General features: G+C 39.7%; 1 protein-coding gene across 14 annotated transcripts; it reads right to left on the bottom strand.

The window, feature by feature from the left end:
- Positions 1-1,794: 1,794 nt before the first annotated feature.
- On the bottom strand, positions 1,795-54,227 carry LOC102227875 (inositol hexakisphosphate and diphosphoinositol-pentakisphosphate kinase 2-like). Of its 14 annotated transcripts, none has more exons than XM_023342962.1 (33): positions 54,010-54,227; positions 46,895-46,908; positions 46,442-46,799; positions 44,089-44,284; positions 43,407-43,497; positions 42,743-42,828; positions 41,419-41,573; positions 40,778-40,879; positions 39,945-40,106; positions 39,339-39,460; positions 38,228-38,329; positions 37,544-37,630; positions 37,118-37,193; positions 36,569-36,678; positions 36,198-36,221; positions 34,298-34,383; positions 32,889-33,014; positions 28,302-28,423; positions 26,978-27,154; positions 26,747-26,888; positions 25,318-25,541; positions 25,061-25,188; positions 24,142-24,256; positions 22,845-22,952; positions 22,638-22,754; positions 21,700-21,840; positions 21,503-21,611; positions 17,107-17,262; positions 14,717-14,779; positions 10,566-10,721; positions 6,170-6,307; positions 3,243-3,356; positions 1,795-2,304 (listed from the first exon to the last, which is right to left on the bottom strand). In XM_023342962.1, the coding sequence occupies exons 3-33, from the start codon at positions 46,616-46,618 to the stop codon at positions 2,207-2,209; spliced, it is 3,810 nt and encodes a 1,269-aa protein (XP_023198730.1). In that variant the 5' UTR covers positions 46,619-46,799; positions 46,895-46,908; positions 54,010-54,227; the 3' UTR covers positions 1,795-2,206. The 14 variants fall into 14 exon arrangements, with proteins under 14 accessions (XP_023198730.1, XP_023198731.1, XP_023198729.1 ...); XM_023342963.1 differs by lacking the exon at positions 54,010-54,227 and adding an exon at positions 49,544-49,773; XM_023342961.1 differs by lacking the exon at positions 46,895-46,908.
- Between the last annotated feature and the right edge of the window lie 5,397 nt (positions 54,228-59,624).

The following is a 59,624-nucleotide window of genomic DNA, read 5'->3' as shown; positions in this document are numbered from 1 at the left end:
AAAAAAACAGAATGTGACGCTACAGCAGATTTTTCAAAGTTTTGGGAAACATTTCATTTTCAGCTTAGAGAAGATTTTCTACTGCGTGTGTCTAAGCTTTAACAGGCTGAAGCAACGCTCGCAAAAAAAAAGAGAAGAGAAATTAAAGTGTAAAGTTAGGAGACTTTGGTCAGAGTAAAACATACTTTTGTTTTCAAGGCACCACAAAATTCAGATGCTTTAAATTCAGCTTAAATTCAACTTTGGATCGGATGGTTTTGGAGCAAAATATATTAGCTTCTGTAACTTTAGGCTACATGTTCCTCCATGTGCAGGTCTGACACATTTTCCTTTAATAAACAGAAAACTAGTTTCCAACTGACCTGTATGTGTTTAACCAGTGGGGAAACGTAGACGGCTGATTAGAAAATGACTGACCTGCAGCTAGCTAGCATAGCTGTTGCTATGACAACAGCACTGAATGAGCTGGATTTACCCAGTTTATTGGACACGGGCCTTCTGTATACTAGTTTATAGTTCTAGTGATTGTACAAAATATAATACATTTAACTGTTCTGCTCTTTAGAGTGTAAGGCCACAGAAAGCTAATATTAGCTGGTTATCAGAGATGCTACTGCTAGCTTTGCTAACTGCTAGACAGAGTTACCATGCAAAGTAAAAGGGATGGGTGGTTCTTCTTCTAGTCTGGAAATATCTTCACTTCCAAAACAACAAAATTGATTATCGTGAGGAAAAAAGCAGCCATCTTTCTTTAGCCGGCTATACGCTACTTCATGTAGCAGAAGAAAACTCCAGTCCATTTACAACTAATGAGATGCCAGAGAAAGTGAGCGAAGACCACATGAAACCTTATAGATTAATAGCTGATAGTTGTGCAGAACACAAAGACTAATCCTAATTCTGCTGTCAGATTAACCCTAATCTAGTGGTTTCTTCAGTCCCAACACTGCATTGTTTTCTGATTACCTGACGTGATTTGGTAAAAAAACGGCACATTTACATTATGTTTGCTTCTAATGAACAGCAGATACACACGAGTGAACAACACAGATCGATCAGAGTGGTGTGAATATTACAGAGGAAACCTGCAACAAACCAAAACAACAACAAAAAACACCTTCAAAATCAAAACCTACACTTTTGGTCAATATGAAGAAACTACCAATCACACGGACGACAAGAATACGATTGATCACTGTGATCTGACGTCATGAGTTCACACTATAACCTCTGATCGGCTTTCAAGCTGAAATCTCACAATTTGCACCCTCGTTAAAAAGAACAAATAAAAATGAAACCATGATTGGAAGGACAGAGGTCTAAAACTCCAGTAGCAAACAGTTCAGGCACCAGAAACGGGGAGGAAAAAGCCCTGATGTGACTGTGTTGTTGGCATAAACTGATCAAATGTGTAAGATGCCAGTCTGGGGAAATCCACACCAGTGACGTGTGGTCAGGGAAAGCAAGTGAGGCAGAGCCTCACCTGTCATGATGGAAACATAGAATGATAAAATAATTTAGATTTTCACCCTGGGGTTTGATCAATTTTGATTATTTTTTCTTCAAAATTGCAGAATTTTCACATTTTCCCATTCAAATGCTGGGAAGCGAAGCCGGTGAGGCAGCAGTGAGCTGAGCCTCACCGGGGATTGATCAACCTCTCTAACTGCATGTTCCTCCTGTCTGTACGGCGCCTAAAAATGGTTAAAAAACATTTAAAATATGAACTGATTTTCCATAATTTAGCTTATAAAATGTAATGTACAGTGTTTTTTTGTTTTGTCACCAACTGTGTGTGTAACGTGATTCGTGTGCTGAGGATCGATCAGAAACGGCAGAGAACAGAATCGAGGTGAGGCAGGCAGTTCTCCTGCCTCATGGCGATGACGGCACAGAATAAAAAAAAAATGTTTAAAGCCTTTTAGCTTGACGTATTTGGTAAATTTGGAATAATAATAATTTTTAAAAAAGTAAGCAGGCACTTGACGCGACGGCACTGAAAAACGTTTGTAAGGCACACGTGTGCGTGGAAGCTGGTGTGACGCGCTCAGAGCATTCCTCAGTGGAAATGTGTCACCAAACCGGAGGACGGGTCAGAGCCCAACGGCTCCGGTTTAAAATGTAAAGAGGAAGAGAACTCTTGGCGCATCCTTCGCACGGCCTCCTCAGCGGCGCCGTGGTTTTCTGGTCGCTCGGAGAGGCGGAGCTACTCGCTGAAGCTGAAGTTGAGGCCGAGGTTGGAGCCGTCTGTGGTCGGGGACGAGGGGCCCGCGCTGGACACGGCGCTGGACGGGATCCTGCCGTCTGCTCAGGAACAAAAACCAGAAGAAAACCCAGGAAGATGAAAGCCACAAAACGTACAGAAATGTGCATATGTATTTAAAAACAAGTATCTTATCTGATATGGTGATTTTATACACCGACCAACCGATGAAACACACCATCAAGTTTTAGAAATGCTCTTCACCGGATTCTAAAATGATTTCGCTCTAATGTCACAGTTTGTTCAAACAAACAAAAAAACACACACTGTCATTATTTAGGCCCGGGGTCAAAAGGAAGAAAAAAAAAAAAAGAAGACTTTTCTGAAAGATACAAACAGAGACTGATGGGAGAGGAAGTGAGTAAAGCAGAAAAGTCTATCAACGGGTACTAAATAAATCAACGGCATGGCATCAAAACCAACAGGAAGCAGGCGGAGGCATCATCATCATCATCGGAGGAGAAGAAGAAAAATGAATTGAGTCCCAGTTAAGAGGGATGAACTGGGTTGTTGAAACGGTTCTGGTGTTCCTACAAAATGCTAGTTAGCAACGATGTTCCTACTGATTTTGCTTCAAAGAGGAAAGTTAGTGTCTCAAATATTTATGTTTGCTGTTTGTAACTATAGAAAAAGACACAGAAATGCCAATTATTTTTCTGCCTTTATTTTGGCGCCCACACGCCTAGCGCCGTGCTAGCCCACTTTTCGCGCCGCTGGCCTTCATGGTGCCGTCTTTAACATTTAGCAGACATCTGAATGGAGCTGGCGACACCAGATTTGTTGACTCTATATTTTTTAACCAACCAAAAAAAATCAAATTTCCTTGCACTTTCTGATTATGTCCTACTTTGTGTTATGCATTTAATTTAGATTGGAGGTTCTCTAAAAACTCCACCGTGTAGATATCCATCCTCAGGGATCCGAACGGAGTCGACCTCTTGTGTGACACTGTAAAAAACCACCACGTTGTTAGACTTACGCCACAGAGGCTGGGCCGGCGGACGGAAAGACGCCTCTGATCCGGAGGAAGACAGAGGCTGCTGAGGGCTGTAGAGAGACGTCTGACTTTGAGAGTCAAACAAACCAGAAAGTGCTGCAGAAGAAACAGAAACGTCAGGCTCAAGTTCTGCTTTTCCCTGGACGTAAACTCAAATCTGACTGCATTACGGAAAACAGATCTGGATCAGAATGGAGAGATGTGGACTGAATGAGGCTCGATAACAAGCCGAGCTGCTTACTGGGGATAAAACTGGAGCTGGAACAAAAGCGAGAATACTTTGGCACATTTACTATATAGCCTGTGTTTGCGCACTTTGTATCGAGTCTAAATCAGAGTTTGAAAAGAATTTAAATCTCATGAAGCTTTGTAAATGTACTTTATTTTGAAAAACCAACAGCTCCTGTCTGTCTGTGAACTGTGCGCTGCTTTCAGGAGTGAAGTAAAACTGGAGAGGACCGTCAAAGTAGAGGGACAGAAAAGGTGGAAGGAACCAAGGAGGTTAAAGTTTTTTTAGTTCAAGCCTCTGAAAAACGACCCTAATGTTAATGCACGTTGCATTTGAACGACATCAACGTAGATAATTAACAGAGCCGGCCCAAGCCTCCATGGGGCCCCAAGCAAAATTTGGTTTTGAGGCCCTCTAGTTCTGCTAACAATGTGGATTTCTGGAATCAACTGTTAGACGATTAGATCATTCGCACACCTGCTATAAACTTATTGCATCTCTGATGGTGCTGTTTGCATTATACCCTGTGCATGAATAATACAGGATACATTTATCAGCCAGTCGATTTCTGGGTTCATTTTGGGGGATCGTTATTATTAACATGTGAAGCCCATCTTGTCCCCTGATCTTATTTTCGTCAGCAAAGGTTTAACAATCAGCCTCTGTCCTCTTCTGCTCTGCAGTGAAAGGTTTGACTGACAGACCGGCTGAACGTTTACAGTTAACAATATTCACCCCACTGTTGCCAACTCAGTGATTTTCTTGCTTTATTTAGCGACATTTCAGACAAAACAATTGGCATCGGCCAATAATCAAAATCGGCAGGTCAGGCTCTTTAAAGATTGGGAACCGGCCAGTAAACTGCCATCGGTGCAGCCATACACACATATTCATGACATTCTGTGATTAAATTAATTTCTCTTAAGCGTTGCTCCGATAGCTAAAAGTTTCATTTACACCAGGTGAGTTTTTCTCCCCTGAGAATGTGGACCGGTACCGATACCGGGTTGATTCTGAGCCTTGAAATGATTTTAACAGAAGTTTCACATAACTTAGAAGTTGATGTAAAAAATATTGTTTGTTTTAGCCGCATAAATGATCAGCAGCAAACAACATATCACAGCTTAGAGCAGCTCATTGTTATACAGCAGCAACCTTGTAGCCTGATGGAAAACATTTTGCTAGACAATGTCAAACATTGAGAAGTTTTAATGATTGTTATCAAACACGACGTTTTGAAGCCAAAAATACCTCAGAAATATTCAGAGCCGACCAGGAGGATCAACTCACGTAAAGTTTAAACTCAGTTTCACACAAAGACCCCAGCATACATGTTTGGCTGTTGTACTGAACCGTTCCAGGTCGCCATCAAGCTAATTTTCTATTAGCAGCTTCAAAATCCTTTTTATAAACATTACATTACAAAGACATATTAAGACAAACCTTTATCTTGGCTTTTCTCTATTCTTCCTCTTTTCTTTCTCCCTGAAGTACAAGTCTTATTTTGAGACATTGCTTTGCTAACTTATCTTCTACCAGAGCTTTGGACGTTTGGATGCTCTCTGCAGGGCAGCTCAAATTACCGGCGAAGCGTGCGGTACCTACCGCGGCCACCAGGGGGCCCCAAGAGCAATTTATTTTATTTTCGTCCATAAAATAATGATTTCTACATACATGATCAAATATATGATTGTAAAAACAAATCAGTTCATGATGCAATCATGATGCAATTGTGTGCTCTTGTCATTATGACATAGAAATCGTTACTAAAAAAAAAAAAAAAAAAAATCAGCTCTACTGAGGGGACCTTTGGTGGCCCTGGGGCCCTAATCGGCTGCTTAGTTTGCTTATGCTTTGGGCCGGCCCTGATAATTAACATAGTTTGGTCTTCATGCGTAACATTTCAGGTATGTTTTGAAGACTAACTGATTATATTTAAACATCAGCGTTGTGTCAAAACCCACCACATCCTACAGGAACAGACCTGTCGCAATAAAACACTTTACTGGACGATAAATTATTCCAGAAACTATTGCGCTAAATGATAAAAATTCTCTCAAAACAACGTTAAGTAATATATTGAAAAGGGCACAAAAATGCTAATTTACCATCTCAAAGACTAATAAATTGTAATTCTGTAAAGAAGACTTTACATTGCTGGAATAGTTCAAGTATTCCCCCAAAAATCCCAACAAAAATCAGGAAATAAAATGAATTAAAATAAAAACACACAACCAAAAACCATGAATAAATAAATAAAATGGATTACAGTCTCTAAACAAATTATTTCTTAAAAAAATATTAAACATCAGAATGGAAATCATCGGGTGAATTTTATTTTAAGATTAATTGATTTATTGCTTTTTGTAACAAGGTTTACATTGGCTCAAAACCAAAAGAAAAATAAGCTCTTTTTACTTATTATTTTCCTCATCACATCAAACATAAACTAAACTTTATTAAATCATTTCAATAAGAAAAAGAAAACAAAGTTACCCGGTATGAACAATCATCATCATCATCATCTACAAGTCTAGACAACGGCAGCTCAACCACATAATTATAAAATGTTTACGTTTTTGACGCCTTTTCTAACGTCAGACATATTATCAAGTTGTAGAAGAGCTGAATGTTCTCCAAACATCAACATCAGTGAGTGTTGAGCTTCCATAAGACCCACCTTTCATGGTTTTGGCCTGGGCCTCCCCGCTGCTCTCGCACACCTTGCTGAGGAACTCCTCCACCTGCTTCAGGGAGAGAGAGTTGTGCAGCGTCTCCAGCGGGTAGATAGAGGGCACCATAGAGCAGCCTTCGAACCCTGCGGTTTAAACAGGAGAGAGAAAGAGAGAGAGACGCTTCACTGTACCAGTTCACTGGGTGCAGGGAGAGGAGAAGGGGGAAAATAACCAACTCGGAGCTTTAACATTTCTTCCTCAGGCAGCTGCTAGATCACTCCATGCCAAAACAAAACAACCGAGCTACAGCGAGAAGAGACGAGACAAGAAGAGACGAGGAGACGAGAAGGCCTTTTAGGGTCGGTTAGATGTGGCAACACAGCAACAGGATTGTCAGGGAGTCTCAGTTAATCAGAGCCACGTTACGAAAAGAACCCCGCGAGTTTTCTCACTGGTTAATCGGTGAATGTCAAGGGGAACGTTGTGCCGCGTGTACGCAGGAACGTGTTGCGTACTCCGTAACCATGGCAACGTAACGATTACAGTATATGACGCCGAGTTTGAAGGTGCTTTGAAAGTTTTGGAGCAAACAGCTCAGAGGATAACAAGAGTTTATCAGTCCTTAGTGAAAACATGGCAAAAGTAACACTGTCACTTTCCTAAAATAATGGCTTAAATAATCGTCTTTTGGCAATTAAGAGGTGGTGATTTTTATTTCAGAAATAATTTTTGGCAAAAAAGAAAAAAAATACTATTATTTTATGAAGGTGATTATATGATTTTTTTTTTTTTTTAAGCCGTAAAGTTGTAGTTGCGGTTATGAACAACAGACCTTTTGAATTTGAAGGACGAGAAACGGGAAACGTCAGAGTTTAAAATACACTTAAAAAGATGGATTTATTTAGGATTTAAAGGAACTGAGAAGTGAGGAAGCAGTGATCATCCAGAGGAAAGTTTAACTATTAAAAAAAAAAAAAAAAAACCTTATCAGGTGAACGAAAGCTAATTGTAAAATAACAAACCAAACGTTGGTTAGGACTAGACTGAAACTAAACAGAAATATGAACTGCGGTCATGACTGCCACCCACCTTTAAAAATCAGTGGAACCAACATCACAGGTACAAAATACCAAACCGAGAAAACAGAATGAAATGTGACCCTGCTGTACCCCAACACAGCATCCAGGCTCTACGACGGAGCGCTTCCATCTCTGGATCTCTGGTTCAGGACCAGTAAAGCTGGTTAAATTAACCGATTCTCAACTAGAAACCTTTTCGCGAAATACAAACAAAAAAAGCATCACTTTTCAAAGGCTTTCGGTCAATCCGACAGGTATTAACCCCCCATTTCATTTCCAAAAACAAAAGCACCCAGGTTCTTCAAGTTCACTCTTAATTTTTAAGCATCTCCATGAATCATGCAGATAAAAATAAATCGTAAATATGTTTCGGTCTCACATCTTGCATATGAAGTCATTTTGGTTCTGATCTCCATTTGGGTCAGCTGATCCAGATTGTCCGACCCCTGACCAAAACAAAGGGATTCTGCTTCACTTCCTGCTGGCAGCTGTTCACTGCAGCAACGTCAGAGCCGGTACTAGGGCTGGGCGATAAATCGATTTTAGTGATTAATTGGATTTTCTGTTTTTGAAGATTTCATTTTTGGAAAAATTTAGATTTTTTTTTGTTTGTTTTTTTTGTCCCACCAGTCCACTTGTTGGGTTTCCAGAGTGATGTTAACCCACCCCAGAACCGCTGTCTTGTTTGACAAGCTTCTATTTCCACTCACAGAAGAAATGACTGAAATGAAAGTCATTTATAATTTTTTTAAGAAAAAAATGAGGGTAAAGAGTAAATTAAAATTGAATTTGGTAATAATAATAATAAAAAAATCTGGTGTTATTTTTGAGCCAGCCCTCGCAGGTACTCTGCATGGCCAGTGGTTTCTCTTTTCTTTACTATCACTAATATCTGCTACAGTTCAGAGTTCCTTCAGGGACAGCCTGCTTGCGTCTGACGGGTACAAAGAAGCATTATAGCAGGTCCTTCCTCAACAAGCTCAATAAGTGTTTACATTCCAGTACTTTCTGTCAATAGTCTATTTTTTAATGTAGAAACATACATGCACTAGTGTGGGTGTTCATCGTATCGTTTATTGTGATAAATGTTGATTTATCACCGTCACGATAAATTGAATCAGTGCCGTTTTAAATCTTCCCAAAACTGTTCTTATCGTCAGGATTGATAGTTTTACCATTTTCTCCACTGTTTGTTTAATAAAAGCATCATTAGATACCAATAAATTTGTAAATACAGTCACTGTGTGCAGTTCAATAATAGATATCATACTGCTGTATGTAGCTAGAGTCCTAAAGAAGCATATTACAAATAGGAATGTTTTTCAAGAGCATTATTTATGTTTGTGGGGCTTTAATTGCTGTGACAATCAGTCATACTTAACATGCACATTTTTAAAATCAACCTGCACATTTCTTTGAATCCAATAATGCTGTTATTACTATTATTATGCAGAGGCTCTTATTCATACTTTGTTTTTATATGTTTAACTTTTTGTGAATCTGAATGCTTTGGCCTGCCTGCCACTTTGCTGCTGGCACACTGAGGGGAAATAAGAGTCGTTTCTGTTCTACTCTAGTATCTGTAAAGAAGGTCAATAATTTTCTTGCACTGACTCAATACAATCAGACCAGCTGCATAAAAGATTCACACAGAAGCACCAGAGAAAGAGCAGAAAATGACAGAAGCTGATGATCCACTCCAGCATGGGCCACCAGGCCGTGAAAGTCTCCTGGGAGAGCGGCGGTGCACCGACACCGAGTCACGCTCTCGCTCTTTAAAAGGCCTAATTGGTGCCATTAGTACCAGACGATGCTCTCTGAAAACACCTCAATGCTGAAAAAAATGGCTCTTCTCACATCCATCCCAACAAGCCTGAAACTGAACCAAGAGAGGGTCTGATTCTCATTTGAGAATCAGAATGCAATGAGCATTTGGTCTTCCTCGTACGGATTCATTTGATCAATTCTGATCAATTAATTTCCATCTCTGATAATGACATAAAAGGTCAACAAGGCTTTAAAAACTTCTAATGGAAAAAGAAAAACCTTTTCCCCTGCACATCACTTGCATTACTCTTTATCCACTTCCACTTTTTTTGTGATGGTAGAAACTGAAGAAGTCGCTCCAAGCTCAGCTGAAGGTGACAAATGTATCTACGGTCTTATTATGATTTAATGTTCCGTCTTTTAATGAAATTCCTGTCGTTCCTGCAAATGTTTCATCTTTACCCGACTGCTGCGGAAGTGTCATCCGTTGTTTATTTTCACAAAAGAAATAATGAGATCAAGCAGCACACTCTCCACCCCCACATTTAGATCTCTTGAATTACATTTCTAGTACTTTTCTGTACAAATGTGAATCGATACTTTTATTTCCATTCATTTGAAATCATATTTATCACGCCTGTGACTAACAACTATTTTATGAATATATTTTTTCTGTCGATTAATCAATTAATCGCATAACAAACGTGGCACATTCTGCCGATACCACTTAAGCTTTTCTTATACAATATTAGAAATACATCAAAAGATGCAAAAAATTAAATTATTTCTTAAAATACAAACATTTTATTGCCTAAAATGGAAGAACATAGCATTCCTTTAGTGAACGCTTGGTCATTTGAAGCAGAGGATGCATCTGCAGCTAAAATATATCTCTTAAAGCTCAATCTTTTCCACTGGACTTACTGCTGTGTAAGACTGATCTGTTGATTATTCTTTGGCTTAACCGATTAATAACTGGATAGCAAAAGACGCTTTAGATATCTTACAGGATTTGAACCTGGTAAAACTACGTCACCTGACGAGTTCGGCAAAGAACATACTTCCAGACAAAGAAGGTTGTTTTCATATTAAATGCAAAAATGTAGATACTTTTCTTACAGTTTTTACCTACACAGGTCTTAGTGTTTTGTTCTTTCAAATGACCTTTTTTATTTTTAGTTAACGATTAATCGATTACTAAATTAGTTGACGATTATTTCAATCACCGATTAATCATTTCAGCCCTACTTTTTAATTTGATTTTCTACTCTGTAAATTATTCTACATTTTGTCAGCTAAATACAGAGAGGAAGATGATGCTGCCTTCCTCGGTCAGCATGCAAGCGTTTTAAACACTGGGGACATGAAACAGACCTACCGCTAGAAAAACCAGACAGACAACAACAGGCAGGAAACCAAGCCATGACAGCCAACGCAGGAGGCTGCAGCTGATGCAAAGCTCAGAGGGCATCGACGGCAGCCATCTTTCGCCTGTACCGGTCCGAAGGTGCAAGACGGGCGTGGAAGGGGGGGGGAAAGGGCTATAGAGGCTGACCGTGGAGACAGTCGGAGAGCTCCAGGCCGCACATCAGCTGGGTCCTGAGGAGGCGCAGGTGGTAGGGGCAGTGATGCAGGTGATAGGAGAAGGACCTGTCCAGGGCGACAGGGTCAAACCCTTGCAGCGCCAGCTCAGCGAGTTCATCTGAGGGCTCTGAGGGAGGAGAGGCAGAGGACAGAGAGAGGAGGAAGATGACAGCAAAGCGGAGCAGCAGGAGGAACAGGAGGAGAGGCGGGAGCTACGGAGCTGAAACCACGGCATCTTTGAACAGTAAGACCTGAGACACCACTTCTCTTTTCTCAAAGGTCTTCAGTGTGTCGACTGACAGAAACGTCCTGACTCTGGTTTGGTTTTGTTGTCACGGTTCCATTTTTCAGATTAAACAACTAATTTCAGACCAAGATAACAGCAGAAACAAAAAGCCATTTCCCAGTGATGATTTCATTTGTTTAGAGAAGGAAGCTACCCAAACCAGCCTGGCCCTGTCAACGAGGAGCTGACCTCTTGGCTCATAGCACTTCTAGAAAACAATAACGACCAACAAGTCTTCAACATTCCTCTAGACCAGGGGTGGTCAAATACAGGCCTCAGGGGCCGGTGTCCTGCAGCTTTTCAATGCGCCTCTACTTCAACACGCCTGAGTCAAATAATGAGGTCATTGACAGGAGCCTGGAGAATCTGACTGCAGGCGATTCAGCTACTTTATTGAAGTGTGTTAGACCAGGGAGGCACCGACCCTCAAGGACTGGAATCACCCAACCCTGCTCCAGAGGGATGTTGGTCTGCTCTTCCTTGAAGAACTATTGTTTACCGTTACTCCACAACATTACAATCGAGTTGCAGTCTGGACTTGAATCGGCCAGTTCAAGGCAGGCAAATGCGACCTATATACGGCTTTTTCTGCCACAGTCAGAACAGCCCAAAAATCCAATCTGTGCCACTTCCACACATGGAACTAAAAATCTTCCATAGCAGTAATTTATTCCCAGCCCCATTTACTCTGATACCCTTAAATAAAATCCAGCAGATCCAATTGCAGGTTTAGGACAAAACTGCAAACCTACCGAGACGAGGCCACACCTGTAGACTGACAAGCAGGGCGATAATCAGAGAAGCAGAGGCCCGTGGTAACTCTGGAGGAGCTGCAAGCATCCGAAGCTCAGGGTCGGAGAATCTGTCCAACAGGACAACTATTAGTCATTAACGTCCCAACTCTGGCTTTTCAGGAAGAGTGGTAAGAAGTCGTCGATTGGGGGGAAAAAAAAAAAAACACAAACAAGAAGCCCTGTTTAAAGTTTGCCGCAAGGTGTACTGGAAACGCACCAAACATGTTTAACAAAAGCAATAAAGTTTGAACTTTTGGGTCTACACGCAAAGCTAAACACAGGGAAATCTTGTAAAAAAAAACAAAAAAAAAACAGTTTAGCTTTGGAAGGGTGGCATGTCAATCTACAACAAATGTGAACACAGAACCAGAGCTACAATGGTTCAGATTAAAGCATATCCTCATGTTAGACTGGCCCAGTCAACGTCCAGATGAGAGCCAACAGAAAAGAGAGACGTGATTTTTACACTTTCCCACTCTCTTGATGTGCAGGGCTAGCAGAGACACACCCCAAAAGACCTGCCGCTGTAACCACCGTCAAATATTTATCAGGTTTTTTTTATTTTAGGTTTCCTGCATTTCGGAAATATATTCTTACAGGTGAACCGAATCTCATCTGAATCCATCAAAATATTAAATTACACAGCTCATACAAAGACGTACATTATTATCATTATTTGTGTAGTTTCAGTGTTATCCTATAAAACGTAGTGATACAAACATGAAAGAAAAGATCATGGGTTTGGAAACAGTCTGTCTGATAAAACCATTTACTGAATATGAGGAAGGTGCTAAGAACAGGCAACATTCCACGTCTTTGTTTGTGTAAGACGCATAAAAATATACAATCATGAAAAGTGTTCATGTACGAGTTCTGTTGATCTAGTTCCAAGTTGTTCATCCATTTTCACTCATCCGTCCTTTGAATGAATTTCAGATTCGATACAAGGTCGCTGCTACTGAAGCAAGCAGCACATTCAAGTGTTTTTAATGATGTTGAGATTCTAAGACTGTCCTGATCGATAGACGCCGGTTCAACCAGCAGTCTACCGGGAACAAATGCTTTGCGCAACAATAATGGGAGTAAAATCAAGCTGCAGAAATTGCCAACAAGCACAGCTTCCTTGTTGTTGATGTCAAATATAAGATGTGCTTTTTGGCTCATAAGTAGAACAAAAGCCAAAAAAAAGCATAATTTTTTGGGGGTCACATCTTTTTAAATGCGTTTTTGAAGTAAAAAATGTGGGCAAAAAAAAAAAGAATTAAAAAACTAAGACACTCTTTATACTCTATCAGTTACTTCGGATGACATTTGAACAAACTGGTCATATTTCCTCGAGTTTTTGACATTTGGTGATTTTATTTTTGCCTGCCTTATTATCAACAGATTACAATTAAGATTAAAAAAATGATATATAAGCTTCTGATAATTAATTACACCTTCTGGTCTAAGAATCAAAGTCTACCTAAAATGCAAGGCTAGGTTCCCCCCAACAACAAATGACAAAAAAGTCTTTCAGCAATCTGCACAAAACAAGGTATAAAACACGAGTCCCACTCTGCACACCGGGAACGGGTGCAGACACCATGAGGTTCACGCCTGTCAGACCCTAATGTACCACATCGATAGTGAATATAGTAAATATCAGTTTCAATTTAACACTAAAAGGTGCTGTGGTGGCGCAGGGGCAAAGCACGACCCACCTATTGAGGCCTTAGTCCTCGTGGCGGTGTTTGCAGGTTCGATTCCCGGCCTGGCGACATTCGCCGTATATCTCCCCCCTCTCTGATTACCCTGTTTCCTGTCAAACTACTTTCAAATAAAGCCCACCAGAGCCAACAAAATAATAATAAAAATAATGTAACACTAAAGAGGCATAAAGCAATTGTCAACATGCCAGAATGTGTAAAAACCCAGCACAAACCAATAGCCTAACTCATATTTAGTTTAGTTGGGAAATTAATTAATTAATTAATTAATTAGATAAATTAATGACACAAAATTTAACACACTCCAAAATTTTAACACAATTGATCACATTTTTTTATTTTGCCTACAGAAGTCTTGACCCGGAACCTTTGTGTTTGCGTGTTTCTGGTACGACACAAGCGACATATGCAACAACAGCGATGGACGACGAAGCCGCTTCTCTTGTACCGCTGGGGGTCCACTGGTTCATGAGTTAGCCTATCAACTGTGTGTAAAGAATTGACTACTAAAATATCCCAATAGTGACTCTGTAATAACTTCTCATCTTTTGCTACACTGTGCAGAAGCTTCATTCACCTCAAAACAGAGGACATTTTATACTGAAGATGAAACTGACGGCATGACCTACTTTCTGAATAACTATGTGGACAATTGGGGACAATAAAAAAAATTAATTAATTAAAAGTTAATAATTAAATATGTAAAAAAAACACACAAAAAGAGAAAGTGATGTCATGTTGAAAATCAGATTCCCCTGTCCGAATACAGCAGAATACACACCTTTGATCCCGATATACACGCCCTATTCAGAACTGCACTAAATCAGCTGAAGTCCTCCAAAGATGTGACGGGGATTCTCCACAACATCTCCTTTATGTCCTCACTTTTACACCATAACTCACATCAATACACAGGAAACAGAAGACCACAGCCTTTGAAAAGTACAAATGACTCAAAAAGGAACAAAAAGTTTTGAGTGAGTACAAGTTATGAGGTGCACACAGATCGTCTACACGTGGAAATATATCCGAGGAAGAAGATATATTCCAGAAAAAGAGCAATTTGTGAGGAAACGGCAGAATCAGGGAGGTAAATTAACCTTGCAGAGCAGGTGGTGTTAGCAGTGCAGGCTGAAAACAACACAAGGCTCATCAAACACCAAAGTTGTGCGATGACAGAAACTCTGATGGAAAATAAATAAAAATGTTCATTGATGTCATTGACGCAGACAAATCTCCATATCCCCAAAGGTGGTTTCCAACCCCCCACAAAAGGGCCATGCAAGATGAACTAGAGGATTGTCGAAGTATACTTGAAGAAAAGCGGACATACCATTGGTCGGATGCCTGGCAAACGACACAGAAAACCTCTTTACTGCCGGCATAGAGAGCAGTTCTGAGGAGATAAGAGAGGTAACTAGGATTACTGGAGGTGCTGGTATCTGTGTCGGCCTGCGTGCTCTTCAAAGAAAAGAGAAGAAATTTTAAAAAAGAGGGGAGGAAACAGAAATAGGGCGGAGTTGGCTTTCTGATTCACACACGTTCTGCTAACAACTCTGAGGAAAATGAAGAGAAGGGTGAGAAGAAAAAAAAAAGAGGTTGAAAATTTGATCTCATTGATCTTTTAGCTAAAAGGAAAAGATTCATAACTTGTAATAATCTGTCAATATATAAAATGTCAATAAAATACACTAAGACATGGTGACATAATCCACTCAGAGCAAAGACAAAAGTGTCAATTTGTTGCAGGTGTCTCAACCTGCTGGGTATAAACAAAGTACCAGGAAGTAAAAACATGTTAAGAAATCTCTCAATACACTCTGAACCACATCGGGTTTTTCAGTCCATATTGAAACATTCTGATGTTTTACAGAGGAAAATAACTTATTTTTTGTCTGTCTGTAATTACGCTGCATTTTATTCCAACGGTGCAAAATCTGCAGGTAAATAAACCCAAAGTATTGAAATACAACATATTGATATATGTTATATAGTTTTAGACAAATTAAGAGAGTAACTGAGGAGCTGATCTGCTTTCTCTATTGTCAAGAAATAATCTATGATAACTTATATGCAACCATAAAGTCTAAAAAACAATGATGATGATAATAATAATAAAGATTTTAAAGACAATTGCAGAAGCGCCTCAGCCAGAAATGTCACTTCCCATTTTATCAGCGGTCTGAATTGAATTAACTCTTCGGTTACATTACGCCACACTGATGGCCTTGTACGGCTCTTCCTACTGGTTCAGAACCCTCTGCTGTTCTGCATTCGACACCAGAACACGCTGACCTTACGTCTGGAACACGGTGGGGTTAAAGGTTCAGCACTTTGGTTTTCAGGTCAGACCCTTTTATAAACATTGGGTTCCCCAAGATCCTACTCTAGGACCTCTAGGACCAATGTACATATATGTATTTTAGTTATTTACAAGTTTCTCTTTAGATTTAGATTTAAGAAATTTCGAAGGTCTGTCAAAGTGAAACCCAGACTACCTGTTACTTCCTAAAACTTGATGAGAATCAAAGCTAAGTGCCCTATAGCTGCCCTTGGATAGATTTTCAGGAGTTGGGTTTGGTGTCTTAATTCCAGTAAAGGGAAGTCTTCAAGATGTAAATATATATATATATATTTTTTTTTATGGGTAATTATCAATAATAGTTTCCTTATGTGTAACAGAAAGTTGTCATAACAACTGGGGCTTTTAGGAAGATGAATAAATAGTGTAGACTTTCTGTTTTAGCCGACTTCAGCCATTTAAATAAAGACAAAATGAACATTTTCAAATGAGTTTGATCACATGGGTTTGTTTGTTTTCTTTCTCCTACTGAGCTGCACAACAACTGCCTGGGGACAATAAGTATGACGGACTGAATGAAACGTTTATTGGTTCATATACTCACCCTTTTTCTTAGTCATTCTTACTGTTGGTGCTGTGAAGCTTTGCTATCAGAGCGACACCTAGTGGTGATAATGAGCTGCTTTTCTTGCATCACAAACCTTGGACAAAATTCCTGCTGTGCACAATTTAATCCCAACTTAAATAACTTACCATTTATGGTGTGATTATGCTGTGCAGCGTAAATGTAGGCGATTGTTAAGAAATCTTGGTGAGTGCAAAGAGAGTTGCTGCTTTTTACCAGTGGCAGCGTGAGGAAAAATTTTAATATCAGATTGGATTATTTCCAGTTGAATTACTGGCTCTTGTAGTGAGGAATACCACAAAATGTGAGTAGGGGGGGAAAAAGGAAAACAGCAGCCAAGATTTGGGCTTTCAGCCACCAAAGCTACTTTAGGACAGATTATTAAATTCCACAAATGAGGAGACAGAGCCACGGCATGCAAAAAAAAAAAATCAAACCTATTTAATCCCCAAGCAGACAGAGCTGTGATGGCGACAGTTAGTGCCAAAAGCGTTGAACACACCCAACAGGCGCCTGCATGCAAAACATTTACCACACGGCCAGTCACTCTGCGATCAGATCAGTGTCGCCAAAACTTTGAGAGGCGAGATGTTTTGAAATTGGATTTTGTGGAAAAAGAGGGAAATAACAGGACAGGAAAGAGCTGCCAGTAGTTCCAAGACGAGACCAGCAGTAGCAAAAAGAAAACTTAACAGAGTAGAATAATAATAAAAAAGGTGTTTTTAAAGAAGGGCGGAGATGCGGAGATGTGAACACCTGACCCCACGGAGGAGAGCAGACACCGCTGTGAACGTACCGAACATGCCAATCTTGCACGGCAGACTGCCAGGGGACAGAGGCGGTTTTCGGTGGTGGTGGTGGTGGTGATGGGTGCGGACGTAGTCCCGCAAGTTGGGGGCGCTAGAGGACACCCCGAGGGCTGAGGCACTGAAGAGGCCAGAATAGAGTGAGCCTGTGTGAGGACGAGTCAGGGGGGGAAGGGGGTGGTGAAGGGTGGATGGGTGGGTGGAGGGTGGGAGTGGAAGTATGACCGGTGAGTCGTTTTATTTACACACCATGCAGGTAATGTTCCAAACAAAGCGTTCGGCTTCTTGTTTTTATTAAATATGTGTTTACATTGAATTAGGGCTGGACAATATGGCTGAAGGTCATTCCATGACGTAAGCCTTTCATATCAGCTCACGTCGATAGTTTTGGTTTTAAATATCTGACATATGGCCAAACTGGTGGCATGACCTTTCCTGTTTTATCCACAGTTTTCACTCCACACCAGTTGTTTATTTTTAAGTTGTTATGAGGCTGAAACGTACGCAGTGGGTTGTTGCTAGGTAACCACAGAGTGAGTGAGGTCGTTCACGCCACCAACCTGGCTTAGAGGATTAGTGGCTAAAACCTTTCCTCTGCCTACATCTCCCAGAATGCCATGCGGTTCTCTGGATCGGAGATACTCTATCGTCACCTTCCTAAAATAACGGACTAATCCACGTTTTGCCTAAACCATTTTCTGGCTGACAATTATTTTGAGAAGGTGACAATACTGATCCCTGAATATTAAATCAGAAGTATTATCTATTGATATTGCTCATTGTCCAGCCCTGCAATGAAGACGGCTACCTGAGTGAAGTTGCACCCCACCTTCTTCAAATCAGAAGACCTTCTGACCTTTAACAAAAGTTTAAAGGTCAAAAAGTGACCTACCCCCAGCCGCACACACTTTTACAAAATCAAATCGACCTTTAAAGTTTCATTTGTATCTTCAAAGCCAAAGCAGCACAAGCAACAATTTTTGCTGCACAGAGGTAGTTGAGTCGATTGACACCAATTTTGCCTGATTTGAAGGAGATGTGTGTGTGTGTGTGTGTGTGTGTGTGTGTGTGTGTGTGTGTGTGTGTGATCTTTCATAACCTCTGGAAACATTTCTTAATATCTTTAATATAATAGCGGAACAAACGAATATTTTTGCCGCACAAACGTAGTACAAATGTTTAAGACCATTTTTGTCTGATTTGAAGAAGGTGGGGGGGAACTTCACTCAGGTCAGACGGCTTTCTGCTAAACTTCACAGCTCCTAAAGTCACAAACACAAACCTTAATGTGATTTTATCACACAAACACAAAGTTATGTTAAGTTTTTCTTTTTAGTTTAAAATTAAAAATCTTTAAAGTGTGGTGTCCGTGTGTTTGTATTGAGCTCTTGTTCAATACCTTGGATTAGCTTTGATTGCACTGTGTTTAGCTTTATCCATCTTTCCCACATCATCATACTGCCACTACCAAGTTAGACCACTGGGATGATGCTTTTAAGGTTTAGGTGCAGTGTTTTGTGGCACATGAAGCATTTTGCATGCGAGTCAAAAAGTTTCACTTCGATCTCATCAGCTTCTTCCACATATTTGCTGCATCCCTTACATACTTTGCTCCAAAATCCTCCTGTGATCAAGCAGAGGGAAACTCCACTCTTTATAGCATCCTCTCATCCAGACATTTCCCTAACAACGCCATGCGAGTTGTTTTGGTCACATCCCAAGGAGTCAACTCCGTTAAAATCGTCAGAGTAGCCAGTCAGCACCGCAATGCAGGCGTTGGAAAGATGAAATCTGAGGTCACCTGTGTTTAATTTTCGGTTTTCTTTTGTAATATCGATGACTCCTTTCACTCACATACTGCAATGACAGCAGAAAGCTGCTGGGATGCTTTTATTGGATGGATTGACTTTGGAGAGCTCAATACAAACATGCGCCACATTTTTCCCTTAGATTTTTATTACTGAAAAGTTTTGTAAACAATGCGCCATTTTCCATCCACTGATTGTCTACAGCACTTATCCGTGTGGGACAGTGAGGGGCCGTGGATGGGTCGCCAGTCTGTCACAGGAAAACAAGAGAACAAACAAGCACAAACACTCATTCCTACGGGATGCTCAGCGTAACCGCTAATGAAGCAGGAATACCCGGAGCACACACATGCATGTATGGGAAGAACATGCAAACTGCATGCAGAAAGGCCAGGTCACGCTTCGACTCTTGTTTTTTATCCCTCAGTGACAACTACTTCAGGACGACGACGTGAAATCCCCCAAAAACTGCACTTAAATGTGAAAAGGTTTGACAGTGAATACTTTTACAAAGCACTAAATGAACCACACAACACACAAGAATATGTGGTCAGTGACTTTTTTTTTTTGTCAACTAAATCCTGGAAGTGTTTTAAAACAGAATTAATCCAAGAGTCAAACCTTTTTTTGTTCCTCACAGATTCGGCACCAAATTCAGCACCACTTTGATGCAACATGCCAGGTGTGGCAGTGAGAAAGACGAGTTACCAACAACAGGAAATGCAATGGAGTTATGCAGCGAGGGACTATTAAAAAAAAAAAAATCTCTTCTCATTTGCTAATCTTTATCCAGACTCGAGAATATTTTATCTGAAACAGAAAAAACAATAAATAACTGTGATGGAGGAGATGCCAGCTGTAGAAAACACCCACCGCTCTCCAAAACAAACAACAAAATAAATTAATAAAATAAATATATATAAAAAAATCTGAATAAAACTTTCACACACAGTGACATATGAAAAGTATTCATACCCCATTACCTTTTTGTTGGGATTTTATACTGTGAGAAACTGATAACCTCATCTGCTGCTACGCAATACTCTACAATCGACTAACAGAAACATGCGTCTGTCCCCTTTTTTTTCTGATTCCCCTAAATAAAAATCTGGTAGAAGAATCGATTGACAGGACAACAGTTGCTGGACTTTCCTGTTATGATCAACTGAATAACTATAAAATATAAATTTCTTTCTAATTCACAAGTATGCACTAGTATGAGCTGCATAAAATAAAATCCACTCTGGCCTGGGGTTGGCACAATATGGCTTAAAATTAAAGTCTACAATTTTCTTTCACACCAGATAAAAAAAATTTAAAAAATGCTTTCTTTTCTTAAAAAGCCATTTAAAAGAAAATTACAAAAAAAAATTTGCAAAACGTGGGTTTTACTTCAATGAAGTATCAGGGTCGGGCTATGAGAATTTTTGTTGTTACAAGAATATAGTCATAATATTAGTAGAATGAAGATGCAATTTTGCTAGAAGAATGTCTTAAATGAATAAAAAGTTTTTTTTAACAAGAAACAAAAAGTTAGAATAATACCTGATAGACCGACACAAAGTTGGGAAATCGAATTAACCACCTTTGAAGTGTCGGTGTGCTAATACGTTTAAAGGGGCGGTATTGTGTAAAATTGACTTTTTTTAAGTTATTCCTTCAGCAAAATCATGCCTGAAGTGCCTGAGAAATCCTTTAATCTCCATGGCAACTATGAATGGTGTTTGAAAAACGTTTGTCAAAGGCTTAACGGAGAAACTTTGTTGTGACAACTTCCTGAAAGCGGAGTTTCAGAAAGAGCAGGAGCTTCTTAAAGGGACAGAGGCCCAATTTCAAGGCTTTAATTTGAAAAGTCAAATTTATTTTAAGTAATATATGTATATATATATGTAATTTTTCTAACAATTCCAAATAACAAATTTGGAATTACGAATTCCAAAAAAATGGCACAAAAATAATCCCATTTTTGTGCTGTAAAATGGGATTATGTGCCTGGAAAATACATAACGCTGCCCCTTTAAGGGGTATAAATACTTTTGCAAGGCAAGATGTTGTCAATGTTTCAATTCAATTTTAATCAGTGACCAGTGATCTGAGAGCATTTAGTTTGATCCTATGACATTAGCTTCCTGTGTTAAACGTCAGTCAGCTAAAACCTGCAGCCTTGCGCTGAACGTTTATTTCCTACAGGGAGTGTCGGAACGTCTGTAAGCGTCCTGTGACAAAGAAATCCTGATGTTGGCTGCGAACGCCTCAACTCCCAGCTGACCTCTCGCCTGAATAGTTTGGAGTCTGATCCTGTTTGCGCTACCGCTAAGCTGAACTGAAAGCTATGCAGCCATGAGAAACAGGAGGGGGAGGCGATGGAAAGAAGAGAGAGATGAGGAAGGGACTGAAAAGGGATAAGGTGGGAAGGTGAAGAAGGGGAAAAGGCAAAAAAAAAAAAAATGAAGAGCAACATTGGTGGTGACAGCTTAAAATAGATGTGATACGAGGGCAGGGTGACCTGATGACAAACACACACACACACACACACACACGAAGAAAGAATACAAACACTTAAGAGTTAGAAGCTGACCTAGGCCTCCGGCTGGTTTGATCTCAGGAGACTGGCGGGAACACGACTGGAAGAGCCGGTGGGATGTGCAGCCTTTGGAAGAATGGTTGGGCGACGTCTCAGAGAGGACCTGGTCAAAAACAAGGCCAGGCATCAATAATAATAATAATACTCAGCAATGCATTGTGGGTGCTGCTGAGAGGTCGACTCCGCTCTACCTCCATAGAGCCCGTCTTGCGGTTGCGGATCATTGGAGAGCGTCTCTGCAGGTTGATGAGCTCTGTGACCGGAAGAGCGTCGTCCGTCTGATCCTGGGAAAGATCCTCCAGGCTTCCCTGATTGGGCTTTTTGTCCTCATTCTGATTGGTCAAAAAATGGACAAGTCAAGTTTTCACCCATTGTGGATGAAATTATGGATTATTATATAAATAATAATAATAATTATGGATCATTTTATAAAATGGGGGGGAGTGGTGCGCGCGCAGTACACCTATGTTGTTTTGGTACTCATTCAATTGGCTCAATTTTGACGCGCAAGACGTAACCGGTAAAATCCGGTTTGGGATTTTCAAAATAAAAATCCGGAAGTAGTTCGTTATTTCTTGCGCGGACCGGTACCAATTGGTCCGCGGACCGGTGGTTGGGGACCACTGCTCTCGACTATGGCTCTCTATTATACGGAAGGCCATGAGGGCCAAAAAACATGCAACGTCTGATGTATATTTCACACATAAAGCACATTTTTAGTGAGCAAACAACTTAAAGCCAATCATAGACAGCTGCTTTTCATTTAATTGGAGTATTTGTTGGATGAAAAGAAGAATTCATCACCAGCAAATCAAAAATACTGGCAGAAAATACAAAACCAGACATTATGATTTACGAAAAAAGTTTAAGTTTTGTAGCCTGAGAATATGTGGTTAAGCATAAAAATATGTTTACTTTTTTCATTTCAGGTGGTATTTCAAGATTTCTGGAGATTTCTATGTAACATGTGAAAATATGTAGAAGGTTTTACATTCGATTTTTAGAAATAGGCCCAGTCAAAGTAGCTCAACCCACCATCCGTCATCTCCCATCTCTCAAATTTTGGGGAAAGGTGCTACGCCACTGGAAAAAAACGTATATAAATAACTTCTAACACATATTCACAGACCTCTGATGAGGCGGGTCGGAAACCAAAGCCCAGCGGCACGTTCTCCTCATCTTCACACCCTTTGACCCCCGGGCTGAAGTGGAGCTCCACGTGGAAACGTTCCTCCGAGGACGGGTCCTTCTCGCGGACATGAAAGAGACGGCCTTCCCGTTAAGCAGCCGGGGGATCTGCTGTTGAGGACGAGCAGCGAGCGGCCTGCAGACCGACCTTGTTGTTGTCTTCGTACAGCATGATGACGATCTGCGTCATGTAGTTGAGTTCAGTCACGGCGCTCAGGTAGTCCATCGCCTGCTTCCACTGCTGGTCCTTCACCTCCTTACCAACACACACAAACACACGCACAATGGTTCTTGTAGTGAGGAATACCACAATTACAGAAGCACTCACACGCCCTTTATACGATTCACGTTTCGTCACATAGCAACAACAAGCCTCGTGTTTATTGCTGGGTTTTTATGAGATGGATCGACAGAGCAATGCAGGATTGTGTAGTGGAAGAAAAGTGAAGCAATTTTTACAAATTTAAATAAAGCGCTATCACATGGACGTTTATACGCTGCTAAGCATTCAGGGCAGTCGATGTATGCTGGGTGCTACAGCGCTCGCGCCATCCAGTTAGCAACGCTCAGACCTTTCTGTTTGAAGCAGGGCGTGTTGACATTTCAGATTTTCTTTAACGTTTCATGTCTGGCGTCGCCTACGAAAGCCATGACTTTGTTTTTCTTTTTTCAATAGTGGAGGAGTTCATAGCTAATAGTTGAGTCTCTCTCAACTGTGAATCTCTGCAGCTCCTCCAGAGTTATGGACGTTTTTTTCCTGATAAATGCTAAAATGGCACCACAATTCAGACTTTTGTTTGTAAAGCGATTCTGAGGAACATTTGTATTCTTCTCCATAATTATGCTTTACTTTGTGTTGGTCTATCACATAACGTTTTAAACACAACGCACATTAAAACTCTGCGGTTTTTATGTGACGAGATGTGTAAAAGTTAAAGAGGTGTGGATACTTTTGCAAGGCTCTGTACACAGACATTTTAAAACAAAAACAAACAAAAAAAAAAAGATTGGTACAACACTTGGATGAATCTCATTTAGCCCAGCATGCATCAGTGTATTTATTTGTAAAGCACATTTCAGCAACAAGGCAGCTCAAAGTGCTTCATACCATAAAAACATAACAGCAACCAATCACGAAACAAGAAATAAACATAAAATTTTGTCAAATGTCATCAAACAAATACACATTAAATATGTTGATAATGTGCCATTTACTACTAACCTAATGGGTTTTTAAGCCTTGATTTAAAGGAACTAAATGTTTTGGCATCTTTGCAGTTTTCTGGAAGTTTGTGCAGCATAAAGCAATGTACAACAAAAATAATTAATTACAATAACTACTCATGAGGCCCAGATGGTCTCTGGCGAATCTCCAACAACATTTTCAAAAACAAGCCTGAGACGAAATGACTTAAGAAGGATGAGTAAGTGAGGACTATACACACATCCAGCAGTCCTCCATAGCGAAACATGCTGAGCAGGGAGTGGACGTGGCTCTCGCTCGTAAAGTAGAGTCGTGTGCGAACGTGGCGACCAGGAGACATCACTCCGCGGGAATACCTGAACACCCAGGAACAGATATACAAGCTGATCGGGTCACACAGAGCAAGTGATCAACAGTACACCACTGACTACTACTTCTTACATTAACTTTGAGGTTTTCCTCACTTATTTTACTGGAGTGTGGCAGTTTTCAGAGGAATTTGGTATTTTGTACAGTTTTGGCTTAACTGCTGCTCAAAATATGTTTTTTATTTTCCAGTAAAAGGCCTCTTTTTTTTTGTGAGTCTGTATACTCAAGTTATCAATTAATCAATTAGTAAATGACTTGCCAATTATTTCAATAAGCGGTTCATTGTGGTAAATTCGATTAATCATTTCAGCTCTAGTTTGTTCATATAGTGGCGGTTCACAAAAAAATTCATCTCAACGCACTTTACAAAAATATGTATTTATAAAAATATATTTAAAAATGCTTAAAAGTCTTTTCAATTCAATCACATTAGGATTAGTTGGAGTATCCAGTTAATTATTCTAATTAGTTTAAAAAGTTTTTTTAGCCAAGACAGAAAACTTTAAGTGATTTTTTTTTCACTATAAATTTGAGGGGGGGGGAAAATGTATGGGATATTTAACTTCTGAGTTTAATTCACATTTATTTGGCTCCATCTGTGGAAAAAATTCACACAAGATTTTTTTCTCCTCAACTCCACTTAGATCGAAAAAGCAAGCAAGTCTAAGATAAAATAGAAACTAAGACATTGATCTTTGAAAGGTTAAAGAAACAAGACAAAGTTCAGCAGCACGGTAACTACATGGTGAATGTGACATGTGAGCAGCTGTGGTTTTTGGGTGTGTCCTCACAGAGGGTGCAGCTTGTTGACGGCCTCTTCCTCGTGGGTCCTCTGCAGGTCCAGGTAGATCTTCTTCATCAAAGGGACGCAGTACGCCTCAGCGATGTCCAGCTTCTCCGCTTTATTGATGCCGTACTCCTGAAGCCACGAGAATCCAAAAGGTTTTTACTCTGCGTTCTGATCCACATTGTATTCTTTAGTCAAATCAAAAAGGGATGGAGCAAGATTCAAACTGTGCCAGGCGGAAGAGAACGAAAGCGATCTAACCTGTGGGATGACTATGTCGGCCAGAGCGCGGGACAGTCTGAAGAGCTCCAACGTGTCCTCCAGGCCGACGGAGGCGTTGTGCTGCGAGTCGTACTTGATGCAGTCGTAGATGTCCGGGATCTTGCTGATGTCGTAGCGGCCGTTCTTCATGCGGAAGTCCCTCTCCAGCTTCGACCAGCGCTGCAGCATCAGCTCCAGCGTCTCGCTGTGGTACAGCTGCAAATCTGGAGAGAAACGCGGGACGACCACCATTACTGTTTCAGAAAAATATGAAAGAAATATCGGAATGCGTTTTATGCGTCTACTCTGAGCGTTTTATTTATGTTGTTAAAACCAAAGAAGCAGAAAATACACATATAAATCAGTGTTACCCAGACCCTGGAGGTAAAAGTCTAAAGAGTTTGTGTCCACAATGTGTGGGGTCTGCAGAGATGTTAGCTACCCTTTTTCCTGACCCTTGACCTGTACAAGTAGTGGATGGAGGGACGGAACTGTATTTCAACAACAAATCGAGACGTGTGAAGTTTATTTAGAAAGCAAGAAAGTGAAACTAAAGCCCAACAGCTTCTGAAAGCTTCAGTGACAAATTTTTAGACTTTTAGAATATTTCAACGGTCCTTGATTTAAATGAAAGATCAACAAAGCTAACAAAAATAACGTAAATAAGATTATTATTGGAAACAACAACCAATGTGTCACATTACTGGTTTTAATGCGACATACTGTCAACTTGTGACATGCAAGTTAACGAATGAAAGGTGAATTCCTGAATCAAATCTACAAACGTACTGAATGAATTTAATCTAAATTAAACAAATACATAAAAACAATGGCGGAAGACTCAACATACATACAGATTTAAGGTGTTCTAACCTATTATGACAAATAAGAACTAATTTAGGAGATTTCAATATTAAAAATGTAAATTTTCATTTATTTTTTAGTTCTTTTCTGCTTTCTGAGATCCTGGAGAAAGCCTTTAAAGCAGCCATCAATTAGGTTGAAACTTTTACAGGTAAAGTAGCTACTGAGCTGGCAAATCCTGTCAGCCACAGAACATGCTGGAATTGGAAATGCTGAGTTAAGATATGGAGAGGGTTTCTGCAGGTTTCAGCAAGTCAAATTTAAGACCTTTTTAATGCTTGAATTCAAATTAAGACCAAAGAAACTAGTCTTCCTTTTTCCCGGCTGGCAGCAGAAATGAGCCAGTGGAAAACAGGAAGGTCGTCCAATCAGCTGGTGATACATTTACACTTATCCATGATAGATGCAAAATGGCTAGCTAGCTAGTTAGCAAGGTTATATTAGCAGGCAGCTGGCAGCAGCCTCAATCGCCTTGATGCGTGCTGTGATTCGAGGCGATTGAGGTCTACATGTGATTTAAACTTTGGCCATGACAGAAAGTCTCGAGTAAGTAGAGTCGGTCAACCTGCGGATTTGGGGTCCTCCAGTCTCTTTCGAATCTGCGAGGTGAGGCTCTGAATGAGCGCGTAAACCTTGTCGCAGGTTTTGACTGGATTCTCTATGACCTTCATTGAGTTCACCAGGGATGGACTGCCGGTCGGGGCCAACTGGACCATAAAGGAAACACAGAAAGACTCATCTGTTAGCAGATATGGGGCAACGTTTTGAAAAAGTCTGTTGATACGCTTTGAGTTACCTTCTGAAAGTCGTCTTGGATGAACTCTTGGTCCTTCTGCATGATCTCATGTAGTCTGGCCTTCACCTTCTGCTGGCAGTCGGTCAGAGAGTCGCTGTCCAGGAGTCCGTTCATGTTGGCGCTCTTCACCATCTGAACCAGGATGGGCGTCAGCTCGCCCTCCAGAGCCAGCAGGCCCTGGACACAAAAACCAACAGATGGAAACGAAGTCGCCGTGCGAGACGGAAACTACTGGAAAAATATGCACTGTGCTTAAAAGCCAGAAAGGAAAGGCAGAGACGATTAATCGTGATGAATCAATTATTGAAATAATCGGCAACTAATTTGGTAATCGATTAATCTTTGACTGATGCACAAACATTAAAAAAAAAAAAAAAAAAAAAAAAGGCCAAACGCTGGATAGAACAGCTGATTCAGAGCAGTAATTCAGACAAAACTGTGCAAAAATTTACGCATTATGCAAAAAAAAAAAAAAAAAAGAAAAAACAAACAAGAAAAACTTTGTAAATATGTTCTACCCAAAAAATCTTCAAGTGGCATCATTTTAACTTCACTTTGTTCAAATTCTTAAAAAAAATTAATAAATTCTTATTGGCACCTTTTGCTATTGAATTGTTAATGTGTATAATAAATATTAAGTGAAGAATAGAGGCCTGACCGTTTCACATTTTGATGTTAGAAGTATTTTTAGCTGCAGATGATCAAGCGTTCACTAGAAGAATGCTGCTATTGCATTTCAGGCAATAAAATGTTTGTCTTTTTGTAAAAATGTATTGAATTATTTGTTTATATGCATCTTTTGTTGTTTTTTGTATATTGCATAAAAAGGCTGGAGTGGAAAAATCTGCAGAATGTGGATAATTTTTTTTGCCCGATTAACCGATTAATCATCAGAATAAAACTAAAACAATCGTTAATTGTAGCTCTACAACAGATTAAACCAGTGGAAATGCAGTTCTGCAATCAGCAGAAATCATGACGGATGCATAATTTCTGCATATTTATATTTGTATACTCTTTTGTAATGCAGATTGAAGAAATTAAAATCAATCAAGCGTTGTGTTCTTAATTCTTGGTCTCAAATCTTGGTTTAACTTAAAAGACGCTCACGCTACAGGTTTTAAAAAAGAAAACGAACAAACAAAAAAAAAACGGACGTTCCAAAAGTCTGAGGATGTAAAAGCAGAGGAGACAATGTCTCTCTGTGCATCATTTAAAGCCCAGCATTGTATCCATAGCTATGTAATCCTTCCACCAGCTCTGTTTGTTCCTAACTAAGCTTCATAAACAAAGTTTCATCTGTTGGTCAAGCCCACAGAGTTACCTTGGCAAAAGCCGCAGCAGTCATCTGAACCCTGCCTTCGTCAGAGGCATAAATCTTCAGGTCGTGGCGGTAAGTGCTGTGCAGACGCAGCAAGCCGCAGCCAGGAAACCCCGCAAAGTCACCTGGAATATTGTGCACAAAGCAGACCACGCTCGTTACCCCGGCTGGTTTAAAGCAGCAAAACTTACAGTGAAATTGTTCTTTTTTTTAATTCTTTTTTTTTTTTTTAAAAGGGAAGGCTCAATCAGCGGAGACAAAGAGAAAACGATGATGTGTTGATTTCATCGTAAAATACCGAAGATTCCCCCGATAATCTGAAACGTACAGAACCTGAGCAGGCAGAGCGTCACTTTCGGTCCAAATGCAGCGATCTTCAATCGCCTCATCTCGTTTCATGCAAATGTCGACTTGAATCGTGAAGTTTGAGCTCCGTATAAAATGAATTGAAAGTGAATAAAAGCTGAGTAAACCTTCCGATCGGACGCACTCACCCGCTTGTCGGATCAGACATTTCACATCCTTCAGCAAACACAACGTTTCATGCTTAAAATAAATCAATTTATTAAGAGTGACAAAAATGAAGTTATCTCAAAACTTTTCCACATTCTGTCACTTTACAGCTACAAATGTTTAAGGATTCGTGGCGAGTTATGTGGTGGACTAATGCAAGAAGTGTATTTCTGAAGAGGAAGGAAAATGATAAATTAACTCAAATAATAAAATTCAATATTAAAATCCATCTCCTTAAACGCACCTCTGGGTGTGACAAGACGGCTAATAGAGCGCTTCACAAATCTGGCCTTAACAGAAGAACAGTAAGAAGAAAGCCACTGCTGAAAGAAAGCAAACATAATTTCCATTTCACAGTCTGGGGACAGGAGATGATCTGGTCAAATTAACAAAGTAACCATTTTACATACACAATTTCTCACAAATATCTCAACATGACAGTGTTGCTGCGTGCAACAGGCCCATCACAAGGAAATCAATCAAAACTCCGAGATCAAAGTCAAAATCAGACAAAGTCAAAGACATCAAGGTCAGAATTTCAAGATCAAAGTCAAAAATGACCAGATCAAAGAAATCCGAGGTCGAGGTCAGTGACATCAAAGTGAAAATTCAGAGATCAAAGTTAGAATTCCAAGATCAAAGTCAAGGATATCAAGGTCAAAGAGAACAAAGTCAAAATTCTTAAATCAGTCAAATAGATCAAAGTCAAAATTATTTTTTTCAGTGGCTCTAATCCTCTTCCATAGAGTCTGTTGTTTAACGTATCATGGAAGGTTTCAGAAGGCAAAGAGGCGGTAAAGTGATTAAAATCAAGCAGTTTCAACAGTGAGATTTTACAAAAGCTGATTAGACCACTGATTATCTGGAAAAACCATGTATCATTTTTCTTTCTCTTTACAAACCACTTCATGTCCCAGTAAAATGCAGTCAGGTTAGGTGCTGTAACAGCAAGAATGTGAAAAACTTCCAAGGGGTACGAGTGCTTTTGTAAGGCACTGCGCCTCTGCACGGTGCAAACGAATGCTACAGATGAAATGTTTCATGCATTTTCCAGTTCTGTACAGCCCAGTAGCATAAAGATATTGCCTGGAAATATTGTGTTTTCATGCTGTATTTGAATTTAAAGCATGCTGGCTCCTCTCCTTAGCTACAGTGTAGAATATAAACTAGGCCTCAAAAAATGACAAAAAATAATAATAATGAAAGTGTTTTGGGTTGTTTCAGTAGCACGTTAACAATGATACAAACAATCCACAGCAATCTCAGTAGAAAAAACAAAAAAGAATTGTCAAGTTGCCAAGTGAGATTAACCAAAAATCACAATGAGGTGAGAAGGAATCAGATCATGTTAGAGACGGATGGACCGACGTGCTTAAAGCTGCAGTATACAACTTTTCTTTCTTTTACATATGTGTTGAAACCGTCTCCATGTTGTGGCAGTACAGCATGAAACACAGGATCTGTGTGAAAAAGCTCCTCTACCTTCTCCCAGTACTAAATAGAAACAACCAATCAAAGCCAGGAGGAGGGTCTTAGGCCTGTCAATCACCCTCTGTGAGCATGCTGCTCACAACTGCCCCATTTCTCTCTGCCGTCTACAGCTTCTCCGTTTCAGCGGAGCACACGGTGAATGCTAAGGCTAGTTAGCATAGCCACCGATGGTTTAACGGTGAGTTGTTTCTCTGCCATTAGCAGTGCAGGATGATTGACAGCACTAAGACCCTCCCTCTGGCTCTGATTGGTTGTTTTTTTTACCAGGAGTGGTGGATTTCTCCAGACGGCAATAGTAGCTGAAGTAGGAAGTGAAGAAGCTTCATCTTTTCACGGATTATCCGTCTCATATCATACTGCTACGACATGGTGACAGTTTTAAAAAACATGTAAAAAAACTTTTCTTTTTTCTTAAAATAAAAGTTACATACTGCAGCTTTAATGGGAGTGAGTGGTGGAGCGGTGACAGCCAGGAAACCCCTCATCTTACCAAAGTCAACAGGGGACTCGCAGCCATGGGACCGGCGATTATGGGCTAGTAGTGTACACATAGCAACGACAGGTAACAAGAGAAGAGTAGAGTTAATTGACAAAAAGTTGTGGCGAATGAAGGAGGAATGACAACAGTGGCTGGGATGAAGTGTGTGACCTTTTCAGAGGAAAAAAAAAAACAGGAAGCAACACAGGCAGTCTGTGCATCTACTTTTAGTTTTGTTTCAGGTTGTTCAAGCAGAACTGGTAGTTCTACATGCACTGATAATAAAGCATTGGGCAGGGAAGGTCAGTTAAAGACTCCTAAGATGGATCAAGAGAAAAACCTCCATGCAAAGGAAAACCCTTCAAAACACAACATTTCTTTTCTTTACCGCGACACACAGGTGCTGCTACAAGCCCACAACCAGTTTGAAAAACCAGTTCGCCACAAGTATGTTTGCATCAGTGAGTAGACACATATATCCACAAAACCAGGTCAGGGGAACGTTAATATCGATTACTATGGTTATACTCTGGAATGCTTTACAAGTCAGATAGATTTATTCCTGTTAAATGCAATGTGTTTCTATGGCTGCTGAGAAACATGGAGAAATAATTTTAAAAAAATAAACTTAGGCGAATGAACTTGGCAACATCAAACAAATATGATCTTTACCTCAACAAAAACAAAACGTAAGAATAAGGCAAAGTATGAGGGCCATGCAGATTCAATTCAAAAATACTTTATCGACCCCAAAAGGAAATTAAATATGCGACTCCACGACGTGTCCTGGAAGCACGGACCGCACGTATTTATTCGCTGAAATAAATGCGTCAGGAAGGGTATTTTTATTTCTGATTTTACTTTATGTCATTGTAATAATAGGACTAGTAAATGACTTCAAGATAACAAAAAGAGAAACAGTTTCATCGCAATTAGGTAGACTGATGTTTTCTGAAAAGATGTTTAAAATTCAACCAAATCAAGCATGAGGAAGGATGGCGCAATACATATGTGTTTCCAATAAACACGTGGAAATTAGTCTTGTACAGTTTGATAATATCTTTAGTTAATCTCATAAAAGATCTGATTGCTATAAAATCGAAGGTATTTGTTTTGTTCCTGATGTGTCCACCAGAGGGCGCATTGTGGGCGTAAATACCTTACAGTCAATTTTCTACTTATATTTTTTTTCTCCTATTTTCCTTTATTTCACCAGGCTAAAACCCCACAGAGATCAAGCTCTCAGTTACAAATATTATCTTTGAACTAAATTATGACATTATTCACTAAGAGAATATTCACTAACATAACACTGTCTAGGAAAATAGGTCCTCTTATAACAAGAAGTATTTTAATTCATATAAATATGTTACGAGTGTTGATGTACGTATCAAGAAAGATCCAGAAGTATTTTTTTTCAGTGAGTCAACGTAGGGCCGGGTGATTTGGACGTAAATTTTATCATGATATTATGATAACAATAAAAGTGACAATAGAAACTAAATACTCCTCCTTACTTTTAGGTAACTGCATCACTGTGACAGCATGACACAGCAATTCAAGTCCCCAGTCACATAAAGAAGTGTGATTTGTATCACTAAACTGCACCCATATTTTAAAATTTATTGATATTTGTTGATACTTGCTTTGGGGAAAAAAACACACAAAAAAACAGTGGACATAAATAGTAAAACTAGCAATCCTGACAGTGTGGATTGTTTTGGGAGGTTTTAGACATTAATCGACATTTACTGTGACAACAATAAATGAAAAGTTCTTAACATCATAAGAACTTTATCATGATAAATGATAAGCGATACGATGCAATAAACACCCAACTCCAACAGTAAGTAACAGATTCTGCAGTGACAAGAGCTAATCTGCTTTGTTTTGGTGTCACGTTTTAAAGTGTCCCTACAGAACATTGCATTGTGCACTTAGTTCCACACAAAAACAATCTGCAAGTGACCTGACATAATAAATAAATAAAATAACTTAATAGCTACTTGTGTTATTTTGAGAAACATGATCAGTCGACACAAGCTAAAGAAGCATTTTATGGCAACCTTTGACCCTTTCGGAGTGTGTGAAGTGTGTGTGTTTGCTACCTTGACCTCCAGGGTACATGCAGCGGAAGGCCCTGCCCAGCTCCTCGGCCTGAACCCGGCCAGCAGGCGTCAGCTCCCCGCCCCACTTCAGCACCAGCAGCAGGGACGGGCCGTCCTTCTTACAGTCTGGCGAAAAAACAGAAAGACAAAAAAAATCCTTCACCTTCAATACTGATTGTTGCTTAGCAAAGCATTTCTGTTGTATACTTGTAGTTAAAGTTGTGTCAAACTCAACGTTCCTGAGTACGTCACATTTCAACAAGCTGGGAGAGATACAGACAGAATGACAGATAATATTGTTATGTCTGGCTCTGGAGTATCAAGATGTCTCCCGCATGAGACTGCTGAGAAATTATTATGACTACACAATAGCTCTCATTTTGATCAGGTTACAGCTTCATCTGCACAGTGATAAAGATAGTACGCTGTCTGCAGGTGCTGGTTTTTAATCACAGCTTCCAGTTTGACTCCACAGGCTCTCCAGCCATGATGGATGCTGACCTAAGCGTCGAGCTTAAAGCAAGATCTACGGTAGCAGTCGAGTCTCGCAACGAATCTGAAAAAGGCCTCTGACTGAAGATCGTTGCTCTATGACCTTCTGGAACAATAGCACCTGCTTCTTTCTGTCGAACACACATGCTTCATGCCTGCTAATGTTTTTATGAAATCTGTTTGTTTTTTTCAGCACATATTGCTCAAAGAAGTAGCTGCTGCCGCGCGGAAAAGAAATAAACACATTTGAAGAAAGAAGTTCCAAATATGGAGGGGGGGGAAAAAAGTGTGGAGAAGAAAAAAACAAATTGACGAAGACGAAAACAAATCTGATACCTTGTGTGATGTCAACAAAAACATGCTTAAGTAGCAGCCTGGGTTTGAGCGTAATGATTTACACAACAAAAAGGCAAAATAATTTAAAAAAACCCACTGATCATACAATTTGATTCATCTATATTAAATGTAATTTTGACATATTTACAAAATAAGTTTGACTAGTCACTTTAATTTTGTATTACTTCTGTCATGGACAAAACTCCTTCAGAGCCACTAAAAGAAAACAAGACTTCTGATTTTTTTTTTTTTTTTAAGATTAAAGTCAAAATTCTGGGAAAAAAATGTCACCTTTTCCTTCTCTTTTTTCCCCCAGTGTCCCTGATCATCTTCTGTACAAAACATGTACTTGTGACATGGTGATATTTCAGTTTTTCTTTTTTAATACATTTGCAAAATATTCTACATTTCTATTTTTGTCTGTCAAGATGGGATGCCGAGTGTACATTCAGGAGAAATAATACAGACTTCTTTTCATTTTAAGAAATGGCTGCAATGCTTTAGAACGAGTGAAAACTTTAAAGGGGTCTGAATACTTTCAGAAACCCATCGACAAACTAAAAGTTTCTGTTTATTTCTACCTTCTTCTTCGCTGGAGGCTTTAGGCTGGCCGTTTCGAAGGTAGGTCAGCTGGACCTTCCTGTTGATTCCAGAGAAATGGCCGTACCTGAAACAAACGTTAAAAACAGACAATAAAAAAAATAAAAATAAAACAAAATAAAAAACGTTGGAGAAAGGTCTCGGTTTTACGAGCTTTGTTTAAATGTGCAACACTAAAACACACATCTAGGCTCCATTCCCGGTTTCTTACAACACGAGCTGAAAACGGTAAAAAGCCTTCAGGTCTGACACAGGTAGTAATACACGAGGCTAATGCCAGTATTAGCAGCTGGTTTGATGAGAACTCGGTTACTCATTGGGTCCCTCAGAGTTAAACATTTGTAGCCATGTAGCTCCAGCTGAACTCCAGACATGGCCTTGGTGAGAAACATCAAGTTGAGCTCTTATTAAGGATCTGGCACATTCTGCTGACTAGTGACTGCCTGGTATTTGCCGACAGGTCAGGCAGGTCAGCAGAGGTCTCAGAAAGTAATTTCATTCTGGAATCTGAGGCAGGGGAGAAAAAGGGTGTAGATTACAAGGATGATATAGATAAGCCGACTTAGATGTGCGCTACAATGTAAGTAAGGGGCCTCTGTTGAAAAGAAATCTAATTTGATTTGTGCTTTTGCTTGAGGAGCACAAAAAAAGAGAAAAAGAACAGATATGTCTTCTACATTACATTCTACATGGCAAAATGAGGATGTTTTTAAATGGGGTGTCCCAAATGCAACTTTTTCATTTCCGATACGGTACAGAATCGGTAAGTATTGGCCAATTCCGACATTTACCCGATACGATATCAGCACAAATCAAACATACTTTTATTACTTATTCTGGGCTGCGGACTGTTAGAAAAGGCTTGATCAAGTGATTATGGGGTGGACTAAATGCTGGGGCGGAGTGTTTATATCGGAGATTTTATATGCAGACCGATATTATTAAATGTTAATTTGTTTTCAGTTTTACATTAAAAGATGCAAATAACGCCATTCCATTTTTAAATAAGAAAAACATTTTATTTCATAAAATGGATAAACATCATTCATTAAAGGAATGCTGTTTATGCATCTGAAGAAAAAATATATATATTTTGATCGTGAACATGTGACGGGCTCAACCCTTTCTGCTCAACTTAACACAGCGTAGGGCGGATTAGGTGATCATTTTTTGTCTTAAATGCAAAATGTGTATTTTTTTGAACAGTTCTGGCTTAATTGCTGCTCTGAGTGTGTTGCTCTTTCAGCAAATGACCTACTCTCCAGTTAACAATTAATCAATTACTGAATTAGTTGATTATTTTAATCGATTAATCACAATTAATCTGATTAATCATTTCGCTCTTATTCTTTTCATATATCTTAGAGGTTATTATGAATGTATTCACTTTATGCTACCGGCCTACAGTTGAGCCTTCATCTCCAAATTTAATAGCACATGTTGAGCCCACAAGAAGACCAGCAATGGAGCACCAACAGCAGAACGACGGCAGGAGTAAGAAGACATTAGGAGACTTAGAGTCCAGCTGATGTGTGGTGAGGACAGCATGCACATTAAGGGGTAAAAACACACTGATCTACACACGCAGGAACACAGTGAAATCATCATTTGACTGTGTATGAGTCAATTATTAAAGCCTAAAATAAATTAAGTTTAGAGAAAAAGTGTACAAAACATTAGGAATGCTTGATGTATTTTATTTTAACACTGCACTCGATTCACAACTGTATAAAGTTAAAAATGCATTTTTTTTATGAGAGGAATCTGAAAAATTCCAGCTTTTTGTTCTGGTGAAGAAACTTTTGAAATGCTCCTAATAGTTTGTACACTATGTTGACTAAAACCGCATCCTTTAAAGTGAAGAAGGGAGAGGGTGCGTACTGATTCACATTCAAGCTGGATTCCCTTGTGGAGAAAGAGAAGGACGGATGGGAAGACCAGAGAGATAAAGGAAGGGGGGGAGGAGAAGAAGAAGAAGAAGAAAATAAACAGACAGTTAAAGTCAAGATGAGAGGATGGTGATTTCATGGTAAACAAGTGTTGGGTAGCGAGCATGAAAAAGATGAATGGGCCCTGCTGAGGTGTTGAAAGGCGATCCGTGGAGGTCGAGGAGCCCGCTAATGAAAGCTGTCCCCGGAAAAACCGCAGCGTGATGATAGACGGTCGGTGTGTGTGTGTGTGTGTGTGTGTGGGGGTGTGCTTGTGTGTGTTCAGCTGCCAGCTCGTGTCACAGGTGAAAATGTCACACTCACATTTCCAACACTGTCTTGAGCTGCTCCAGTTTGGATTTCTTCTCCTCAATCTCGCAGTCGTTGTGCTGACCGAGTTCGACCAGCAGCAGGCGGGCGATGTCCAGCACTTCCTGGAATCACAGCGGCTTTTATCCGTGACTGACAACGGATCGTCCGATTTCCCTGCCCATGAGCAAAACATCCCCTCTGCGCTGGACCCGACTACGATTAGATAGCATGAGCTCATGAGACGACTCAGCAACATAAATGGCGCCAATAAGGGAGGATGCCGGGGGGCAATGGACCCTTTTTGAAAAATGTGGATCTTATTCAGTTAAAACTTAATAAATAAATAATAATTATATTTTTTTATTAAATGTTCCATCCTGGAAAAATATTAAAATAAACCATTAAAAGATTTCGATAATTTTGTGATGAGTGTATGCAAAGTTTTGACTGGAAATGTAGCAGCATATGAGAAGAAGGGAACGTCCACTGTCAAAAAACATTTACACTTAAAAATTATTGATATGTAACGAGTCAATAAAAAACAAAAAGAGAATTACTCACCTGCAGTTGTTTTGGCTTTTTTAACTTTAGCTTGCCCGTCTTGTATCCTCCATACTTCTTAAACAACTCAAAGAAGCTGTTTAGGCAAAACACAAATAAATATATTGTATTTATGAACCCAGGAACATGCCCTGCATGAAGCTGCATTCTGGACAAATTTCAATTTAATAAAACACTTAAAATACAAGTTCGAGGCAGGAATTGAAAGACTCCACAGAAACTAGAATAAACGGACGATATCCAAGTTGCTTATTAACTTGATAAGCAACTTGATGTCAGCTTCGTAAACCTGCGCAGTATTTTGTGCGATTACCATAATAACAGAGCAAAGTCTCACAAAGACATTCATCAACAAACTAATTATAGAGGCCAACTATTAGATAGGAGAAAACGCAGAGACCTTAAGATGGAAAGAAAGCGACTTACAGAGGATGACGGACTTCCATTTTCATCTTCTGCTTTGGGGTCCGATCTCCATGACGAATGATGGCGATGACGCAGCGCAGCTCCATCCTTTTAAAAGAAATGTTAAGATGGAAAAGGACAAGAATTAATGTAAAAATTCTTTTGTTTACGGTATTTATATATATATATGATTAGTTATTTGTCAGTTAATAAGGTCAGAGGATCAGAAATTCTCAGCAATTATTGTGGAATGCTTTTTATCCCAGTTACTTCATCCGTATAAAAACATTGTTATGTGAATCTTTAGCAATTAAAGAAAAAATTTAAACAATATGTATTTTATATAAATAAAAAATACATCCAGCTCTACAAACCCACAAGCAAACCGTCATGTCTTCCTAAAGTATTCACAACTCTTGAAGTTTTTCATATTTTGTCATTTTGCAACTGATTTAGTCAGATTTTATGCAACAGAGCAACACAAAGAACAAAATGGTCTTAAAAGAACTAAAAACTGGACATTGTGGCAGCCATTTGTATTCACCTACTTTAATCTGATACCCCGAAATAAAATAAGTTAAAATGCCCATGTAATTCAACGTTGACAGTTTAAAAGAGAGATCTACTATGTTTTGTAGAGATTAAATGATATAAATGACTGTCAAAGGCAGCTGGAATGTCTTCCCCGTGTTACATCATACATACATGGTTCCTGAGGTTGTCGGGACAATGGGGATGTCTTCAGCCTCCATGGGGATGGACCAGGGGATGTGCAGCTGGGGGGCTAACTCTCTCATCACCATGTTCCTGGTGAAGAGGTCAGCGTCTGATTTATCCATGTAGCTCATTCAAAACACAACAACTGATCAGCATGCTTCAAAATTGCAACAACAACCATAAAAATAGATTTCTTTTTTAAAATGGGGCAAATAAATTAGATTCCCTGAGAACATTTAATGTAGTTTCTATCAGACTATTGAAGTTATGTACGATGCTCCAAAGGTTGAAGTTAATTACTTAATATCTTACTGTGACAGACTTAAATGCAACTGTAATAACAATAAATAAATTTAAAAAAACAAGAGTAAAGAATTCTAAAGACTATTATTTACACTGTTTAGTGTGCAATTACAATTACATACGCATGTCTGTGGATGAATGCATCAGTGACGTGCGGTGAGGGTTGGCAAGTGAGGCACAGCCTCACCTGTCAAAATGGAAAAATATAATGATAAAATAATCTATATTGCTATTTTCACCCCATGGTTTGTACTGTAAAGTATTTATTTTTTATTTAGCTTAAACAATTGTGATTATTTTTTCTTCAAAATTGCTGAATTTTCGCATTTTTCCGAAGCCGGTGAGGCAGCAGCGAGCTGAGCCTCACCTGGGATTGATCAACCTCTCACTAACTGCACTTTATATATATATATATATATATATATATATATATATATATATATGTGTATTTTGCATTTACATTGACATTTTCATATTTACTTTTCTAGTTTAGCTTGTATGGTGTTTGTGGTCAGGTTAGGCTGGGCCTCATCATGGACTAGCAGGTGGTCTACATTTGTAAATCTGATTCTGATTATGAATAAGTCAGTGCCTCACCGGCTATGAACCTCACCGTGCATTTTTGTCCACACTGTACTGTTTCTTTTTTTTATTCTGTTTTCCATTTCTGTTACTCATTTTCTGCTCTTCACTTTCTGTCATATTTACTTAAATATCCCACTTGTGAGCCTAATAAAGGATTATTTTATTTGATCTCATCTTACTAAGAGTCATTATTGAGCACAGCGCCACCTACCCCAGGACTTTGGCGCAGTCGTCGTAGTACTTCATGGAGTTTTTCACAAAGCTGAAGCCGTTCACGTCACAGACGTAGGAATGGCCGTTGGCTCGCAGCAGATCGAATCCACACACAGTTTGCTTTGAAAAAAACCCACAAAAAACCAAACACATCTATACATTAACTTTTTATTTTGTATACATGTCTATATTATAACTGACTGGCATGTTGAACAAAAAGGCACAGTAAAAAAAACCCAACAACTTTATAAACAGCAGCACTTTGAGTTTAAACCAAAAATAAGGAGGAAAAGAAACTAGAGAATCCAAAGGATCTGGAATAAACAGAACATCTGGTACAGCTTTTATGTAACTGGGAGATGTGTTTGAAATCTCTTTGTAACGATTAAAGCATATTCTTATCGATATACAATGTATACAAAGCAAATTTGCTTCCAAGTGTCCAACAAAGTTTAACAAATCAGTTCAACAGCTTCCTGGAACATTACAGGGTCTCACCTACAAATTCAGATTCGTTGCTGCTCAGAAATAAGTTTACAGGAAGTTCCGAGTTAAATTTAAAAAAAATAAAAAAATAAAAAAGTGCTGAATAATTTCCAGGTACCTTGAAGGCGAGGCAGACTTTGCGAGCCACCAGTTTCTCCATGGCGGTCAGCATGACGGGGAAGCGGATCTCCTTGCCCTCGCTGTCTCGCTCCACCTTACCGTCCAGGGCCGGAGACTTCCTGGCCTCAGCGTGGGCGTAATCTGGGCCCACCGTGTAAACCTAACACCATCGGGTGAAGCACGCAGGTAGAAAATGACTTAAAATATCTAAAACTCCCCCATCCCACAATTTTAAAACATATGTACTTACAAGCTTATTCAGTATGGAGCTAAATGGGCACCAAAATTTCTTTTTGAGCTGCCTCACTTGTGTTATGAAGCATTTTATATTATTGTAGCATAGAATACTGGTGATGTCATAAAGATATTTCTAAGTTCCCACAGTTCCCAAATGCAACAGGGGAATGTTTTGTCCAGCTGCTGTGTGGAGCTTTAAGTCATGATGTCATCTGAAGCCCCGCCCCCACACCTAGCATGGCCTGCAGTTTGAAACTGAAAAAAATAAAAATAAAAAAATCTGAAATTTTAAAATTAATTTTGAATTTGGAAAAAGAGTTACTTTTGTTTTGAATCTTTTTTTTTATTTTTGTACTTTTAAAGTTATTCTTTATTTTCAAATTTCTTTTTTTCCAGTTATTTTTTTTTTTCAGATTCAAAAAAAGTTTTATTTCATCATTTTTTTCAGTTGAAAATTTTTTTTAGTTTAGAAAAATTTATTTTCAGATTCAAAACATTTTCTTTAGTATGATTTATGGGCCTAATTTAGCTCCATACAAACCCACTCTGCCCTTCACGCCAAAATCAAAAGGCAGGCTAGCGTCCACACAGTACCTTCACATCGGTGCCATCAGTCGGCATGAACTCCTCGTAGATGTATGATCCAGTTTTTCGCACGTTGCTTTCTGGGGAGTAGACACTGCTGCGACTTCCAATCTAAAACAAAAATATAGCGATAAACACAGGCCATACAAAAATAGAAAACCTGAAATGGTGTTTTATAGAAGTTGCTTGGGTCAATAACGCATTGGCTGAAAAGAAAGCACAACTAACATCAACGGCCTTTTGTGGAGCATCGATTCCAACTTCTATGGAGAAGTCTGGTGGGATGCATATTAATACTCATTATTGCTGGTTTAAAAATAAAATACAAATTTTTTTATACCAAATTTGATTTCCGACTTTAATTGAATTATTTTCCCTCCTGATTTTTTTTGTCCCTAAGAAAAACCTTTACAAATGACAAATATTTTTTAAACTGGCTTTTATTTCTACAATCTCTTCTGTCAGTTGACCTGAAATCAAAGTTGAAATAAATAGCAGCTGTAAAACAAGACGGTAGTTCTTGTGTGGGTTAACATTGCTCTGAAAACACCAGAAGTGCATTGGTGAGAGACATAAAGAAATCCACATTTTCCAAAAATTAAATCTTAAAACAGAGAATCAGACTAATGGATAAGGCTGACAGCAGCTACCTTTCTGAAGAGCCTCTGGCTGCCTCCCCCAGCAGACGTTGGGTAGTAGATGTAGACATTGTGGTCCTCCGCACACACAGGTTTCTCCACAAAGGGCTTAGGGAACACCTCCCCGTTCACCTCCACATGGTCCTCCCCCTCCACCAGGTTGCACTCTGCACAAAGCCAGCGGTCGTGTTAAAAGGCGGTTCAACAAGAAGTCTTTACCAGTGAACACATGAAGAAACGGTCAAAACAGCAAATAATAACATGAGAAAATGTGGATTTGTTAGAAACACAACTGATTTAGTTATAAACTTACCGTTACATGATGATCCCTTAGCAACCAAGCAAATCTAAAAATATCAACTTTAATTAAAGGGGGCAGCATTATGTATAGTGCAGGGGTGGGCAATCCTGGTCCTCGAGGGCCAGTGTCCTGCAACTCTTAGATGTCTCCCTGGTCCAACACACTTGAATCCAACAGCTGAATCACCTCCTGAGTGCAGTCAAGTTCTCCGGAGTCCTGCTAATGACCTCATTATTTGACTCAGGTGTGTTGAAGTAGAGATGCATCTAAAAGTTGTTTAGACCGGCCCTCCAGGCCTGGAGTTGCCCACCCCTGGTATAGTGCCATTTTATAGAACAATCAAGCAACTATGTTACCTTCAGTTGTTATAAAAACGCTGTCAATGGCTTTAAAGAAATTTGACTTTGTAATGTAGTGCCTTAAAATTGGGCCTTTGTCTCTTTAAGAAACTAATGCTCTTTCTGAAACTCCGCCTACAGGAAGTCATCACAACATGGCTCCTCAATTAACCCTTTAACAACGTTTTTACCAGCGTTTCACTGAGAAGAAGCTCCTATAATGAGCTCAAGTTCCACCTGCTGCTTGCTAATTGCTGCTGGCTAGTCTGAAGGAGCTGAGTGCAGGAGTTGAAGGAGAGAGCTGTTCTGTGAAGTGGAAACTTGGAAACTGAAGCTCAGAGGAGGAGCTTCTTCCTCAAAGGCGGAGCTAGGTCCACCCAGGCGATTTGCACACCTGAATGGTTGCCATGGAGATTAAAAGATTTCTCAAACCAGGATGAAAGAGTCAAGGCAAAACTCCAGGAATGGTTTTGATGAGGGAATAACATTAGAACATAAAGTTAAACTTAAAAAAGCTGATTTTACAGAACACTGCCTCTTTAAAGAAGATTTCGCTGTAGATTTTCTGGAACAAACTCATTTATTTCTAAATAAAAAACGTGCATTTAGAATCCTTTCCTGCTAATCTGCATAAACAATCTGCATCATTTCACTAAAAGGGATTATTATTATTTTTAAAAGACGACAATGTTCTCACCTTCAGGGTTGTCAGGGTCCCTGTTTAACACTCCGTAGCGAGGCAGGTCGATGCCCTCTTCCTGAAGGATCCGATACACTTCCCTCCTAATATTGGTAATAATGTCACAGTCAACCACAATACAGTGAATTTATGCAACATTCATAGTGATTCTTTGTGTTACCAAGACTAGGAAGTTAAAGAGAATAAAGGGAAAGCCTGTAAAAACAGCAATTATGCCATTTTCTCAAGAACAGCTCATTCGTAAGACTTGGAAAAGATTTCCAAACTACAAGCCAGAACCGGACAAGAAAAGAACATTAAAAAAAATTATTATTATTATTATTTTAACCAAAAACTGCAAATTAGAAAAAAAATGTAATCTCCAAATTTAACTGTCAGAGGAAATAACTTCTTGTTAAGCTTTACTGACATTGCCACTTTAAATATTAAAACATTCAAAAAGAGGCATTAAGTCAAGGGTTAAGACAAGTTTTGCAAATAATTTGAATTTTAACACGACTGATTTCACAGATTTTTATGGTATAATTTATGAAGTTTGTCTTGTTTTTCCCTTTTGTTTTTGAAAAAACAACAACTGCTATATTCCTGCCGTTGCTATAATCAAAGTCCCATCAAACGTGTACTGAACGTTTATTTGTTCTCGTTTTTGAGCCTCTCTCACCTGTCTTGAATAAAATACTGCATGTTGAGATCATTGATGAGCATTGGATTCCTGAGCTTAGCATATTCCACAGCTTTGTCAAGAGGAAAACCTGGAAACCAAAAGAATACGTCACATTTTAGATCAGCTTGAATTGACATAACAAGGATTTACTGAAAAATTTATAAATAAATAAAAAACAGCATTTCTTTTGCTAGAGAGCAGCTTGACTCAAACTGCTATTTTTTTTTAAATAAATCAGTTTATTTACAGAACCAGCAACTAGTGATTCACAGAGACAATCGCACTGTGTTTCTGTGGTTCTGGTCGTACGACTCTTCAAGAGGTTTGTCTTCTCTCTTTCCTGGAAAAACTGCATCTACAGACGATCGTGTTCCCTTATTTCCGTCAGCTAACGTTTTTAAAAATAGAGTGGAAAAACATTGCATGTGACAAACTGACTGCGACCTGAGTTATAGATTGTTACGGTCGCCTGGGAATTCTGCAGACTTGAAACTCTTAAGATAAACTCATTCATCAAAACGCAGAGATCGCCATAAAAAGTATGGAAATAAAACCTGGAAGCTGGATTAGTGTCAGGGAGATGTTTAAAATAAAGTCAGAGGAAGCACAAAAACTGCATATAGTTATTTAAACACCACCGTTTTCACTCAGCTGACTGTAATGGATATGCAGAGTTTACCTTTGGAGTGGAAGGAGATGAGGCAGTCGCAGAGCGGCCACTTCTCCACAGGTTCCTCCAGGATCACCTCCTCAGGGAAGATGACGACATCGATGTAGTCAAATTTACAGAGCCTCTCCAGGATCTCAGTCATGGGCTTCGATTTGGACTTCTTCACCATGGCACATATGCCCACAACGATCTGTCGCTCTGATGGCTGGTGGAAGGGACAAGGGCAGGCGATGCAAACAGGAAGCGTTGCTTATTCATGGCTGTCGGACTTTATTTCAACTGAATAACAACTTTAGGATACTATGTATGACAGTAATAAATATCTATTAAAAAATAATCTACTGTCAAGCTGTGTAAAATCAATTTTATGTTCATTAACCTAGAACAAACGTAGCTTTTTATAAATGGGATACTGGCCGTCAAAACCATGCATGCAGCTATCTTTTAGAAGGCAATTAAAGAAAAGTGAGAAACTTTTTTGTGGATTATGTTACTTTTATTTAATCTAAGAGTTTGTGGAGGTTTATTAATTAACCTCATAATGAAAGGAAACAGAAAAGGCCAATAAAATGGTTAAAAACATTTAATATATGAACTGATTTTCCATAATGTAGCTTATGTATACAATGTACAGTGTTTTTTGTCATCAACTGTGTGTGTAACGTGTTTCCTGTGCTGAGGAGCGATCAGAAACGGCAGAGAACAGAATCGAGGTGAGGCAGGCAGTTCTCCTGCCTCATGTCAGGGGGCGCTCATGATCCCAGACATTGTGACTCCACAACTGCAGAGTAAGAGACAGGAACAGGGAACTAGCCATGGAGCTAGCCATACAGTAAAGTGCAGCAATATATTTATAGTTTTCTCCTCTTATCACAGCAATCACTTAATAATCGCAAAATAAACTTTAAGCCTAAAACCACATTACTGCAACGGACTGAGTGTTCTGCTCTTTCTGTGGGAAATATTTCAGTGTCTTTTTAGGGCCGTTGTTGTCAGTTGCTATGGCAACGAGTCTGTGTGTGCGCGGTTTTGAGTTCTACTTCAATGGTTTTTCCCTTTGCCGTGGAGCACAGCACGAAGTTAATATTACTTGAATTTCCAAGTTTCAGTGAGTTAACGGAATTATTATTCCATTAACTCAATGCAGCGCGGCTACGGATGGCATATAAAAGAATTGTCTTTTTGCCTTCCAGCGTTGTCAACATGTGCAGAATTTCCTTACTTAAACATGCAGGTGGTCTACATTTGTATATCTGATTATGATTAAGTCAGTGCCTCACCAGCATTGCACCTCACCGCATGGCAATAAAGACAACTGAATCTAAATGTTGCGTCTCTACGTAGCCTCCCTTTGCAGACAAAATGGTTATTTTTTCATTGATGTCAGGAAAAGGCTGTAGCAAATACAGACTTATGGTGGTGTTCATTTAATTTATAATTTTTCTTCATTGCATGAACAGACTTGATACTGGCTGTAGCACAAGCCCTCCTTTTATTTCACAGTGTTGCTAATAAATGTGTCCGATTCTGGATGTTGCTGCTGCAACTGCAGCGAATGGAAATTCAGTGGAGAAACGAAGAGGAGCCAGATGGTACAAGAGACTCGACAAGATGGCAGCTGTCACTGCTTCATACTGTACACAACAGCCTGTTAATTATGGTGAAAAGTCTGGAGTGTGTGGACCTTATTCTGAAGCCAAACTATCGAGGATATTATGATCTATTTTGCGACTTTCTCTAAGATGAACAAACTCCTCTGTCTCACAGCTCCTGGAAGACGGAGATTAGGTTATCAGATTATTAACTAAGCCATTGATCTTCCAGTACGCCTGAAAATGTCACCATTGTAATCGTAACTGATCCAACCTTTTTATTAGTACCGCTTGTTGTTGACGGGATTCAGCTACTCTGGGTCATAAAGTCATTATGCTGAAAGGAAACTTGGCGTTTAAGAGTAACCGTGTAAAATTACCACAAACAGCCCTGCTGGCTTACAGTTATCCATCTACTGCTCTGCTCCCAAGCCAGGTTTTAGATCTTGTCCCAATTCTTTATCTATTCCCCTGTTTGAATGTTACTCTTCTTCTGTTGATTTTTAAAGACTTCATTGCTTTATTTGATATGTATGATTTTGATGTTGGTACTCATCAAAATGTAATGTTTGTTCAGTTGTTGACTGTATAGGGTTTTCTTTATAACTTAGTAATTTTGTGTTTTTATTATTTAAAGCCCCCTGCTGCTGAAATGTGCTATAAGAATAAACTTGATTGATTCCTTTTGCCAGGATATGACTGGCTCTTTTTCAAAACCCCTTTGGTTGTTACCAGGTAGCAACATGATGTCATTCATTTCTTTCACTTACCGATTCATTTTCATACACCTCCATGTCGTCCTGATGAAGCATCTCGTTCTTCATGCCAGCCTCCATTTGGCCCATGTCTTGCTCATCCTCTTCACAGCCAATCACAAAGCGGGGCACGTCTCGACGAATCCGCCCCCGTTCTTGGACTGGTCCGGGTCCGTTGCAGGGCTCGGACATTACAAACCCGGGCGAAACATGACTCCTTCAGGTGGACCCTCCCTCACCAAGGGGTTCAGCTAACGATGCTAGCGTTGACGGCGGTTGACTGATACCGGAGAGATCTGCTCACGAAGCAAAAAGGGATCCTGCTGGCCTCTTCTGAGGTCGGTGATGATGGTGGACTCAACACAGCACAAGCCTAGGTAGATCGAGTGTAAAGAGAGAGTTGTTGAGGTAGATGGAAGGAGATTTCAGCCTAGAAACACCTTGCCCCATGTGTCTACATTTGCTCACCAAATAATCTTGTGCTGGAGGAGAAAAGGACAAAAAAGAAAGAAAAACCTGTTAAGAAACTAGGTCAAGCAAATAGCTTAGAAATCACTGTGTTGACACACGTTTTATTTGGGAAATGAATACCAATGGTATAAGATCAGCAGAACAAAAGAAACCCAGTTTCTCCAAAAATAAGGTCAGAAAACTACTGATGTCTAGAAAAGGTTTACTCCAATTGATCAAAATTCTGACTAGAAAGAAACTCAATTGTCTTAACAGCTTCAAGAACTCATGGCGTACAAACTCTTCTCTTCTAAGGAGCGGTATGGCACGATGAAGTTGGGTAAGCTACGTTATGCTTTGACGTATTTACGACGGTGTTTCCACCAAGCCAGTTGGACTTTTACTAGGCAGCCAGGGGTTAAACCTAAATGCCAAATGTTGAATCATACTAATGCAATGACAAAGGGGACACACTAATATGTCTTGTACTTGTTGCAATCATCTAGCTTTTTCTGCCCCCAAATGAATCAACTGTGTTGTGTGACCTATTCATACCATACCATTGTCCTACGGACCTACAACAGGTGGCTTGCTTTTCCTCTGTGCCACTGCCGTCCCCCATCATCAGGTCTTTCTTGAACAGCCTCTCTTCCGCTTGCCTAAGAGTGTCTGGCGATGTTGGTTGGTGGTTTGCTTAGAGTGTGTCCTACCCAGAACCATCTTTTCTTCCCAATTTTACAATGGAAACAGACAAAGTCGTGTACCAAACCACACCTACCCATGCTGCTTAGTGGAATTGAGGCAAGAGTTGATGTCAAATGTCAGTTTTCAAGAGGCCGTCTCCTGTCTGTTATAGATATTGCCCTTTGTTCATCACGTCTTTTTCAAATGAATGGGTTACTATGACGCCTCTGCAGAACTTCATAGAAATACAGAGGAGGTAATTTAGCCATTTGAATCAGGTGTGCTAAAGCTGGTACATCTAAAGCATGAAAAATGTGACATTTTACCAGCTAATTTCTTTCCCATAGTTGGAAGGTCTTTCACACTGTTTGCAATGTTAGGAGTTGATGTGAGATTATGCAGATTTGATTTGCTTTTGGAGTCTTGTAAACTAAGTAAGTTTGTTTGTTTTTTTTTAGATCTACAACAGTAAAAAAATGTTAAATTATGTTTACAGACACTGGTAATTGTTTATCAAAAAGTTTACACAAGCTAAAATGTAGTAGCACAAGTAGAGCCAGTAGAGGGATTGTAAAAAAAAAAAAGAACAATTTTAATTATTCACTGTCCCTCTTAAAACCTCAGCTATTAGTGCAGGAGCTAATTGTTTATTATTTATGAACTGAGTTTTGAGACAAAAGTAAATTCAAATCAGGTTTCTCAGTCTTAATCTTAACCACATTTGATCACTACTCAATTTGACAGAACATCTTTTACTCCGTTTGAGTCCACACATTCGGTTTCTAAAGACTTCGTGCTGCTGTTTGTTGTTGCCATAACAACAAGATTCCAGCCAGAGTCAGCATATCCTCTGGTTAAGTCGTGTGTGTATATTATATTGCAACATATAACGCCAGTGTCCATCTGAGAAGCCACTACTTTTAAGACTGTTATGTTTATTAATGTATGTTCCTAACCTACTTTTCCCTCTTAAATGGAGTCACCAGGAAGTCCATAAATTAAATGTCACATTTTGCCTACATTATTCCAACAGCCTCAACGTCCCATGACTCTTCACCGGACACCACACAAATTTCCTTTCAGATTTATATCTAGATGCTACTGCTGCTTCTTTCATTGTTGCTATGGTGTTCTTCTAGCATTGCTCCACAAATTTAGGGAGTGGTTTGGTTACATCAGACCATAACACATCCTCCTCCAAGGAGCCGTGGATCCCGACTTCCTAACATTCTGGGAATACAAGAAATCGAGGACAAAAAATAATAGCTGGAAATTCCTGCACATCATCAATCACTGCTGTTGGCTTTCTAACCAGTTTTCTTTTTGTCTCTTCAACAACTTCAGAGAAACATTCAGTCTTTGTAATGACCGTCTTCATTGTGCCATTGTCTCCACATAAAAATGGGACTTTTTGTTCTATTCATCTGATTTATGTCACAAAAGAAAAAAGTATTTCAACATATGCTTTTACTATTAAGAACCATTGAACACATCTCAATACTACTCCCAATCTGAGCCCATTTTAGTTTGTTTTGCAAAAATGTCTGCTCATTATCTGAGTGTTTGATAACATGAGCAGAATTATGGTTTGAAACAAAATACTACAATAATATTTAGCAAGCTACACCTATTATCTCTAATAGGAAAGAAAATGGGAAATGATCACAAAGCCCTAAGTGCAAGAACAAGACATGCAAGACCCATATACATAAAGTCACACACACAAATGGGAACTGATCCAATAGAACAACTAAAAAAAGAAACTGAAATGCTTAGCTGCCAAATTATATTACACACACACTCGTGTCCAAGACATTTTGATGCAAGGTTCAGTTCGAGTTACCCTTTGAAAGACCCATTGCGAGGAGTATGTACTGTAACTGTAAACAATCAGGAGAGATTCCCGGGACATTAAGACTGAGCGTGGGAACCTCTTACCTGCCGTACAATCCTATTCAGATCAATGAAATTTTAATTGCTTACCTGTTCCCTTGTCACTGAGCTGAAGCCAACGTGATAAAGTTAAATAAGAATCATTTTTCAACACCTATCATGCACTCCGGTGAAGACTCCTCTCACAGCAGACTGTCAAAAGCAGGTAAGTTTTGTAAAAAAAAAATTCCTTTCCACTCGCATACAGTACATGGAGATTACGGCACAGGACCGGTTAAAGATTCTGGCAGCTGAAGAGTCGACTCAATCCCCTCCCGTGTTCTGAACTTTCTGCCCGGACATACCTCGTCTGGGTCCCGCATGCCACTCTGGCCTAACCTTGATACCCAGAAATAACCGTGTCCTCTGCAGGACAGGAACTAGGAGGTGGAGCCCAATCTTGGATTGTGATGGGTCCCACCGACACGCGCCCCAACCACCCGCCTCCAAAACATAACTCATCACTGCTAACCTCTCAGGCGATGACAGGTCGCATTAAAGCACAGATCCTTCTTGCAGGACTGGGGTCACTGAACACTGACAGAGATAAACTCGTAAATGACATAACCCTAAGCTTGATGTGAATGCTGAGTCGGACTTAACTAAACCAAGCAGATTCAATGGTACACGTTGGAAAGGCGGGCAGAACCATCCAATGAAAAACTGTTTACGCCACCTGCACCAGGCTATTCTCATCATTAGAATAGCGAACAAGGCAGGAAGTGTCTCAGCTTTCGTTTGCTCGTGCCTCATCACCACTCCTACCAAAACACTTAGGTATACTTTACACAAACTGAAGTGCAATGGCTCGTTCTGTTTCAGGAGGACTAAATGTAATATGGAAGGACTGATTTTATTACTTCAGTGCATGACATACTGACAAAACAGTGCTGGATGATATATACCATCTAGAAACCTAATTTGTAGGATCAAAATACCTGGAAGGGAACTACAATCACACATTCCTAGGAACTAGCACAGCAGACCCAGCAGAACTCCTAAAGTTACCCACCCAGAGACATTTTGAGGGGAATTCATGAGAGAACACAAATGTCTGATTCTATATTGCCTTGTTTCCACTCAGCAGCATGGCATGTGTCCATTTTGTATGCTATTTTGTCAGTTTTCCTTGTCACAGGACCAGTAGGACCAGTACTGCACCATTTCTGGCCTGCCTTCAGCTGTAGGTCCATAGGACAATGGTACGGTACGGTGAAGGCGAAGCTACTACCGCAAACATCACACATTTGGGTTCCTACAGAAGCTTTGCAAATATACAGGAGAAAAATCTGAGCGATAATATTTGACCCACAGAAGTGAATGCAGAGAGCAGAGTATTTTTTTGGCTCAACCAGATTGTTGGCTGCTAGAAATTCCTCCTTCTGAAACAGTAAATACCACACTACAGTCACTAACACACCAGGTCTTGAGTATTAACAAACCAGACAAAAAATGCGTTTTCTGTTGTGTATACATATAAAACCACATGTCTGTATGTTTCATGCCAATGTAGCGTTTCACCAGTTGGACAGCCATTGCGGCAGATGCTCACAATTCGGCTCAATTCAATACATCATTCACCTCAAAGGGAAATTAAATGGTGTCATAAATCATGCTTTTTCCTGACGTTAAAACACACAAGTGAACCGTCCGTCTGCTGTGCGAGCAGCCAGAGCCTTTCAGGCAAGCGAGTTCTGTCAGGACTGCAAGGTAATTTCTGCATCTTTCGTGCTTGACTGTCCGTCCTGCCGCTCACTTTCCACAAGCTTTCTTTGAATCACTTCCCACGACACGAGGAGATATTCAGCAAAGCCTTTCCAGCAGTTAACTACATGTATAAACAGTACCGGTGGAGAAACTTTGGATCGTCTGTTCTGCATTTTCTTCAGACGTTCAGTGTGAACACAGCTGAGACCAGTCTCGCACTGCGTCCTCGGTGTTGTATCGCTTTACGAAAGCAAACACAACACACTTCGTGGCTTTGAGGCTTAAATATTAAACAGTGGGAATATTGTAAACGTTGTGTGTATGCATTTAAAGGCATTAACGTATCTTAGTTCACATCAAACACAACAAAATAACTGCTTATATGCACCAACACGAGCCGTGTTCGCCAATTAACGGAGACGCCAACATCCTGACGCCGGTTAGCTCGACACAAGTCATAAAGCAACTTAATTCTTCCTAATGAGATGACAAAAGAAAAGAAATAAAAAGCCGCCAGAGAGAAATCACTTTTATTACGGCTTTCCTCTGCCAGGCAGATTGGTCCCTGTGAAAAACAAAACCCTTTTTAATCACTCATGAATAAATTAGCAGGAGCTGATGAGCGACATCAGCTGCCACCTGTTGGTCCGGGGACGCTTCGGTGTCTCCGTCACAACACGACACTGGTTACACACACACACACACACACACACAAAAAGCTTTTAACCTTTGAGACTGTCTGCCATAGCTCGCTAATGTGGCGGTTACGACAGGTAGGAGCCGGCCATTAGCTCCCGTCCCCATCAGCCGGGGACCATAAACAGTTGTGTACGTCTGGAAGTAACCGAGGTCACGTCTTGAGCAGAGAAGCACGAGCGTAATTAGAAAATTATTAGGAATAAAAAAAGGTTGTTGACATCAAAGAAAAGCAGCAAATGTTTCTTATTCTCGTCAAAAGCTGTTAACTCATTTATTAGAAAAGCGGTTAATAATTAGATGCAGTGGAAAATAAAATCAAGTGGGCAAACTCCATGAAGATATCAGTACGGAAAAGATAAAACGGTAGTTATCAGGATGCAGACATCAGCAAAACAGACTCCTTATCCTATATGTGAATTGAGCTGTTAAGAAATTAGGTGGCCAGAAACAGAGTCATTTATTTTATTTTATTTTTTTCACCATCGTCAAAATATCCAAGATAAAATCTCAGGAGTGTTTATAAAACTTTTTAAGCCGACGACTAAAAACCTTGCAGTGTTTATGCATTCCAAGCATTTAATATGAAGATTATGTAACGCAAAGTAGAGGACAAACTACGGTAATCTAAAAAAAAAAAAAAAAAAAAAAAAAGATAAATACACAGAAGGTACAAAGGTGACAGTTTTACGACAATGTCATGCTAACAACTGACAATACATTACACGCCAAAAAATAGAGAAGTAGTGTTTTAATACTATTTGGTCCCTGCAAGAAAGGGAGAGAGAGAGCAGGACTTTCAGGAGATAACAAGAAGTCTGAATGAGTTTACAGCAAAACTGCTCAAACTTATGCTTAACCAGCTGAATATGAAAATGTTGCTAGACTTTTGTAAAAACATTCTGCAGGATATAAACACAAAGCTGCTGTTTGCGTAACGCAGCTTGCAAATTCCAAGATGCTAGCGACAGACTAAAGTTTATTTTATTTTTTTGTCATTCAGAAATGTTGTACAGTGGCTGCTCTGCTATGCCGCCACTCCTGATGTAAATAATGAAATCTATACCGAAGGGTTAAAGCATTAAAAAATAAAAGAAGGAAAAAAAAGTTCAGTTTGGGAAATTGACCTCAAAGTTGTGATTGGTGCATCTCAAAGCAATCGCTTTTGTTTTTTTATAATGTTCCACTTGAAATTCAAAAATACAGCTAGTTGCCGATGTGTGTGATGTGACTTTCACTCCAGGGGGAATCTTAAGACAAAATAAAACATAACAAAAACTGTTTGTGAATGTTAATGAATGTGTGATGTCATTCTCAGTTTGTTGTGTGGCGCTAAATTACATTTGCATTTTATTTAAGGAGTGTGACCATCCCCATGAGACTGAAAAGACCTCAACTGGATTTGCATACACTGAAAAAAAATAAATAAATAAAAAAAAACACTTTTTTGTGGGGGGGGTTATAAAAGCTTTGTACTACTTGCAAAACACTATAAAAAGTGTTATGTAGACACTGGATTCCAGTGACAGAAAGAGAGGCTCACCCAATCATGCAAGAACCGCCTCTGGAAACAAGCTTTTAAATACCGAGAAACAACTTTTGCACGTAGCCGAAAACGTCCTGAATGCCTCTGCTAGCAATCATTTTTAAATTTAGGGCCACACAGATGTTGGGAAATTATTTCCACGTAATAAAATAATCTTTAAAAAATGTTCTAAAAACTCCCAGACGTATTGAAACTGGAACGCTTCGCTTTGCTCTGTCCACGTTACGTGTTGTTAGAAAGCAGCCAACTCAGCATCGATGTGTCCATCTGCTCACTGTCTTTGAAATCAATCCTCCATTTATGTCAGAGCCCAACATTACAGGTGTCCAGCTGCTTGTTTCAAGTCACTGCCCAAAGGGCTTCAAAAGGCAACGAATGGGTTGAAAACAACAACTTAATAAATCCGAACGGGGCCTGCTCCAGGTAGACACGCTGTGGTTAACAAACACTAACAGGGTGGTCTGCCTTTGTCTCTTCCTGCACAGTAAATAAAGCAGTTTCCCTTTCAGAGCCCGAAGCCTTTTACCATGAGGAGAACACACAAAGCCTTTAAGTAACAGAGACTCACCGGAGGGAAACGACTGGGAGTCTGCCTGCTCCTCACTTCCTTGTTTCCCCTGACTGAGTAGAGGTGAAGGGAAGGGGCTGCTGCTGCTGCTTCCGTCGTCTCTCTCTAAACTCTGAGTAAAGTTGTAGGCTGCTCGCTAAAGTTCATGTCCGGTCACCGCCGCCGTCGCTCGGCTGTTGCCGCTCCGAGCTGCTTCCTTCCTTCCGTCCTTTTCTGCCCCCACCGCCGAGAAAACGCTTTATTAAGTCAGCGCCGTGACCGCCATCTAGCGGTCACCTGGCTGCATTACAGCACCGCGCTTTCAAAAATGCTGCATCCGCTTTGGTGAAATAGTGCAACACTGTCAACAAGTTTCAATTAATCAAGCATGTTTAACTGAGTATGAAGACGACGCCGTGTTAGGGCCATTGTAGATAGAAACAAAGTGGAGTACATTTCCGTGAAGAAAAAAAAAAACAAAACAGAAATGTCTGATTTTCAAAAGTAGAAAATTTGCTGGGAAAAAAACTCAGAAACGTTCAGATTAGTCTCAGAACTTTCCAAATTTTTTCTAACATTTTTTATGGTATTAATCTCAACATTTCAGATTTTTTTTTCTTGCAAATTTTTGACTCTCAGAACTCGGAAATGTCTATGTTTTTTCTAGAAAAATTCTGAGGTTGTTCTCAAAATTTGTACGTTTTTGTCACAAATTTTCAAGTTTTGGAGCTCCGAAATTTCCTTGTTTTGTCTAGAAAATTTCTGGGGTCAATCTAAAAATTTCAGAGGTTTTTTCTAGCAAATTGTTGACTTTTATAGCTCAGAAAGTTCCTTGTTCTTTCTAGAAAATTTCCGGAATTATTCTCAAAGTTCCGGATTTGTTTTTGCCACAAATTTACTCCTCCTTTTTTATCTACACTGGTCGTATTACACCTTTCGTAGACTGTGTGGCTTGACTTGACAAATGTAGATTTAAAGAAACTTAAATCTCAGTAGGAACATAGGAAGTATTTGGCTAAAAACTGAAAAATTGTGTTAGTATCTTGCATAATAAACCAATACAAAATAATACAGGTAGTACTTTGTGATGTTCTATTATTCGTTACACTAAAGGGAGAAAAAAAAATAGTTTTCAAGAAATAAAATTTAAAAAATGCAAAAAAACATGGTCAACATTTGCCTTCAACATCCCTGTGTCAATTCTCAAATGCTTTCAAGATCTATTTTCTTGCTTTGTTAGAGTTTCTCAACTGAATTTGTGTCCGGACCTTGACCGGGCCGCAACGTGCTTCGATTAAAACAATTCCCTTTTAACTACAGGACATACTGTCCTGTAGGAAAGGAAACTTTTGCTCTGGCCTCAAGGTTTTGCAGCCATGTATTTTGCTTACTCTGCTAAGCAATTGTCCAATTCTCTCTGTTGGTCGGTCGTATTAAATCCCAATAAAATATACTCGAGTACTGCAAGCCGCTAAAACAAGCCAACTGGCAGAAAGACCAGGATCACTCAGATCTCTATTAAGTCAGAACTGGCTGCCGTACAGATGGACGTAGCCACTTTTTGATGCTGGAAAACCTGTCAGGTACAGTACATGTGGAGCGTCTCTTTCCCATAATGCAACAGGGACCAGAGAAGTGTGTGTGCGCTGCAACATAAGGAGGCAGTGTTCACTAAAAACCAGCAACCAACTTTCCCTCTTTCTCCCTCTCCCTCCCAGCATCTAATAAAGCTCCTTTATACATTCACTCCTCAAGGGAGTTGAAACAGATAGGTTAATGTTAGTCAGTTAAAATGTTTAGCATCAGAACCTTGTAAAATTCTAACAAACGTCATATGATATGATAATGGGGGAAAACTCAAGTAAAGGTGCTCCCTGCATCCAATCTTCTGGACAGCAGTGCTATCTACCGGCTTAGCTAATCTGAGTTAGCCCTAGCTAAAAAAATAAAATAAAATAAAAAGCTAAAAGATATTATCTCTTTTTTTATTTCCATCCATGTATTAATTTCTGTTTCCCGAAATAAACTCACAATGTACTTTAAGATCCAACTTAACAGGTGAAAAGCCAGGTAACATTGTTCACTGCATCCATCTTACAGCAACAGTGCTACCTAGCGGTGTAGCTAACTTAAGTTAGCCCTAACTAAAAAAGCTAAAAGAAATTATCTCTCTTTTTTTTTTTACTTCCATCAGAATTTTCGCCACTGCTTCTGGTTCAGTATTGGACATCTGTGAATAGGTCTGCCCCAAAAGAAGAAACGAATGAACTAGTTTTCCACTAAGGGTCAGGATAATCACAGTCTCCTTGGCAACAGGCATGAATCCAAACAAGCAGTCCTGGAAAGTCGTTCTGTGTGGTAGTTGAACTGCATGCCCTGGATGAAAATAAAGGCTCTTCACACTGGAACTGGGAACCGACATAATTGTATTTATTTTATATTTCTGCAAAAATACTCACATGACTCTGCAGTCGACCTTAAATAGTATAAATTATAGCAACATTAAATTTTCCTTTGGAATCAATAAAGTATTTTTTTTAAAACTGAATTTGAATTTACAGAAACCCTTTGACATGATCGTTTACAAGTTATTCAAACTTTAATATTTTTGAGACGTGCCATTAAATGAATTGATTTGAAAGGCTGACTCTGCCTACAGATTTCTTCCAGGATTTTTTAAAAAAATGTTCAGATGGCTGTAGAAGATGTCGCCGCCTTAACCTGAAAACTGGTTGCTGGTCTTTTGCGTCATTGTGAAATTGTGGGCCACTCTTCCTTGTAGAATTGTTTTAACTCATTAACACTGGAGGGTTTTCAACTACGAACGGCCTGCTTATGGCCATAAACCAAACAATATCAGTAGGATTTGGATTCAGACGTTGGCTAATCTACTACGAAATCTTCCATTTGTCTTATAGGACCAATCAAATTGATCACAGCTCTCCTGCTTTGGTCAACTATGCTTGGGTTTAAGGGCACAAACTCCTCACAGCTTTCTAGTAAAGCAAGGATTTCATGGTTCCATCAAATAAGGAAGGTGTTAACAATGAAAGTGATGCACCCAATATCTACCATTTTCCTGTATTTCAAGCACCTTGTATGTAATTACAGACACCGTGGAAGCTCACAGAATCTTTCTCTGCATCTCTGCTGTACATAAGCCAAGTGTCTAAGTACATTTTGTCTTTCGGTGTGAACCATTTTCTTGCAGCCCGTGAGATCTGTTTACATTAACATTTATTTGCGCTCGACGTTTATTTTCAGATCAAAAGCCGGGGGGTTAGAGGGGCTCGGAGAACACCGGAGAACAGGGCTCGCTCTGACATCTCGTCCATATCTGTCGCCGGTCTTCACGGGCTTTGCGGCTCGTAAATTAGTACAAGTGTGTAAATTTAGTTTGCGAGACTTGACAGCTATAAAGCAGCCATTCACAGTTAGGCAGAGGTTGTGAAATATGTTGCTCTGCTACGTGATAGGCTGCAAGAGGCTGTGTCAACACTCTCTCTCTCTCTCTCTCTCCCTCACACACACACACACACACACGCCCACACACACTTATCCTTGTTTGTAGTGGATAGAAATATAGACACAGAATGGTAAGAAGTACATCATAGGCGGCTGCTTTAAATGAAACCCCCATTAATCGAGACTTATATTCTAATTGGTTGTATACGACTGTGCTCCCTCAATATTGTGGTATTCAGCAAATAGAAATTATTTTGGTGATTCTAACTGGCCTAAAACAAAAAATTTTTAAACTGATTTAACTTCATATAGTGAAAAACCCCCCGAGTTTCTGCCTTTTTATTCGATGTATGTAAACTTCTGGCTTTAACTGTAAAAATTATGCCACAAATTGTTATGAAATACTGACAAAAAAAAAAAAAAAACCCCAGTAAAAACCCGTGTTTTCCGTTTCGCCGCGCAACACAGCAAACATGTTGAAGAAGACGATCTAGTCACATTAGATTGAACTTTGACTTTTTGGCTTATATGCAGAAAAAGGAAGAAAACTTACAGTGTCAATAACCCTGAACACACCACCACCCCCTCTCCCCATAGCGCAGCACAGTGGTGGCAGCATCATGTGGTAGAACTGCTTCCAATCACTGCTCATTTTATTCTTGACTCTCGAGAGCTGAATACAAATATGTAGAAAACTTGTACTGGTAAAAAAATGTTGACAATCCGGATCACTTTCCTCTTACTTTGTGTTGGTCATGTTGTTGTATTTGTAACAGTGCAATACAGTTAAAGGTGTTAGGGCACCCTAATACTTTTAACATGCGACTTCAGAACAAAACCTGGAGTAAAATTTCTCACGTGTCCAGCAACGGCAGAGTTCCTGTCGCAACCACATGCTTCTACATACAATGTGTACGCAAGGGCGTGTGCGTGTGTGTGTGTGTGTGTGTGGAAGTCCAGGGTGTGTGTGAGGAAGAGGGTTCAGAGACGTGTGCCTACGCCCCTGCAGGAACACAGAAAATCCATCGCCTCAAATATTTAGAAAAAAAAAAAGAAAAATTGATGCCTCAGCACTTTGCGTATGCTTGAAATTTGTCACCCCCCCCCCCCCTCTCCCCCCTCCAGAAAAAGCCTCAGTCTGCTTACAGATGATCCTTTTTCAAAACCCATGTCAGCAGTTTTCCAGTTTGTTTCCAGCGTGCGGCTTCTCATATTTGGATCATTTGAGCCGAGGAACACAGGCAACTCTGTGCCGGCCGGCCCCGTCCGCTCAGAGAGCCCTTTCACAGGCTACCTGGACACTTCAGCACGTCCTTACAACAGATAAGGTCTGTGCTAACTGGAGACGGCAAATGGGCCGGAGCGAGGCCCAACCAGCTGGGGTTGGACGGCAGAGAAATGAACCGAACACTTTTAGTAAAGCGTGACTCGACAACTAAGGTTAACTCGCTCCTTCTTATGTTTTTAGGTGTTTATAATAATTATGGAACTCTACAGAAATCTTAAATAAGCCAGTTGGCCACAGATTCTTAGTTTAATTACATATGGGATTTATTCAGTTCCACGTTAATTTAAATGCGTCAGTTCCTCAAGCAAATTTTAATATCAGAGATATCTTGAATAATAACAAAAAAGGGAAGAATTCTGTAATTTTAATGAATTACGTAAAATTTACTTTTTTAAGTTCTACATCATGTTATAATGTTATTCTCTCATCAAAAACATAATTGGAGTGTTGCTTTGATTCCTTCATGCATGTTTGAGAAATCCTTTAATCTCCATGGCAACCATTCAGCTGTGCTAAACGCCTGGAAGACCCAACCTCCGCCTTCGAGGACGAAGCTCCTCCTCTGAGCTGCAGAGTCCAAGCTTCCGCCTCACAGAGCAGCAACTCCCCAACTCAGCTCCTTCAGACTAGCCAGCAGCATTTACCAGACACCTAGTGGAACTGCCCATCTGCTGGACAGATTATAGGAGCCACTTCTCAGTGAAGCGCTGGTAAAAACTTGTGAAAGGGTTAATAGAGGAGCCATGTTGTGATGACTTCTTGAGTGAAGGACTTCAGAAAGAGCCAGAGGTTTCAAGGCCTTTCATTACAAAGTCAGATTTCATTTGAGTCATTTTTATAACAACTGAAGGTAACATAGTTACTTTGTTGTGCTATGAAAAGG

The sequence above is a fragment of the Xiphophorus maculatus genome, chromosome 2, assembly GCF_002775205.1.
Source record: "Xiphophorus maculatus strain JP 163 A chromosome 2, X_maculatus-5.0-male, whole genome shotgun sequence".
NCBI classification, from domain to species: domain Eukaryota; kingdom Metazoa; phylum Chordata; class Actinopteri; order Cyprinodontiformes; family Poeciliidae; genus Xiphophorus; species Xiphophorus maculatus.
Note: the sequence above shows the minus strand (reverse complement) of the source record. Positions and strands in the feature narration are given on the sequence as shown.

Bases quoted from the DNA above. Each gene is read 5' to 3' on its own strand.
- LOC102227875 (XM_023342962.1), bottom strand. From the start codon at position 46,618: ATGTCCGAGCCCTGCAACGGACCCGGACCAGTCCAAGAACGGGGGCGG. The intron at 42,829-43,406 runs GTGAGAGAGGCT...TACCAATATTAG, and splicing joins CAGTATTTTATTCAAGACAG to GAGGGAAGTGTATCGGATCC. The intron at 3,357-6,169 runs GTGGGTCTTATG...TTTCTTCTGCAG, and splicing joins CCAGGCCAAAACCATGAAAG to CACTTTCTGGTTTGTTTGAC.